This window comes from Gymnodraco acuticeps, unplaced genomic scaffold, assembly GCF_902827175.1.
Source record: "Gymnodraco acuticeps unplaced genomic scaffold, fGymAcu1.1, whole genome shotgun sequence".
Classification (NCBI taxonomy): Eukaryota; Metazoa; Chordata; class Actinopteri; order Perciformes; family Bathydraconidae; genus Gymnodraco; species Gymnodraco acuticeps.
The window spans coordinates 878,089-941,728 of NW_022989819.1; the positions used below are offsets into that span (position 1 = coordinate 878,089).

General features: G+C 39.9%; 3 protein-coding genes and 1 long non-coding RNA gene across 8 annotated transcripts in view; 2 read left to right on the top strand and 2 right to left on the bottom strand.

The window, feature by feature from the left end:
- The first annotated feature begins 16,574 nt into the window (after positions 1–16,574).
- On the top strand, positions 16,575–32,303 carry thrap3a (thyroid hormone receptor associated protein 3a). Of its 2 annotated transcripts, none has more exons than XM_034233092.1 (11): positions 16,575–16,747; positions 21,980–22,121; positions 25,177–26,088; positions 26,406–27,089; positions 27,276–27,445; positions 27,595–27,706; positions 28,002–28,086; positions 29,376–29,557; positions 29,661–29,841; positions 30,632–30,778; positions 30,891–32,303. In XM_034233092.1, the coding sequence occupies exons 2-11, from the start codon at positions 22,000–22,002 to the stop codon at positions 31,128–31,130; spliced, it is 2,835 nt and encodes a 944-aa protein (XP_034088983.1). In that variant the 5' UTR covers positions 16,575–16,747; positions 21,980–21,999; the 3' UTR covers positions 31,131–32,303. The 2 variants fall into 2 exon arrangements, with proteins under 2 accessions (XP_034088983.1, XP_034088976.1); XM_034233085.1 differs by lacking the exon at positions 16,575–16,747 and adding an exon at positions 21,758–21,909 and having other exon boundaries at positions 30,891–31,181.
- LOC117557309 lies at positions 21,198–25,283 on the bottom strand. Its single transcript, XR_004570689.1, has 2 exons — positions 25,157–25,283; positions 21,198–22,131 (listed from the first exon to the last, which is right to left on the bottom strand). It is a non-coding gene; the product is annotated as an uncharacterized LOC117557309 (long non-coding RNA).
- Positions 32,304–34,860: 2,557 nt separating the features above from the next.
- Positions 34,861–46,795, top strand: sh3d21 (SH3 domain containing 21). Of its 3 annotated transcripts, XM_034233173.1 has the most exons (17): positions 34,867–36,077; positions 36,643–36,800; positions 36,902–36,959; positions 37,625–37,734; positions 38,227–38,317; positions 38,408–38,469; positions 38,549–38,591; positions 39,150–39,244; positions 39,615–39,716; positions 40,081–40,132; positions 42,530–42,580; positions 42,672–42,789; positions 43,720–43,885; positions 44,581–44,652; positions 44,850–45,046; positions 45,912–45,975; positions 46,072–46,795. In XM_034233173.1, the coding sequence occupies exons 1-17, from the start codon at positions 36,074–36,076 to the stop codon at positions 46,102–46,104; spliced, it is 1,476 nt and encodes a 491-aa protein (XP_034089064.1). In that variant the 5' UTR covers positions 34,867–36,073; the 3' UTR covers positions 46,105–46,795. The 3 variants fall into 3 exon arrangements, with proteins under 3 accessions (XP_034089072.1, XP_034089064.1, XP_034089081.1); XM_034233181.1 differs by lacking the exon at positions 42,530–42,580 and having other exon boundaries at positions 34,861–36,077; XM_034233190.1 differs by lacking the exon at positions 36,643–36,800.
- Positions 46,796–53,693: 6,898 nt separating this feature from the next.
- The window catches only part of eva1ba (eva-1 homolog Ba (C. elegans)), an 11,912-nt gene continuing 1,965 nt past the window's right edge, over positions 53,694–63,640 (bottom strand). Inside the window, exons 2-4 of one of the 2 annotated variants that reach the window (XM_034233290.1) lie at positions 56,490–56,649; positions 54,935–55,028; positions 53,694–54,832 (exon numbers count right to left, since the gene is read on the bottom strand). In XM_034233290.1, coding sequence (XP_034089181.1) covers positions 54,408–54,832; positions 54,935–55,001 — 492 coding nt within the window. In that variant the 5' untranslated portion in view covers positions 55,002–55,028; positions 56,490–56,649 and the 3' untranslated portion in view covers positions 53,694–54,407. The remainder of the gene's footprint in view (positions 54,833–54,934; positions 55,029–56,489; positions 56,650–63,640) is intronic. The other variant, XM_034233295.1, reaches the window with a different exon arrangement.

Genomic DNA, 63,640 nt, shown 5'->3' on the forward strand with positions numbered 1-63,640 from the left:
TATGCAAATTAAAACCAGTAAAAGCCGACAGAATAAACTTTTAAAAACTGAAATGCTATATTTTTGAGACTGTTAAGGCAGGGGGAAACTTCTGAAGCTTGGATCACCAAAACAATGTGCACAAAACATGTGAACAGTACAGGTGTAATATTGAAGCTTGGAATCATTTCAGCATCAAAATGAGATCAGATGCTTTAAAATGCTCATAGAAGAACATACATGTCCTTTTTATGTTAAAAATCAGTCATGTATAACGTAGACAAATTCAGTTACCATTTGAGTCACATGTTATTTGGGAAATCCAGTACAATTTTCATCAGGAAATAAGGTCATTAGTTAATGTTCACTCACAGATACTGCTTGCAACAAACTGCACAAACATGGTGTTTTAGTATGTGATTGATGGTTACATAATAAGGTTTAGAAAGGGGTTTGCTTGGATTTGTTTCCGAAAAAATACATTTATTTAGCATTTTCTTCTGTCAATGCAGTTTTACATTTACACATACAATTATTCTTGCATGTTTAATTTCGTAAATGTTTTGTTTCTAAGTACCGAATCAAAAGCTGTCTCAGTGTGATCTCTTGCATTTCCTCATTACAGGCTTTCAGTTTGACCTATAGTTTAAATGTGATTGTTTTTAGTACTAGGTGTCTCTTGCCTCTGAACATGTCCAACAGACATTTTCCATCGAGGTCAAAAGTTACTTTTCAACATACTAGTTAAACGAAGTCTGTTTGGATTGCTCCAGAAATTCAGAAAAGAGCTCACATGCATTATCTCAGTTAGACAAGTCATGTGGAACAAACTGACTCTTTGCATCGACACAGATTCATGTCCTTTCACAAGGTCTCTGTTGCACTAACTCTTCTTCCTCTTTCCGTTAACAAAGAGACACTATAGAGACATATCCATCAAAATGTCTAATGTATGTTTACTTTTTCCAATTTATTTATTTCCATGCCCAGAAAGTTGATATATTTCTGAAACCAAGCAAACCATAAAGTGAATAACATTTTAAAATACAATGTGTCTTAACATTTGAATTACATTCACAAGGAAACACTTTAACAACCTGATTGATCACTTATAGCTACAGTATATCATTAGCTTCTAAATTAGGTGTTAATCTCCCTTAGTATCCCGGAAAACCCCGGAACAGGAATTGAAATTCATGAATCCATGTTAGACTACATGTGAATCAAATTAATGCTTTTTTTGTATGCCTTCAGGGAAGACTGTTGTTCTCTGGGAAATACTTACTTTCAGTTAAGTAACACAGTGTGAGAGGGAATCCAACCCAGATGGGAGTCTGGCTCATCCCAGTGGATGGGAGCCCTTCCAGGAAAACAAGTGATCCAAACTGGATATTTCTTATACTTTGGTTCTTTTGTATCAGTGTGATGCCCCGTCTTTAACAGAGCTTCCACTAGTGCAGTTTATTAAGTCAACCGACATGTTTGATTGCCATGACCATCAGGGGCGTGAGTAAAGACTGGAAACAAACTGAGCCCCTGTTACATTACTTACAAGTTCCCTCTATTCTGCATTTTAAACGTGTTTTTCTTCGGCTAAATACAAGCAGTCATCGATATTTGAAGAACAGCTCTTTACATGTCTGATGTCCATTTCATAATGTCAAGAGCATTTGAAGACAGTGTTAGGAATCGTGGAAAAAGGTAGGACCCAAATGCAGACTACAAAAAACGGAAAAAGGTCTTGAAACAAAAGCGAGCTTTATTTAAAAGCTGATTTACAAAACATCGCATAACTTGAAACGGTAACAGAAAACAACTACACAAAAACTGACTGTGAGAAATATGGAGGAAGACCGGAGAGACAACCAAGAAACATGAAGTGAAGGGAGGACAAACAAACAATGAACCGACGGGAACACAGGAAGAGACAAGACTAAATACAGGGAGGGGTTATCACGAGACAAGAAACAGCCGGGCAGGGGAGGCAGACACACAAGGGCAACAGGTGAACACAATCAGACAATCAGACACACCAGGGCAACAGGTGAACACAATCAGACAATCAGACACACCAGGGAAACTAACGACAGGATAACAAGACACAGGTGGGAACAGAACAGCAAAATAACACCCAAAACAAGACGGACTAAACTAAAAACGTGACATGACATTAGGATTGTGACAGACAGAAAGACAACTTTAAAGCACAAAGCTATTTAAAATGTTTTTCATTCACTCACCATAATGATATATATATGTTTATTTTATTAGCTTTTCTTTTTAATGACTGATTTTAAATGCCATTTTCTTAATGTCTTTCATTTTTTGTAAAGCACTTTGAATTGCCTTGTGTTGAAAAGTGCTATATAAATAAACTTGCCTTGCCTTGGATATAGACTTTGTTAAGGGTATTTCCTTATGAGAGTGAAGCTAAAGCAGTAAGTGTTTTGCAAGTTATATGTTGAACCAGCCCAACAAAAGCATGGATCTCTTTTGCCATTATTCACAAGACATTCATCAATTAACAATAATGTACCATATATTAATGGTTTGGTTTTAATGGTTGTGCATAATGTAATGACAAACAGTGCAGGAAGAGGCAAAAAGAACATTGGGCTTATTAAAATCCTCTAATATTGAGTTGATTAAGGTCATATCATGGCAGAAAACGTAATAATGATATCGACTACACATGGCCAGAAGACACGCAATCCAAACCACATTTACATATCAATTAATAAAAAGGTTATGGTCTGGGTAAATGTACCTTAAACTTTGTAGAAAGTACTGCATAAGGCCAGCCATCACAATAAATCACATATTTAAATAAAACACATGTGCAAACATCTGCCTGAGATACAAACAACCTGCCGATTAATCACAAGCCTTTCACTCTGTTAAGAGGTGCAGAGGTCAAGGCATGTCTAAAAAAATAAACCCTTCAGTACATTAATTACACACAACCAATCACGTCTCAGTGTCATGTTTAAAAGGCTGCACGAGGTGCCCATTGATGAGATAACTGACAGATGGATAAATTAGTGTTAATAACAATAGTGCTTACACAAGGTCCCCTGTACCTCCTTCCAGAATCCATCAGCACATACTGCTGAATAGTAGAAAGCTATTTGGACAAGGGTTTGGATGTTAAACTTATCCAGTAGGCTATAAAACCAGCTAGTAATCCCAGAATGTAAAAAAACGCTCTATGGCAGCTCTATAAAAATAGCAAAACAAACCAAGGACTGAGTCTCGGAAGATGATGGAGGCGCGAAAACGACATTTTCCCTGGATTAGTGAGGGTTAAAGTGGCCATAAACGTAAGTAGTAGTGTAGTTGTTGGTGTGTGTGTGTGTGTGTGTGTGTGTGTGTGTGTGTGTGTGTGTGTGTGTGTGTGTGTGTGTGTGTGTGTGTGTGTGTGTGTGTGTGTGTGTGTGTGTGTGTGTGTGTGTGTGTGTGTGTGTGTGTGAGTGTGACATTGCGAAACGTTGGCAGATATGATGATTTCCCCCCTGACCCAACTCATTAAATGTCAGTCCTGAGCACTATGTTGTTAATCCTCTGGGATTAAACACACTGAATAACAATTGCAATTGTGATCATCTTGTTTTGGAAACACGGCTGACACTTCCCTCACATGTTGTAAACCGCCATGTTAACACTGCATTTTTAAAACAAGTAAGGGCTTTCAACTCCTTTATGATACAGTCACCAAAACTATTTATTAGGTCTGAACTTGAAATGCTCTGTTAGTTAAAATGAAGCACAACATCACCAAAACTACTGTAAAGTGCCTTTAAAGATGTCCAACCGAGAAAGTAGCTCCTAGAGAGCATGTGGGTACCTCATCAGAATCCTAAATCATGAAGAAGATTATTTTCTGAAAACTCATTAGGTTGTAAAAGGCACACTTCCAAAACCTCCACCCTAACACTCAGTAATTAAAGTTCCTGCTTTCCTTCCGTCTTAATAAACCACAGCTAGGGCCTTGTTAGTGGTTTCTGTCATCAGCAGCAATAGGTCGTATGAGGCCGGGAGGAGTGGGAGTACAATAGTTTCTGTGAAAAACTGTGACAAATCATTTGAAAAATATATATCATTAAATCAAAACAGGAGTGTTCACAAAAGGTAAAGGCTTTGTAAAAGAGGAGCAGTCTTAGAATAACTTTCTCAAGTCTTGTTGACTGATTGAATCTTGGTAGGTTCTTTGTCTTCAACTATACTTGGTACTATAAGTATTTCAATGTACTCAAAACTAAATGTGTAGCTTTAAAAAGGGACAGAGATGGATGTTCTGTCTCTTTAACGCTGTACGTAAATGTAGCCTGAGGGCAACACAGTCACTAAATTCAGTCAGCAGGAACTAATGTCTCCATGGTTGCAGGTTGTGCTCTTGCATATCGTTGTAAAACACAGCATCCCATTAAGGGCTGCTGTGTTTTGGAAGTGGGCGCGTGACCAGTGGTCACTGGTTTGAATTTTTAAACTTTAAACTGGCTGAAAACATGTGGGTTGACATTTTCACGTTTCCTTTCCAGCTACTCTTGACATGTCACTAGATGAGTACAAGACTGTGGTTGTCTGACAGTCCCTGAATATGACATTTGTCACTGTTTATTCAAAGAAGGGCATGACTTGAAGGGAATGTGTGAAAATCAAAGTTGGCCTCACATGAACGGATGAATACAGTAGCAGTAGGGGACAAACTCAAGTTGACGTTGTGGCGCAGGAATCGTTTAATATTGGGATTACAGGCTAAATTGGCACATACCTTCCTATTCATTCTGCTTTATTTTGGTTGTAAAATAGTTACTGAGGTGTATACAGCTGAAGCAAACCTCATTTATATATTCAGGCCACAGTTTGTCCTTACTGAGCGGCCACATGCAACATTCACGCAGCCAAAGTAAATGGAACATCAACACCAAAGAGAGTTTGAAAGGGTTTGAGCTCAAATGCTAGTTCTGTTGCGCAGAATGTGCAGAAAGAGAAACCATTTAGAGCACCTATGATTTGTAATATTAAAGTTGAATTGAAGAGATGGTTTACCAAAATTATGAAACATGATATTGATATTCTCTTCAGTTAGTAATGCAGATAGTTTTAGATGTATACATCTAGGTCTGCGATCAGCATTTCTCCATACCAGTAGACAAAAGCAAGTACATTTTTTTATTTATTTGGCTGCTTCTCCTCTATAAGCTCACCTTCTCCTACGTAGCTGTTGACGGATTAATAAAATACCTGCTGGCTGAATATTTGAAGAATTATTGAAGGGAGACCTGGCTTAACTGAAACTGACAATATTATGAAGAAGTGTCGGAGGAGGCTTCTAGTCTGAACTTCTTTCATCCACCCAGTTCATGTTGAGTGGGAAAAATGCAGCCCCGTCAGTGACTGTATAGGCTGTAAAGGCCTACAGTTCACCACCCTCATAGCAGAGGGGCCATTGACAGGCATCTAGTGTCCAGACAGTGGCGAAACACTGCATGCCTTGTCAGACAAAGCTTCCAAAAAGTCATTGTGCTCTGGCCACAACTATGACTGTTTCTGCCGCAAGCTAAATGTTCAACAATAGATCAAGACGACAGCTACTATGAGAAAGCCTCTGGTGTTGACATGCTAAATATGAAGTGCCTTAAAGTGCTAAATGTTCTTAAAATGCACAACAAAAACATTTTTAGCATGTGTCGGAAAAATAGACATATGCCACACTTTTCAGACAGTTCTCAGTCTCTACACAAGTGGTATTGGCTGGGTGCTTTCCTCTTTAACCGAAAGTGACTCACTGTGGTCTTCCAAAGCATTCCTCTGTTGCCCTCCATTTCCTGAATGCCTTTTTTGGAGACTGTTAAATGCAGCAGATCTTTTTGTTTTTATCTAATTATATGGAAATGATTGTGTTCCCGTTCCCCTGCTGGAGGTAGTGCAAGTTGATATGAAACCCTGGCACTTAATGTTTTCTTCAAGTTTGTATCTTGTTGGTCGAATCATGCACTTATTGTAAGTCGCTTTAAAAGTGTCAGCTAAATGCAATGTAATGTAATGACCTCAAAGTTAACTTAAATTGAATGTATTCCAAGAGGCAGTGTTATTCTCAAACAGAACAGAGGGGGTAAGGTTTCTTAAGCTTTGAATTATATGACCATGTTTAGTCTTTCCAAGTTCTGAAGAACTACCAAGCATAGTAGAAGTATTACTTCATAAATTGAACAGAACTCAAGGTACTGGGGACTATAATAACATGTGCGCCCATAAAATGACCACTCTGAACCATGTAACTGATCAATTATGTGATCTAATGAAGCAGTGTTTTAACCATTTGCATCTCCTTAAGTAAGAAAGTATTTTTTATAAAAGTAAGTCCCTGTGGGTTGTTTGATGTATCTGTCTCGCAGTATTTGGATAGCAGTAGTGTGAGTAAGCTGTAAATGGCGGCTCTAAGAATCTGAACTGTGATGACACACTCACTGTATTACGCAGTTACAAATGTGACCTCCAGGGTCTGGCGATACACCCGAGCGTCTACCTCTGGGACATAAAATATGCCACCCATTCATTGCCATGATTAAGTTACAGCTAAGGGAGATGACCTTTGAAAGAAATGCAGTCCCATAAATGCCAGCGGGAAAAGATCAACAAATAAATATAATGTATATGATGTCAACTATCCCTTCACAGTTGTTAAAACAATATTCTTAGAGCTTGAAATGCCCTCTACTCATTCCAATTAACATAATGAGCTCAACATATGCTTACTTGCACTATATTCCAACCTTCTGATTGCACAAGATCGTCTTTAAGCGTTCTTAGCCACCCGTGGTGTTATTATATGTTTTTGCAGCAGAAGTAAATTAAACAACTCTTGGGCCACCACAGAGTGGAACTAAGGTAAAAGGAAAAAACTGCGCAGCCTCTCAGGTGACAGGAAGCCAAATGCACGTTTTACGATGGAGTCTGTAGCCTCTTTCTCTGCTGCCTCTCTCCTGATTATGTTCTCAGGTTTCCAGTGATCCATTGGAACGCTAACTGTAAGCGAAACCGTTGACAGCCTGTAACACTGAGTGACACCTCAGATAGATGGGGCACCAAAGGTTGGCTGGATTTGCACAGGCACTAATTTTATCCATGGAAGACCACAGATAGAGGTACGAGAGTGCACCTGTGTTGGCATATTGGTATAAAATGAAAGTGTGCATGCGTGAGTGTGTAAAGCAGGTCAGCTCTTTGTCCTCTCACCTCTCGCAGCCGTGTTGACTGCAGTTGGCGAAAAGAGAGCTTGTAATGTTTTTTATTGATGTAGCAGATCACAAACTGCCTCCACTGGGAGTGAGTGGTGGAGAGTGGCAGCCTCAGCTGCTCTGAGACAATCCTCGGGCCAAATCAGTAGACCTTAGGGTACGTCTCCTTTGGGTTAGAGAAGGTGCAGCTGTGATGGAAGCTAAAGTGTTTTTCCTTGGCATCCTTAACTCCCATGTGCTTTTTATATATACAAACAAATACATGTTGTGTTGAGGGCTGCATGCAAATTATGTTCCCTTTAACAAGAACTATGCGTAAAGTTCAAGTTCTTATCATTTATAGATCTTTGCCTCATAGCTTGCCCGAGGTAAAGGAAGTATCTTAACGATAAGTGCTACTCAATAAAGGAAGCTTCCTCTTTTAATGAGATCACTTATCTGTGTTTGATTACCATCAACTGTCTGCAAAGCGTGATGCAGTGCTGAATGTATTCTGTCGGCACAGCGTAAATGGAAAATTCACATGTCAGCTGCTACAGGGCCTGAATCCCACCACAACATCTGTTTTATAGCATCTCTGTGGCAAAATGTTGTCAGACTTGCCAACGTGTTGCCATAGTCACCTTCCACACCTAGAGCATAATAATCTCGGATCCCAGACAGCCAGGCTCACTGCTCCAACCCTCAGTAAGCTGATAGAATCAAACCTGAGAAGCCGTAAAGCAGCAAAGGGCAATTGACAAACTGGATCCCGTTCTCCAGTTTGCGAGGTATTTGGGGAGGTGCCACATGAGGGGTCGTGTGGCCTTAGACCCCGACTCAGTTCACTTGCTGGTCATTTATAAGTCATCATTAGCTGAGGGTACGTCCTCAACACCTGCTGTCCCTTCCTCCTGAGTTAAATTACAAAGGGACCCATCAAAAATCTAATCACATTAGAGAGAAAAATCTCTCTCCACTCACCCAGTTCAAACCGGTCATGTATTTGGCTTAAGCACAACATATTCCAAGTCCCCCAGGTACTTGGATTCATCAAAACCTCATACATGGAAATCTTGAGCCCCCCCCACGTATATCCCCTCTTAACTGTAACTCCAACTGACCCAGCTGCCGGGTGCGTGTTGGAGTAGCGTGTACGGCGAGGGGACCTCTTTTATGAGACTGCTGTGCTGCATCGTATGGGATAGTCTATTTAGGTCTAGGCTTCTGACATGGACTCTAAGTAGGGGCTTAAGGACCACATTTAGTTGAAGCTCTGCTGGGAAAACGTATCACTAGGATGGGCAGTGTGTGTTCACCCTTTGTGGTGGTTTTTATTATATATTGAGATATTGGGAGTCTAGGGAGGAGAGATGAAGACACAGCAGAGAATATTCTGGAGGGATTTGATCCAAGCGGTTCAGTTCCAGAAACCAAAAGTAACTATCTTTTAAAACAAAGATAAATAAATTACTAAGCTCCATCTTCAATATGGAATTTATTGTTGGACATGCATGGAGAAGTTTTCCCTAAAATGTGGTTTTCAGTAGCTGGGGGGAAAGAAAACTATGAGTGAAAGTCAAAAGCAACTCCCACATATTTCCAGCTGATTTCTGCTGTGTATGCATTGCATATGGTTAATAACGTATATTGATGACAGTCACTCTTCTCATGTTAGTTACAGTATGTACTTTAGGCTGAAGAAAATAAATGTGCAAAATAGATTCCAGTAGGAGTAGCTGGTGTTTGGATGCTGTCCCTCACATGTGCTTTCAATGCTAAAAGGTAAGACACTGGTCTCTTTGTTCCAAAACAAAGTCTTCCTTGCTCTGGTATTTATTTGTAGATCCAGTTCCTGTATTTTAGAAGTATAAAACCCTGCACAATGGTTTATTTTCTTGTTTAAAACTATACTGTATATGAATTATTATAATTTGTGTAAGTACCATCTGTTGATGTCATCTCACACTGTGGTGAATTAGTCGATGACATGGATAGACCTATATTACATTTCAAAAAATTTAAATCGGTACATTGAAATATACAAAGGTCTACATTTTAATCTGAACAAGAACATGTATGATTTAGCTTTGTGACATTGTGAGATAAAAACAATGATGTGATGATGTGGCTGAGCTCGATGTTTTGGTTTTTACTTACAGTATTGAAGGCTATGGATTTTCAATACATCTAATTAATTACACAAATATATAAGCAATAACAGATCAACAAATCTAAGAAAGTTCATTGCAATGTTAGAAGAAGATGATTAAAATGTCTGAGGTCTGAAAAATGCCTCTTCAGAAGACAATACTTTCACAGTCAAAATGATTCTGTGGCTTGAATCCCAATACATCTACTGGTCATTAAAGTAGATTAGAGTACAATAAAATCAGCAATGTAATTCAATAGTCCTTAAATAAAACAACCTGCGATCATATATTCATAATGTTTGATTCTGCATTATGACTCAATCTTTTTATTTACACTTTTGTGTCCACAACCTTTAAAACAGTTGCTGAAGCAAATAAGTTAAACATGCTAGTCTTCCTCTCGGTCGCTTCAATGAGTCCATAAACAACTTGTGGCAATGAAAAAAAAAGAAGAACATGTTGGTCCCAGACAATACAGCCTCTTATTCTTGGTGAAAGAAAGAAAAACAAATTCATTGTGTTGTCTTAGACTCGTTATAAACACATGTATATCAGGGACAGACTGTCCTTGATAGTTAATTTCAAACACTTGTAAAGCTGTGCCCCATTTTTATGACTCCCATCATTTGTCTACTAATCAAATGCTCATAGTTCTCATAATCAGAGCTTATTTTAAAGCCCTGAGAAAGCAGCTCCTTCGTTGGTTCTCACCTTTCTCTTCTACTGCTGACGTCTGATGGGTGAGGGTGGGATTCAAACATCTAGAAGGCGATAATGGTCTCTGGACAGGGGTCATGGAACCCTCTGGAGCCACAAGCAGCTGTCTCTTATCTATCCATCTTTTGGACCCCCTTGGGTCAGCTGTGTTGACAACAAAGAGGACAACCATCCATCTTGTGCAGGACAGGTGTCTGATAACCTGACGCTGATGGTGACGGTAAAGATGATGGTTGCATAGCAAGTGTCTTTTCACTTTCTGGCCAAATATGATCATTTATCGGGTGAGGAAGCTGAAGGTACCAAAATGAACTACAGATGAAACCCCAAAATACATATGATCGTAAACACTAGGTGTGACGGAGATACAAGTGTTTTAGGATTTATAACCTTGGAACAAAAATCTAATTTAACTGATTTTGCTATGTGTCACTTGTTATTTTCAACAAGTGTGAAATGCAAGCTCTGTTTTGCCTTAAAACTGTACTTTTAATTTTTCAGAAGTATTTCCATTGTATCCTCCTTTGTAATTCTATTCCTTACATTTTAGAGGCAATTATACTTTTTTTTATTATACTACAATAGCGTGACAGCTACTGCATTAAGTCACATTTCAGATTACATACGAGTATATATATATATATACATTGATACAAATCTATCTAATGTGAATATCTACTTTTGTCTCTAATATTACATTTTCTGATAATACTTATTTTTACTTTACAAGGCAGATTTTTTTCTTGTAACTAAGCATTTTTATTGTTGAATTACACTTACACAACCCAAGCAGAGATCTTGAAACGTAACCCACCTAAAATCTGAGCTTTTTATTGCCAGGATATAAGCAGTATTTCCTAAACACATTAAACTCAAAGCATGCGTTTCAACTTTTCTTTTGAAGTTGACCTCTGGATCCTAGTGTTCGGTGGAAAAGCTGTTAAACGGCCAGTTGAATGCCAGTGCCAGGGTTTCATATTTTAAAAGTGAGTCGACACAGAACTTGAAACTAATGTGGGATTTGACACAGACTCATTCTGCTGAGTCATATTGAATAAAGCCATGCAAGCAGAGATGATTCAACAGCATGGAGTGGAAAGGATTTGGTTATTTTATAATAGACAAACAGAGTGTTCATCTATTAAACAATAGAAGCTTTGTTTTAAATAGTATTTGCTTAAATTGCCAACAGAGTGCATTTAACATGAATTAGACATTGATTTCGCCAAAGAAAGCCATTTAAGAAGACTTTGGCTCTTCAGAATGATAACTGCAACCAGATGGGACTTTATTATGCAACAGGGTTGGCAAAGAAAGGCCTAACAACTGCCTGTTTGTATCTGCCAAAACGTCTTTGCTCACCAAAACTGCCTCTGAGATTCAAAGGTTTTACAAAAAGACATGCCTATGCAAAGTGACTTTTGTTAGTATATTTACGAAAAAGCTTTGACATCCATCTCAACTAAAATCTAAACATCCTGTGACTTATTTGCAAAGTAATTATCCTCCATAATAATGAAAAAATAAATATTGGAAGGGTTATTCCAGTAAATGTGTTTTCAAGTTTTATTTAAATACAAATCCTGAGAAACCAAGTACTGTCCTAATAAGGCAACAACATGTGACTCGAGGTCGTCCACAGTCCATCAGCCATGGGGGGATTTAAGGTGCCGTAATTACTTAAAAGTAATGATAAAGATCTGTGTGTTCAGGCATGTCAGCAAGGAGACGGACAGCGCCAACAGGTGGGACGGATATAAAGTAGGAGGGAGTATGAACCCTTTTATACCGGCACAGAGGGAGAAAGTGGTGTCAGAGGGATCGCCCAAAATAACCTGCCTGGTGTCTGGACAGTGGCGATATGATGGGGGGCGAACAGGGGAGAGATGGATGGGAAGGCGCCACAGGGCAAAATGTAGATGCTTAGGCAGGGGCCATCTCAGGACTGACTTTCAGTAGACTGTGTCAAGGTTAAAAACTGGCTAGTAATCCTTTTAGAATATGGTTTATACTGCTTGTAACTGAAAAGTAGAAGGTTGTGACTTTAAATACAAAAAGAAAAATCTATTTAGAAAATGGTTTACATTATGATTATAATTTGGCAACAGTAGCACACAAGATGTGACGATGGGAACCATTTTTTTTTAGAGTCATTGGATTATTAGTGAGTGAATTCTGAAAGATTTGAACAGGTTTGCATTCAAACATTTGCCACACAATCTGAAGATGATGGTAATGTTTTTTAATTTTTTTAATTTTCTTTTCTTTCTTTTTTTTGGATTTGGATTATACAATTATATCAACAATGTCAAATGAAAAAATTAATTTGTAAAACTGTTTAAACTGAGCTTTGATCAGGTGATGGCTTTAGATGGAAGGAATTGTTTTGAAATATCATTTGCTGTAGTGTTCAGTTAGCTTTATGGTCATCTAGGCACTTGTTTCCTAGGAAGTAGAGTACTTAGTTAAGTGAGAGATTTGTATCTTTGACCTATACATGTATGAAAAACATGCCACTTCCTGTTTAATCTCTCGTGCATCGTCCATCCACCCTGATGCTTCTGATCTGCACTTTGCCTACTGCAGCTGACTTCTTTTACTGTGTCATTTTACAGCTCGTCTAATTTTGAATTAATCAAATGAGTATTCAGTGGTACTTGCAGGATGTATCAGTGGAATCTGCAAACAAAGTCAGGTATGAGCAAATGAATTTCCAATGCAAATACACACTTCTGTGGTTTTCGCCAACACATTATTCCTGGAGGGACAGGGAGATGAAAGATTTCCTCGACATCTATATGTAGGTGCGTGTAATAAGCAAGGGTATGGGATAAAAGCACATACCTTCTGCTACTTATGCAATTGGTCAAATAACTGACATACACAGGAGTTTTTTTGGTTAAAAAAAGAGCACTTCTTAGGTTAAAAGTACACTCTGTAGAGACGCTCCCATCCCCATGCAGACAAGCACATAATTGTAAAGCCACATGAGTCTAACATTAAGCTTCTGTTAATTCAGCACGGAAGACTTTCTTATTGCAGCTTTTAACCCTTGTGTTGTGTTCAAAAGCTGTTACCGTTCATGGTGATCGCAGGTCAATTTTTACCCATGATTTATTTCAGTCCAAAACACTCAACAAATTACTATCATCCAATATTGTTTTAACTACATCATAACTAACTTATAATGCATTCATAACCGTACAATCCTGTTGGCCCAAAACACATTACACCACATATTGTACATGTGCATATGTGAGTTCAGTGTTAGTGTACATATTCTTTGAGAAAGGTGGAGTTCCCGTGGGGGGCAGAGGGAGGGGAGACCAGGTGCATGTTGTGAAAAAATATTGTTACATTTGATGAAGGGGGTGGGGGAGGGGTGTCTAAAGTCAAAGATGAATCTTGATTGTGCCAAATTTGACCTCGAGTCACCCAAAACAATTCTGCTGGGTCTCCCTAGACTCAAACACCAAATTATAGAGACCTTCAGACTTGGCAGTTTTGTAGTGTTTATATAGTTGTTGTGGAGGATATCATGAAGCCTTGTTCCGATAAAAAAAAAATAGAGCGTAGTTATTATATCATTTTAACTTGAAACGGGTCACGGGAGAACCGAACACAACATAAGGGTTAAGAATATTAACACCCTATAAATGTTGTCTGGTCTACATTAACATTTAAAGGAATAATGAAAGGATCAGAGGTCCAAATACCAGAGGATGTCTTCACTTGAAGTCCAGAAATCCCATGTCGTTTTTTAGACAGTGAGTTGACTATGTCTAGACAGAAATAAAAAATAATAGTACTATTTTTTCCAAATCATATCATATATGTTGTTGCAGAGAGAGGAGTCTCTGCGATAGACTCTTCTGTTTGCTCCTGTACGCAGTGCAGATCTAATCGTTGTTTCTTTGTGTAGCAGATTCCAAGGGAAGGAAAAAGAGTTTAGAACCCACATGAACTTTACCCTGGACTATAATTAATGTATACCGTAGAAAACCAGACGATAAGAGATGAGAGACATCATTCCTGACTTTAACACAAACAATTCAACAGTCTCGTCAAGCTTCTCCTAAATGAATGGAATATTATTAAAGATCCTATATCAGATGATTTGTTATAAAGTACATCCTCACTCCAAACTGAAAACAGTCTTTGACAAAGCTTCACTCTCTAGGCAGCTTTTCAATCATTTACCAATGATATGTAACTGTGAATTCAAACACTTTCATGGCCAAATAATACAAAGTGTTTGTATTTTTCCCCAAAATAAACTCATGGCAGGGTAGAAAAGCCTTTGAATCACATCATGAGTCACTGAAACCCTATATTGAAACCCATGCCAATACAATTATGTTCATAGAAGACTGGTGCCGCCAGTATGAAATAGTTTACGAAACTCTTCAAACTAAAGATGACTAATATAAAGATTTGAGAATGAGTAACAAAGGCAGCTTGTTTGAGGTGAACTAAATACTTGAATAAATACCAGTTTAAAAAGTCCAGCATTCGAAAATGTATTCAGTAAAAGTACACATTTTCCACAAAGCTCTATTTCAGTATAATATATGTTGTATCACTGTATTATACATTGGAGCATAGCTTTTTTCATTACAAATTGCATAATATAACATTTGGAGCGAGTAAAGGAGGAGCTTTCTTTTTCCTTTTAGAAACCTGCAGGTCCGCTGCAACTCTTACTACTTTTAAATCCAGGCTGAAGACTTTTCTTTTTGTCGCTGCTTTTAATTGAACTATTCATATCTTAGACTGCACTGTAACTTTTATCCATATATTTTTTCTTTTAATGTTTATTTTATTAGCTTTTCTTTTTAATGACTGATTTTAAATGCCATTTTCTTAATGTCTTTCATTTTTTGTAAAGCACTTTGAATTGCCTTGTGTTGAAAAGTGCTATATAAATAAACTTGTCTTGCCTTTCCTTTTAAAAAACGATATAACACTGCCGGATAGCTTCTGAATTTAACCAAGGGATCAATAACAGATCAACTGGGTGGAAGTAGCTTAGTCTTTATTGAGTCAGCTTAGGAAGGTTGGCTGGCTCAAGTCCCTTTGAGACTTTGAGAATACCAGTACACCTCTGGGCACTGCCGAGTTTCCACTGAGCAAAGCATTGGACCCCTAGGATCTGGAAAAGTCCGCTGACATACAGTTTTCTTCTATAGAACGCAGGATACACGCAGGATCTAAATGTGTTTGCAGTGCTTTATGTGTGTCAACTGAAAGTGGATCACATTATACAACAGAAGTTAGGTAATAAATACAGCCGTTTTAAAACCAGTAGATGATAAGAAAAAATCCATAAACACTCCTATTTGCTCTAGCACAAATGATCTGTAACTGTATTCAGAGAGTTGAATGAACCTAGTGTTTCAAAAGGCTTAGTTACAAAAACAACTGCGATCTACTAGAAGTTTTGTTTTTATTACCAGGCAGCCCTACATCCTGATGAAGCTGCTGACTACTTAAGATAATTTCCGACTGAAATACACATTTAGTGGACACTTTATCAGGTACACATACAATGCAATGAAATCCAATACAACTGTTCTTCCACTACAGTTCACTTTTTATGTCTATAGTGTTCAGATCTTGTTTACACTCTCATAAAGGTGTTCATTACATTATATATGTTAGCCTTGAGGTACTGTAGGCTACTACTGTTTTTCTGGACGGCATTATATTGACATTGTTAACTCTAATAATTAACAGCCCTCGTGTATGTCAAAAGGCAGGACAAAAAATAGAAACAGCTCTTACTGTAATGTAGTCCAGTGAAACATTCCCTTTATATGACCTCAAGATTAAACAAATGTTTACCCTTTTTGGCCAATTACATAAACACTATGGGCCTTGAAAAAATGCCAATGTTGTAGCTAATACAGAGGCAATAAAAAGAAGCCTAAATATATTAGCCTTATTAGAACAAATTGACTTTAGCGGCTTACAGTGAGCAAGGTGTTAGCTGGCGGCGAGCCAAAAGGAACAAGGACATCATATTTTGTTATAAAACAAAAATAATTCAAGAATGCACAATACCACGATAATAAATGTGTCTTTTCCCTTTAAGAACTCAGTCACTAGACTAGAGTGACTTGTAAACTACATGGCCTCTGTTTTTAAAAGTGTTACTAGGCTATATTGTTTCAGTTCTTGGTTAAATCGTCAACATTTGGTTTGGAGTCAGACCATCTCTTTTTATGGATATTAAATGTTCCTAAAAATAAAATGAACTGCACACAATCTGCTTCCACACTATCAACTTTAAACGACATAAACATATCTCTGTCTTGGAGTTGTAGTTTTTGTCCTTTAATCCACGGTGTACTGAACTCCACTGCGATGTGTGTGTGTGTGTGTGTGTGTGTGTGTGTGTGTGTGTGTGTGTGTGTGGGGGTGTGGGTGTGGGTGTGTGTGACAGTCGGCGGAAGGAAACGTCAACCTCTGCCGCGCGCGGTCACGCCCCCTTTCTCTGTACACCGCAGACTCCGGCCGACACACACACGTTCAACCTCACACACACATACACACACACTTTACTTTAACTACGCACAGCACAGACACACAGAGGACCAGGGAGAAATACTCTTTTCTGCAATATTACTCGGTTCTGCCTGAATGTGACGCGACAACACTGAACGACAACGCCAACCGGTGAGTAGTCTCTTCTTTCACGCATTTACTGTGCACTCTTATGGTTTGGAATAGTTGAATGGAAAATAATTTCATGAAAGCAACATGTAAAACGAGTTGTCGCGCAGCACACACATCCTCAATGCTTAAAAAGTCACTCAAAGGCATAATTTGTCGCGAAATTCTGTACCGTAAAGACATTTCTGCACGCAACTTGGGAAAATATCAACAAGCCATCCTTCTGAATGCTCTCCCAATGTGATGTCGGTGCGCACTATGCTGATATATTTTGTATTTTCTATTATATTTCTGCTTGATTGGTGCGATATTATGCATTATGATGGACATGTAGAAACTCCAGGATGATACAGTGTCTACTGTCTATCCATCTAGTATGACTCTACCGGCTTTATTATATTTGCAGTAAGGTGTCTCTCAATTATGTCAAATAATTGTATGGAAGCTCAGTAGCATAGTATTGTGAACATTTGCATCTTGAACAATGTTAAATGGACCGTTCAGTGATTTCCAAAGTGGATCTTGAGACCACCAGAGGCTTCAAGGGGGAACTCAGTATAAGAGTTGTTTAATTACAGTTGTTTTTAGTGGTTAGCAGAATGACTGTGAATGACTGGTGATTGCAGGTTCCACCCAGTTGCCCATCCACCTACTGTAAACAGCTAAAATCTTGAAACTAGCCCAACATGGCAGGTATAGCAGCAAGAGTTGACAGTTTTCCTGTGAATGCTCATCAAAAGGTACAACGAGAAACTATTTCTGGCTTCCAGTGACAAATAAATCTTTGAAAACATTATCATGCAATTTCCTGTTGGGCTACCAGATCCTGGTTGAGGTTGATCCTCTTAAACAAACACAATGAAAAGGTGTGCCCACATGTGCTGGCACTTGCTGAAGTTGCCTTGAGGACAGTTTGTTTCACTTGAGTGCTACTTTATTTTTGAGGATATTATGATGATTTAAATCAACGTTTTGGGTGTGTGTGGCTTGGAATTGTTGCCAACATTGACATTGGTTGTGCCATTTCCTTTGAGAATACATTTATATTTCTGCATTTTAATGACATTTACTGGCATCTCTACAGCAGAAATGAAAACATTCCAGTTCAACAACATGCCACTCCTATGAAAGAGATAAACACCAACAGCTTCATGCAGAGACATTAAGGCGCAGGAAAACACAAACAACAACGGTACACGTTTTGGAAACATAGCACTATATCATCATTGGCCAAGCTGTTCCCAGCTGACTAAAATAGAGCGGACCTTTAGCTGATGAGTTCCCCTTTGTATGCAGCAAAATTCCAAAAACGTTGTGATGACAGACAACTGAGAAGCATGTCGGTGTGAGGATGCCTCAGTAACACTCTGCTGTTTGGGGGTTCTCAAAGCAATGGTGGCTTAGAAATCGTGCAGTGGCCGATGCTAACTTATATACACGTTTGATTGTAAAGAATAACTTTTGTTCAAACATAATTAAATGACCAAAAGACTAAAAAAACATTCGAAAAACCTGCTGACAATAGAGTGGTATTCAACTGCCTTAGCTAGCAGAGCGTTAGCAGCAACTAGTCATTAAGCCAGGTTCAATGCCAAGCTGAATGGTGTTCTCATCTGTCATTGTAGGTGATAAGCAAAGAATAATGTTGCAGGACCTCTCTGCATAAGGTCAACCATTTGTCATCAATGTGTCTGACAAAGCAGTTTGAGTAGCTCCCTGAAGACAAACACAACTAAGTCAATACTCATTCAGACATATCTGAATGAATCAGGCTTTTCACATGCCTTTTTTTTAATTTGATACCCACAAAGGAAACTACAAGGTTTATCTTGACTTGAACAGCTCTGCCAGTGGCCCCACTATCCATTAACTGCCTCAGCATCAAGGGAGCACTAAAAGAGGGACTGCCACATTTCAATAACCAGAGATTGTGCCAATGACAGTTGCTGTGGCTTTTCTGAAATAGCGAGCAGGGTGTCTCAGGGGCACATATAGATAGCAAATGTGATTCCAGCTGGCGCTCTGGCATCCAAGTCTTAATGATAGGGTTGTTGATTGAGTGTTTCTTCTCGTACGCTTTGAGCTGTGTATCAAGTTGCGTGACCATTGTTGATCAGAGATACTTTTGCTGTTACATGAAATAAACAGCTGATAAGGATTAAACAGCTGTCGCTCCAAACCCAGAGGGGTGCTCTTAATCATGTGTGTGTTGAACTTATATCCATGTAAAGAGCATCATCAGTTTAATTTAGTTTTACTATCTCAAACACATCTATTCACCATTCTGTGTTTTCAATGATAAAGAGCTGCTATTCTAGTTTTGAAAGTTGTTCCTAACTGTGTTGTTCCTGGTTCAAAAACCTCAAACTTGTCCATTACGATATCAGTCAAAGAAGTTTGGGAGGATATATTTGTGAGAAGGGATTTTCTTTGGTAAGAAATCATTACGTATTGCAGACTCGTACACTAGCATTGGCTTGGTATTGCAGACTCGTACACTAGCATTGGCTAATCAATAATCACATAATTAACTAACTTAGAACGAAACCCCCGGGGACAGGAAGTCTGGACTTTAAACCAGGAAAGATGTTGTTTTTTCTTGATGTGGCAATCATTGACCTTATCAGAATCAAAATATTTGAAAATGAGCAAATTGGTTCCACTGCCTGTTTTTAAAGCTCGGATAGGTGCAATGATAATTGATACTGTTGGTACTTGTCTATGTCTCTAGGTATGTGAATGTAGCCCTGTAATACGATGTCCTTTTGTGTTATCTGTTGTTTTATGTTCATGTTGTAACCTACTTGCTGCCATGTTGGACAGGTCTCCCTTGAAAAAGAGATTGATGATCTCAATGGGACCATCTGGTTAAATAAAGGTTTAAAAAAAAAAATCAAATCATAGGATTAAGAGAAAAGTTGAGAAATGTAATTGCCAGAATAGTAAATGTAACTTCAATGGTTGACATACACATGGTTGTGGTTGGCATTTGATAAAGTGTTGGATGTGTTAAAAGTAAGAAAGAAGACATCAGGGACAATGAACTAGAAGTCCTCACAACACAAGTATAGTTAGACACGTGTGAGTGCATGTGTGTCAGTAACTCCGTTTGTGCTCAAATCGAGTAGTGAGTGACTAAAGAGCGAGCTTACCACAGCCTTTTAGAGAGGCTGAAATCTGGGTGATTAGGCTGCCGACCACACAGCGTGAGGCGGACAGCTGCAGCTGGTTATCAATCGAGCTTTAGAGAAAAGCTATAGAAACCTTTAAATTCCCCCAACTAGTTTTTAATACTGAATACGAAAGGCAGGGAGGCATTCTCTCATGGGCATCTACTTTACATACAGTCATAATGCTGTGCAATAGGTCGCCATTGTCATTTGGTGCGCCTGTGTATTGTGTTTGTGCAAACAGTGTACGAGTGATGATATCTGTATGTATTTTAATGTTTATTATGTTTGTATATGTACATGTATGCAGAACTGCAGGATGGAGACCAGAACCAATTTCCTTACGGGGACAATAAAGTATGTAGTATCGTAATGAAACTTTAGCTTTGGCTGGGAAACCTTAGCTTTGTGAAGCTGTCTTGTATACAGAGTGTTTCTGCTGACGCCCAATCAAGACTATTTCCAGCCATTTTTTGGGTGTAATTGCATTACAGCAAATGTAGAATAAGCCAGTAAAGTTTTCCAAATCCAAGGCCCACTTCCTCTTCAATATAAAGCAAAATTAGGAAGGTTGTTACAATGTATTTATTTTACCGTTGAGCTACCATGCGTTGGAAAGGAGCACATCTGAATGCCATTCTTAAAATGTGCAGAGTAGGCTGAATCAACGGTCTGTTGCGGCTAGACCTTCAGGAAATGATTCTCTGAAAGCCAAAAACAACAAGCTGCCAGGAGTGGGAAGTTCATATAGCACGAGGAGGAGGTGGGGGAAGATCCATTTCAGGATTCTCCAAAATAGTATCTAGGATGCACACTTGGACCACCATGTGATAGCGTGCGCCAGTTTTTAAAATCCCAGTCATGTGTAGTAGGCAATTTCCTCCTTCCAAAGTCCCTGAAGAGGACTCTCATAATGAAAGATCAATGATTTGATCCCTGGCATTTACCGTACCCCGAGGATCATGTGTCAGAGATAATGCCCCGTGGACCTTGGAAGGGAATACATGCTATAGAGACGAGTCGAAAGGAACATCCTTTGAAGTGAAAAGTATCCTGAGGTCTGACTGCAGCTTCATTTCAAAGTGAGCATCTCTCTAGAAGCAGATTCACAGCATTGACAACATGCAAATGTAATATTGTCCAGTAGCCACAGATGAAATAAACTATTTTCCATATGTCGGGTGAACTTTTAAGTATCTCACTTTGGATTAACCAACTCACAAGACTACCAAGCAGTACTACACTAAACCGGTCTTATATTTCCTGTAAATACTTCTACATTTTGGGTACTTTGGATTGTATTTGACAAGCCTATACCATAACGTTGTTTTTCATGACTTCCTTAAAATGATCAGTTTAGTCAGTTGTGCTCAATATTTAAAACCACATATCTTACTATCTTCACTTTCGCAACGGCTGTCGAAGTTGGGTGTAGTTTACACGTTTTAAATTACAGTATATTAAATAAGGATTGTGCATTTAAGATACATGTGATGAAGTGGTGAGGCTTAGAGATTAAGGACACGTATATGTATGAGTTTATTATGTAAAGAAATGACATGACATCATGAGACTGACTTTAAAGTAAAATACAAGTCATACTGTCTATGTTCACCTTATTTGGAAACTGTGTGGTCTTTTAATTAATTAATTATTCAGTCATAATTTTTCTGGTGATTTACTATATCCTCTGCAGAGTATACAAACTAGTGTTACTGATAACTGTATCTTTGAATTTAATTGTTGGCTCAAAGCAGGCTGATGACTGCCAGAAGACAGCCCTCTATGCAAATGATCAGAGACTAAATAAAACGCGTTCTGTTTGGATGCCCATCACTATTGCCTTCTTCCTTTTTTACAGCTGTTCGGTTTCTTCTCTCAGCTTTTGAAATCTCTCTCGGTTGACTAATCTCTGTCGGATATTGCCTTTCGTGAATGTTTGACCCTTGGCTCTCTTTAAATGTTTTCAATTGTTCATACAATTGGCTTGAAAAGGTTACTAAAAAAGACATGTATTGTTTGCCAAATGTATATTTGATTGAATCCTAACTCGGTTGTATTTCAGTTTGAGGGTTGGCCGCAGTGATGTCCAGATCGCCAAAATCCGCCTCGAGGTCTCGGAGCCGCACCAGGTCCCGGTCTAGATCCCGCTCCAGCTCTCGCTCCAGGAGTCGCTCCAGATCCCGATCAAAGAAGCGCCACTACCGGTAAAGACCCCTTTTATGAAAAACAAACAAATATATTTTTGCTATTGGCTGCATTGTGCTTGTGTAGTCCATGCCTCTGTGCCTTTGGGGATTCTTGAAAAAGGTCTCATAGTTTGTATGAATGCCATAACCCAGCTAATGCTTAAGGAATGAATGACTGATGAAGAAGCAGAACAACTAGCAGCAGGTGCAGCAGGCTAAGTGCTGTCTTGTTATGCACAGACATCAGTTTTATTAAATCATCCTTTATTTTCTGCCAAGCTAATTTTCCACTCAAACTATCTAGTTAACCCTGTCCTGAGGAATTGACATTGAATACAATGTGCTTGTAAGATTTGGCATGGTAAAGATGTGTGTGCCGGTAGTTTAATTTTGACAGTGGGAAAGGCACCAAGCAGGTCTGTGTTCTGTTAGAATAAGTAGTTAGCTACATGATCTTTTTTTAAATTTCCATCTGCAAGACGTTGTCTGGTCTTGGACTTTTATGACTTTGGTTCTCATGGACTCACAAAGCTGGTGTAGCGTATAAATGGATTTGGGTCGGACTTAAACTCTGGAGTCGGCTTCTGTGTTGAGAGGAAATTGATGTTTGAGAGAGAGTTCAGCTGCCGGTTTGTGAATTTACTTAAATTAGAGTGAATATTATTCCAGCTTGCACTGCAGGCAACATTTCCATAATAGGCTGCCTCTGAGCCATATCACAACATTTATCAAGCTTTTAATCAAGAGTGCAGCATTTGTTGGTTTGCTTGATAAAAATGTGGGGTTATCTGATGGCTAAACGTTTGTAAGAGAAACGAAGGCTTCACTCTGCTGCCTTGCTGCAGAATAACTGTGGCATGGCAATAAAAGGCAAAGGCTGCTCATTTCCTGGCAGTGTGGCAGCACATTTTTAAAGAATTGGCATAAAGCTGGACGTGAAAGGAATCTAATGTTTTTTCTCATACTGAGCCCACCTTACACGTAGGCAAATGGATTTGTGGTCACACACATTTACATAAGTTGTATACAAACACAGATTAAAATACAATAACCCAAAACACACATTTTATCTCGCTACATCTTCTGGGCAAATCATCTACAACCTGTCAACAAATCTGATTCAATTTGGAGTACTCTTGCTTTAATCACAGTAGCCAAATAGGCCACAGATGCAGACGGTGTTTTATAAAAAATCTAATTGATGTGACGAGTTACAGTGATTCTTGCTGAAATGTTACATTAAGACTATTCAGATGTGGATATCTGCAGCATGTTGGTGTCAGGCTATTAAAAGTCTCACTAAACTGGTTGAACAGCCCGGCAAGCACAGAAGGAGGATTGGAGTAGAAGCTTTTTTTTTTTTTTCCATGCTCCATGTGACTCTCTGCTCCACTAGTTGGTCAGACGAGATGTAGTATCCGTAGCTCGCATTGTGAGAGAGCAGCGCTGCTCAGTGCGCTTCTTTCTTTACTCACTCTGTATTCCAATGCAAACACACACTAGGTGAGTCCTAAGCGTTTTTAGCCTTTGTATATGGTTTGAACATTGATTTGCATGTAGTGTGGTGCTGTTTTGTGCTGTCTATTTAAACTGTTGTTCTGCAATGTATAGTAGGCTTTGTAACCCTAACCTCTTAATATACGTTCCCATTTCAGTACGTTTTTTAAATGAAAAGTATAGTAGGGAGGGACACTGTCTGTGGAGTTTTATTTATTTATTGACAGTTGTAGAAAAGTTAAAGAAGTAGCTGAAGAGAACATATTTTAGTAACATGGCTAGTTTGACGTCAACACTAGATTTGCTCCGTTGATATATTCCAAAGTTATGTTGAAATGCTTGGAGAATGCACGTTGGGCTGATTAAACCACTGTTGTAAAGAAGAGAACATACTGTCTCGTTGATATAATCTTAAAACTGTGTTTAAGGTTCATGCTAGTGGACGACACAAGACTTTTGATCAGAAGTGCAGTAGAGCCCCCATGTGGCCAAGTGTGTCCCTGCAGCCTGGCCAGAACCACAGTGTGAAGTCTGCTTTCTCCATGCAGCGCTCCTCATGTGGGCTGTTTGGTCCCTACACATGTTTTATCAATTCCAAACGACTTATGGATGTTGGATGCATATTATGTGAACATGCTTTATATGTTTTAGTGTGTGCATGTCTGTAGGCCATTGGTTCACCAAACTTATGTTTATAGTCTTTTCTGAATGGCAAAATAAGTGTTTCTTGTTGTTGGTGTATCTATAGCATTTGGCTTTAAGTGATTATGTCTATGGTTTTACTGTCCCAATCTTTTATCAGTGAAACAGCCAGTCTGCATGTATACGTGGTGTATGTTTGTGTTTTACTTTCAAATGTATTTATCAGGTAAAACCACCACAAACAACAAACAACAAACATTGCATTCAATAGCTGTCATTTGCAAGCACAATATCATGACCAATGATTATCATTGTAATTATGATTATATACACATCTGTCTACGATGCCTCAAAGATTTGTACTAATTACTGACCAGTTTATACTAGAATGGTCTTATTTCATTGAGCTATATCATATCGTCATGTCACTATAATTTATGCACCGTCTGCTAGGGCTGCTCGATTATGGCAAAAATCATAATCTCGATTATTTGGGTCAATAATTGATATCACGATTATTAAAAAAGATTATCCATTTACTTTGAAAACATCCATTTATTTAAAAAAAATGTGAACAGTTTGTTTTTAACAGTTGATTACCCTGAACTTTAAGTATAATTCAACTGAAAAAAAAAAAAAAAAACCTTTTATTTCGATGATGTTGTTTTCATAATCGTTGCAAGCCAAAATCGTAATTGCGATTAAAATACGATTAATTGAGCAGCCCTACCGTCTGCTCAGAAAATGTTTGTAAGAGACTGCACTTGAGCGATGTAAAGTGTTAAGTGTAAAGGCTGGGAGATACTGTTTCAGATAGTGCTGTATTAGATTGCATTACATTCCTAAAAAACTACACAACTACATTTTTGTTAATCTTTGGAAGAAAAAAGGCAGCAACTAAGTTCTTTCTTTACCCTCTCCCTTTCGTTCACAGCTCCAGGTCTCGGTCATGGTCAAGATCTCGTTCTCCATCTCATAACCGGGAGAAGAAATACCCGAGGGGATACCAGAACGGGCGTGAGTTCCGGGGCTACCACCGCGGCTTCCGGAGGCCGTACAACTTCAGGGGCCGGGGGCGGGGCTTCTTCCCACGTGGACGCTACCAGCGTGGCGGCGGGGGAGGTGGTTACAACAATAACAACAACTTCCGCCCCAACTGGAAGAACTACAAGCAGCAGTACCCTCAGAAACAACAGCAGCAGCAGCAGCAACAGCTAAACCAGCAGGAGCAGCAGCAGGAGCAGCAGCAGCCAAACCATGCACGAGGACGCTCTCACAACCCCCAGCAGCGCTCGGGAAGCCCCCCTCATGGTCACTCCCACCACTCAGACCAATCCTCCTCGCCTCTATCCAGACACTCCCAGCATTCGTCCTCTTCCTCACACTCCTCCTCTCCCAAATGGAAGCCAGCCTTGTTGCTGACTAAACCAAACGCCAAAGATGGGAAAGAGGAGCTCTCTGTCTCCAAGGAGGCCCAAAAGGGAGGAGGGGGAGATGAGGAGCCAGCGGAGCCTGTCGGGGTGTTGGCAGGAGAGGCCAAAGAAAGCGCCTGCAGTGGGAAAGCTGAGGGGAACTGGCAGGGTCTTAGTGACTGCAGCCCAAAGAGAACCAGCACACTGGCGAGCTATGCTGTTATTGTTGGGCAGAACAGCCAGTCTAGTCCTTCCCCTAAAATCACAAAGGACATTAGCAATGGCGCCCCCTCCTGGAGGATGGTGGGTAGTTCCTCCTCAACAAAAAAACCCTCACATGAAGATCTAAATCCAATGCTCTCCAGCTTTGACTTCTTCTCCAACGAGGAATACCTGGATGGAGATAAAACTGCCATCTCCATTGCCTTCAGACAGTAAGAATGGGTTTACTCTTTTAATTCATTAATTTTCACACTTTTATCAATATATGCAAGCTCTATAGATATACAAACAAATGAATTGTTTGAGATTTAGGGGGATTTAAAATATGATGCTTGTCAACAGTGTTTTTGAATGAAATTCTGCATGTGTTTACATCATTTTTTCCTAGATTGAATACTTAACATTTGAGTAAAAGCTATTTGTAAGGCCTTTTATGACATCTGTTCAGATAATCGATTGGTTTCATTTGTTGTCTCACACGTGTCATGCCCAGTTAGATGCAGTTCTTTATCTCTTTGTCTTTCTTTAGGTTTTTGGAAGAGCAAAATAAAAAAGCCAAAGCTCTGGAAAATGGCAAGAACACAGAAGCAAATGATGTGGAAATGGAAAAAGGGAAAGTGAATGGAAAAGCACCCACAAATATTTCTGACTCAGTGTCAAGAAAATGCAAAGAGGACAATGGTGGTGAAGTGTCTCTCAACAGCTTTCTGAAAGCTTCTCCCTTTCTGTCTGCTGACGGCGAGGAAGAGGAGGAGATGATAGTCAAGCCTAATTCAAAGTCACTTCACAAAGACTGGCAAAATGGGGAAGAGTCCTCTAAGACAAAGATCAGGGTCACTCACTCAGCCCGGGAACTGTTTGATGAATGCTTTAGCAAATCGCAACATGTGAGTTATTCACAGGCTGCTAACTGTGACCTTGACTCGGTAGCAGAAGATGTATATCTTAGTCGAAAGCAGGATAGAGTAGCGGCAATTTCTGCTGCCCTCGCTAAGAGGGAGATGGCGGGACATTTTGAGGAACTGTCACCAGACATGGCAGGTAAAGCCAGGAAGATGACAAGCTCTCCCTCCATCTCATCTCCTGCACCACCACCACCACGGAGGAACCCTGACGTAGAGCTCAGGGGAGAGGACACTCCTTTCATGTCCTCAAGAAAACAGGAACCAAAAGTAAATGTCAGAATGGATTTCCTCGGAGAGAGACTGATGAGGTGAGCATACTGGGTCTGTCCTCAGGAGGTCAGACGTCACATCTGTACCTCCAGCTGAGGCAGCAGAAGCTAATTGGCAAAAAGAGCATTTTCTGCAACAGTATCAGTTCCATGTGATCTGAGAACTGTTTTCTGTTTATATTAAACCAAAACAACAGACTAACAACTTTCTTTTATCATTTTCAGCTCTGATATTTTAGCTGAGGAGCGACAGTTGTCCCAGGATCTTGTTCAGTCCTCAAAAAAGGATCAGGAGTTTCGCTCTATCTTTCAACATGTTCAGGCTCCTCAGTTACAGAGGAGCCCTTCTGAGCTGTTTGCTCAACACATAGTCAGCATCGTTCACCACATTAAAGGTGAGTCCACAGTGGAGTAATCTAATCACACGACATGTTTAATGAGATTAAAGTAACTGCTTGTACTATCTGGGTTTGTCTATTTAATGTAGCATCAGACAGACACAGAAAGCACTAACTTCTGCTGTTATTAATGTTTCCCTGCACAGCTCAGCACTCTCCATCCCCTGGAATGACTATAAACGAGCGATTCACCATGTTCCAAAGACGAGCTGCAGAGAAGGAATTGATGAAGCCAAGAAAAAGCCCAGAGATACACAGGTAGAGTCGCCTATTGAGTGACCCACTCACCTTCAGTGTGCTGTGGCTTCACCCCCTCTTTTAACAGATTTCAGGTATTCCTCTCACCTTTCCTACCTGAAAATCAACACACTATCTTTGCTTTTGTTTTTCGTATGCTTGGTGGAGGTCCGTTTTTTTCACCCAATTTTTCTTTGTCTGTTTGTGTCGTCCCTGCAGTTCAATGTCGCCAAGTTTGTCCTTTTGGCCCCTGTACCATAGATCCTGTATTATGTGCATTCAAATATCTTGTCTGAATTGTTTTTCTTTCTCACAGGAGAATTGACGTTTCACCAAGAGCTTTTAAGAAACACTCTCAACTTTTTGAGGCGATGAAAAGCTCAGAGGATGGCACTTACAAGGTGACTGAATATTTTGCAGTATGAATTATGTTGGAAAAGCAAACAACAGCAAACGAATGAGCAAGCCAGATGCCTTTAGACTGCACTCTCTGAAAGCCTGTGGCCTTCCTTGAGGGAGATGCACAGTCTATGAAATGCAAATGCAAAATAAGGCACTTTGACTTTGTTGTTTGTTATATGTCACCTTCACACATGGTGAATTGCTTAGACTGTGGGCAAAAGCCTGACCAAGGCTAATGAATATAAGTTCAGAAATGGAAGTCACTGTGCCAAAGCTGTTCAAAGGACTCTAAGAAATTGTCTTCGTAAGTATTCTTTAAAAACATTAGGAACGGAAATGACCGACAGCAAGCACCTTTATGCAACTGTGTTTACATTTACATGCCTAACTTTCTGAGTAAACCCTCACTGTATTTCTTTATTGACGAGCATGGACACTTATGGTCAAGCATTTGTAAACATGAGGGGTGAAAACTACTAAAACATTGAACCTCAATTAGCATGAACAGTCCTATCTTCTTTTTCTTCCCCATTGTTAAAGAACCATACTAGTCGTTTTGCCATAACTCAACCAGGAAGTGTGTACACTTTTAAATGAGTGTGATGATACATTTGAAGTGACTTGAATCTTGTTTGAAATAGGCAATACATCACCATGAACATTCAGGGATTGCTTTTAAAAGACTTGGTTTTAAAATACCTGAAAGAACCATGTCTGTGATGCTCTGATGTTCAAAATACGGGAAATGGAAGTCATGTTATACATGGAAGACAAAGAAGCAAGGATAATGTGAAACAATGCTGGACCATGTGTTGCTGTAGTGCATCAGATTCTTGGAGTGGAGCCTTGGATTCTGGACTTTCCCACGAGCATAAATGCACCAGTAAGGAGGATTTACAAATATACCCTTCTGACCAGCTGACCATGCCACCCCTTGACTTTAACACAAAATACAGCTGACTTAAATATTGACGGTGATGAATTGCCTATCTGAAGCAAGTCGAAGTATTATGAAGTTGATTTTTTGACGAAGTTAAAAAAACTGCTGTGAAGGCAGAACATCTATCCAAAACATTTGCTTTGAAGAATGGTTCAGATTTTAAGGAAATCCTCAACATGCAAAAAATTACCTCCAGAATGGCTTGGTTTTATTTATGCCAGCTGGCTGTTACCAAGGTTACCCCCCCCCCCATACCCATGGACCTCACTGTTTAGAGCCGACTGATAGCAGCTACATGCTAATCCAAAGTCTATCCACGACGTTGTGTTCTGTTTTTGATTTGCTCAGGACGGCGTGGATAAAGTAAAGGAGGACCCAATGGATCTTCGTTTGGATATTGAACGGCGTAAAAAATATTCCAGCCATGACAGAGAGTATAAACAGGATCGGGGAAGAGATGTGGGAGAGTCCCCTGATTCTAGTAGAGAGAGATCTTTGGACAAGTTCTCCAAAAGCCGCAAGAGATCAAAGTATGTGCAACTGCCGTGTTATGTTTTGAAATATCTACAAATGTTTTCTCCATGTTAAACAGTTGGCTATGAAAGATTTTGAATGAACCATTTCTCCTTCTAGGAAAAGTGAAAAGAAGCGCAGTCGCTCAAGCTCATCTTCTTCCTCCTCGTCTTCTAAGTCCCAAAAAGAAGATTTGCCCCATGGCAAGTCTGATCCCAAAGAAAAAGCCTTTGACAGAGGCAGACTGGGTCAAACGGAGTCAACAGGACCAGATGAAGGAGGAAGGCCTCGTGGAGAATTCGTAAGTTTAACACATGATGTTGGATTGATGGGAAAGCAGAGATTGGAGCAATGGCTGTGTCAACTTTCACTGTGCAATTAATCATATTGTAATCTCGATTATGATGTTGGCTTGCAACGATTACGAAAACAACGTAATAGAAATAAAACAATTTTCTTTAATTATTTTTTTGGTTTTTCAGGTGAATCATACTTAAAGGTGGGGTAGGTACATTTGAGAAACCGGCTCGAGATACACTTTTTGTTATATTCCATGGAATGCTCTTAACATTCCGATAGCAATGAATATCTGAAGTGCTTTGACAAAAAATCCATTAAAAAATGTCATCAGTGGAAGCCGTGGCGCTGTAAAAAGCACGACCAATCATTTTAGCCGGCCCGGCTAAAGTAACTGGATGGCCTACCTGCCTGTCAGCCTTCCATCTGTGCACAAACTTATCTCGTGCCCTCATTGGTCATGTGTGCGTTCGTGTGTGTTGGAGGAGGGGCTCTGTGAGGAAGTGGCAGATTTTTTCCGGCTGTGTATTTTCAAATTCTAGCGCACTCAAGCTGGTTTCTCCAAAATGACCTACCCCACCTTTAAAGTTCAGGGTAATCAACTGTTAAAAACATATTGTTCACATTTTTTTTCAATAAATGGATGATTGTTTTTAATAATTGTGATATCAATTATTGACCAAAATAATCGTGATTATGATTTTTGCCATAATCGCACAGCCCTACTGTACATTTTGACTTAAATTGATATGAATTAAAATGCTGATTATTCTTGCCTTATCCTCTGTTTATAGCAAGTCCGAATACGCGGTCGGAGCTGGAACGGAGGCAATAATCAAGGAAACAGTTCACACAGCAACGCCATGGCAAACATGGAAGTAGACCCAAAAGCTGAAGACTGGGACCCAGAGTTCACTCCCAAGAGCAGAAAATACTACTTGGTAGGGTCGATATCCATTCAGCCCTCCCATCTTTGTTTGAATTAACCACATGGTGTTGTATAATCCATAATTCAAGTTTGGAAATGACAACCCTTTATCCTTTTTCTCTCAGCACGACGACAGAGAACGAGAAGCAGAGTGCAAGTGGTTTGAAAACCGAGGGCGCGGACGGGGAAGCGCCTCGCGTGGAAGAGCTCGATTTATCATCCGCAAAGCTGCTGGAGGCCCCAACACCAACAGCCCCAAAAGGGCCCATGATAAGTTCCAGATCAACGGGGAGCAAGGCAGCGCTCAGGAAGAGGAGAGACAACAGGACCATAAAGATGGAGGAATCGAAGGGGAGAAGACTTGAGCAGTGAAGCAGGATGCTGAGATTCTTAATTTTCTTCTTCACTTTTAAACAATCTCACTTTGTGATTCTACACAGCACAATGGACTGTTTTACGGCTCTTTTAAACTTTAATTTCAGCGTAAGATTCTGACTTTACTTTAAACATAACAATTTTCCACATAAGGATATAACTCATAGCTAGTAGATGCACTGTTTAAAGGGTGAATTTATGTTTCTCGTAAAAATGTGGATTTAAGTTACATATTTTTAGCTTTTTACGGATAAGTGGAAATGTTCTGTGAGTCAAAAAAAAGAAATTTGTATTTTTGAGTAATTTAAAAAAAAAAAAATTAGCGTGTGCCTTATACTTGTGCAACTGAAGAAATGTTTTGTGAGTGGGTTACAAGATTAATAATGTTAAACGTTCTGGAAAAACAGGCTCTTGCTTTGAGCAGTGTCTTATCTAGGTCATGTTGACATAAGAATGTCATTGTTCGGTCAATGCAACACTCTTCAAAGACCCTGATCTGACACGGGACCAAACTGTAAAGGGTCAAAGGTTATGCTCTACAATCCTTCTTTTTTCAACACCCAACAGATCAACACAACTAGCTGGCTTATGTGTTTCTCATTAAACATTTTAACAATTACATTACAGTAGCTATTTGTTTCATGGTGGATAACACTAATCAATGTATAATATTGGTGGTGATTATACTCTTTTCCCAAACACATAATTGTACTTGGCTACGTAGAATTTAACTTCCGTAAAGGAATTCCCCCATATATACACTGATGTGTTTTTCCTTTGAGCTTCGAAACAAGTCAATGATGATTTAATCACTTATGTAAGTTGTGTCCAACGGTGTCAACATTGTGGGAAAAGGGCTCAAAATGTGCATTTGTTGAGAAAACAGAAACAGAGTAAAAAGAGTTATCACTAAATGACTTGAAGTCTAGAATAAGGCTCATCTGTGTTTGGACAACTGCCAATATTATTGAATTACATTTACATTTTAGTGCCTTGCTGTGGATCCGCTGGTCTTATTTGTACAATTCAGGCCAACAGATTCGGATTCACATTTGACTGTTTTAAGTGTCACCTGCTTTGAGAATATTGCTTTTTTTAAATGGATGTTGATAATGTTTTTTCTTCTTGGAGACTGTAAATTAAAGAGACACTGATTACTTTAATGTCTGCCTTTATTTGTTTTTTGAGCAATTTAGGATTATGAAGCAATCAGTGGCCTGATGCATGTCTGCAGCTACAGGTTCACCTGTTTTAACAGTGATACTAGTGAGGTTTAGCCTATAGTAAACAAACAAGTCTATCAAGTTAATACACATCTTGAGAACAATACAACTGTACTTGCTCAATCAATCAATCAATGTTTATTTATATAGCCCAATATCACAAATGTAACATTTGTCTCAGTGGACTTTACAGTTTGTACAGAATATCAGTATGACAATACGACACCCTCTGTCCTTAGACCCTCACATCGTACAAGGAAAAACTTCCGGAGAAAACCCACAGTTTAAAGGGAAACATGGGAGAAACCTCAGGGAGAGCAACAGAGGAGGGATCCCTCTCCCAGGACGGACAGACGTGCAATAGATGCCGTGTGTAAATTGAAAAGATAATACATTTGCAACATAGGTAGTCCAAATGTTTGGAAATGCATGTGTGTATAATAAGAAGATGAATCCACGAGGATATCCATCCAGGACTTATGATCCAGGACCACAGCCACGACTCAAGATCCAGGGCTCGCGATCCAGGACACAGGACCGCAGGATCATCCATGACTCCGGATCCCGGCGTATATAGACACCAAAAAGAAATAAATGTGGGGAAGCTAGGTTAATCGGAACATGAGAGTACACAGGTATAGACAGAGAGAAGGAAGAAGTAAGATGTCCCCCGACAAACTAAGCCTATATCAGCAAAACTAGGGGCTGAATCTAATCAGCCCTAACTATAAGCTTTATCAAAAAGGAAGGTCTTAAGCGCACTCTTAAAAAAACGGATAGGGTGTCTGCCGCCCGAACACAAACTGGAAGCTGATTCCACAAATGTGGATCTTAATAAGAAAAAGCTCTGGCTCCCATTTTACTTTTAGAGACTCTATGAACAACCAACAACCCTGCATTCTTGGAACGCAATGCCCTAGTAGGACAGTAGGGTATAATGAGTTATTTAAGGTAAGATGGCGCCTGCCCATTAAGGGCTTTGTAGGCGAGAATAATAATTTTAAATTCTATCCTGTGTTCTATAGGGAGCCAGTGTAAGGCAGCCAGAACAGGAGTAATGTGGTCCCTTTTCCTAACTCTGGTTAGTACACGAGCTGCAGCATTTTGAATCAGCTGAAGCGACTTGACTGACTTCTTGGTACACCCTGATAATAAAGAGTTACAATAATCCAGCCTAGAAGTAACAAATGCATGGACTAGTTTCTCTGCATCGTTTTGAGGCAAGATATGCCTGATTTTTGCAATGTTATGTAGGAAGTAGGCGGTCCTTGAAATTGATTTTATGTGGGCGTTAAAGGATACATCCTGATCAAATATAACACCAAGATTCCTTACAGTCTCACTGGAGGCCAAATTAATGCCATCCATAGTTAGTATATCTTTAGATAATTAGTTTCGTAGATTCTTCGGGCCAAGTACAATAACTTCAGTTTTGGTCGTGTTTAACATCAAAAAGTTTAAGGTCATCCACGTTTTTAAGTCCTTAAGGCAGTCTTGAATTTTATTTAGATGATTAATTTCATCAGGCTTGATTGATAAATATAGTTGAGTATCATCCGCATAACAATGAAAGTTTACAGAATGATTCCTTATAATATTGCCTAACGGAAGCATATATAATGTGAACAAAATAGGTCCGATCACTGAGCCCTGTGGCACTCCATGGCTAACTTTGGTTTGCATGGAAGATTCATCGTTGACACGTACAAACTGAGAGCGTTCAGATAGATAGGACCTAAACCAGCCTAAAGCAGTTCCCTGTATGCCAACTAAGTGCTCTAGTCTTTGCAATAGGATATCATGGTCGATAGTATCAAATGCAGCACTGAGATCGAGCAAAACAAGAATAGAGACAAGTCCCTTGTCTGAGGCTATTAGAATGTAATTTGCTGTTTGCACCTTTCTATTAACAGCCTGTATTTAACTGAGAGCCCCAGTCGCAACACCCAAATTGTTTCTCATTGTAAACAAATGATTGGATCAGCTGACCAGGAAAACAACTACATGGCTTGTGTGAAGGACCATGTATGCAAAAATCAGGAATGCAGGTTGAGGTGCAAAAATAACGATTTTATTTACCCAACATATGTACAGTTTTAAGATGGGTAATACAATCAATTAGGTTTAAAGAAAAAGGTGTAGATATAAACAGACACAATCTAGCATTTAACACATAAACAAAACGTCACAAAAATGGGTGACATCCTGTGTGCTCTTCTGCCCAAGAGCAACTCACATACCCCCCCTCATCTCCACACAGCAAGAATTTAAAGCACTACTGGCCAGTCCATTGTTGCGTGCAGGGGGAAGAGGCTCTAAAAAGGGGTGGCCTCTTTAAACACCCCTCAGGGTTTGAGAGGAATGGCGTAGTCCAATTAGCTGACACATCTATAAAGCCAGGTGTTTTCCATCAGCTTAGCCTTTTGCCAGGAGCAAGGTGAGCTGTAAGACACTGACAATAGGATTACACACAACACAATTAACAATAGATATTTTAAACAAGATTGCGTGCTCTCAATCTATCCTTTAGGATGTGTGTTCGTTTGTGAGGCTTGTAGCCCTCACAGCTTGCAATTGTAAGTCCTCCGATGACACTGCCATATTTTGTTTCGAAACAAAATTATTCAGACATAAGCACATGCAACCACAAGTTCAAAAACCCTGAATCACATGTTCTGCCCTGACATTGCTGGGTTACCAAGTATACATATAAGACATAAAAAACTCTTCTCGTCCTTATTACACAAAGCCTAGACAAATTGCTGAATACATGTCTTGCACAATTTCAATATTCGCTCGAAATGCTTATTTATTTGGAAATAAGGGCTTTTGTCCCAAATGTATATCAGTTTTTAAACGTTTTTTACTACTTATTTGGCTGAGCTGTTCCTCGGTATCACCAGGAGAAAACCTTTACAGGACAAAAAGAGAATATCCTCAATTAATAAAACGAGAGAGAAGTCTCGCTTACTAGCCTTCAACAGGAAAGATGAGAAAGTACTTGAGTAATGACTTAGCATAGTGATGCAACATGTTAAGCAAAAGGAAGGGAGAGCTACTAAAGTACATTTTGATCCTTCTTATAAAATGTGTTACTTTTAACCGCTAAGGGTTTGTAAAGTTCCGTCTTGCATAGCCTTCTGCTTTCTATAACTGTCTAGCCTCTTTTCCTTTAGGTGCGTACAAAAACAACGTTACAGATACACTCACACACTCATCCTAGCACATACAAAAATAGTTGAGTGAACACACAGTATGGAAATGTACGAAAGAACACAACAGACCTGCATTCAAGCTTAATTGTGCTTCCTGTCAAAGCTGACTTTGTCTTGTAATATTATTGTGCTGACATACGTTGTCATGCTCTATTCTAAGCCTCACTTATGATCTCTGTTCTTTCACTATAAACCTGTCTTACCTGTTTACCCCCTTCCCTCCCTCCTGCCCTGTCTCCTCCTTCTCCCTCCATTGCACTCTCTCTCTCTCTGCACTGACCCATCCTACTTCTTGCTGTTGACTTGCCTTGAATAGCCTCAGGAAAAGTTGCACAATGTTAATGTTTGACAAGTAGGAAGAAGGAACTTGGCTTCCATATCTCTACCTCAGACAACACGACCACACTCTTTCAGTTCTCCTTCTACTCGAGACTTTGTTTGCTTTTTTGTGGACATTGCATATTCAAATTTGAGGGACAAAGACAGAACGAGATCATGGGTGAGTCGGCGTTAATATTTATTCTTACATGAAATGATGTTTCTTGCTGTTTTTATTCTTCTAAACTGTGTTTAATGGAGATTTGATAGTGAAACACAAAAATGTGAAGTAATGAAAATATTGAGTTTGTCTGCTCCAAATGGTGGTGATTTTATTTTAAGTATCAAATTGGCATGCAAATGTACTAAAGTCGTGGTACTGTGTATGGATAGGATTGCATGGATTGAATACTTGTATTAGTGTCTGCAATTTATTTGTATTTTGTATATACAGAGATTATTTAATGAGTGCAGGAAAACCTTTGATTCTTCTTTAATTTGTTTATTTTGGAGCCATCTGATTGACATTGAAAACATGTTTTTACATAATAAAAGGATTTATACATACTGTATGATTGATCTGTAATCATTTATATTGGTTCAAAGTCCATTCCATTGTCTAGCCTCCACTACTTAGGGATGTTAGACTTGGTTTTCAAATGTCAGGACGCATCAGTTGTGAAGCCGGCACACCAGCCTTTGTGCAAAGAGTCTAATTTTCTGCCCCATTTGCCACGCCACTGTAGAGGTGCTAGTGCTGCTCGACTTCGAGGGCACCATGGGAGACGAGATCACAGTGAGGATGGGGGATGTGGTCAAAAACGTCACAAAGTTCAGCGAGGAGGGATGGCTGGAGGGGGAGCTGAGAGGAAAGAGAGGCATCTTTCCTGCTAACTTCACCAAGGTCTGTTGACTCTAAACAGCCTAAAGCTGACTGTTACTGTACTGTGTGTTTACAGTTAACCAAATGTCTTACAAAATGCCTTGTTTTGGTTGTCATTACAGGAGGTGCCAGTATGTTTGATGGGTGACAGCAAGAGGGAACCACGGAGCCTCAGAACAAGTAAAATGCAGTTCAATGAAACTTATTTGCAACTAATAAAATGTTCTTTTTAAACTTGATTGTGTACAATACCTGTAGTTCTGCCTTCTGGCCCTGCAAAGGCACATTATGTCAGTCTATCATATATACATATATTACATGTATTATAACTAGAACAATTATCATGTTAAGAAATCTGCACATACTCTAGCCTACTGTATGCAGTGTGAGTCTACTCAATTATCATGTTAAGAAATCTGCACATACTGTTCTGTATGCAGTGTGAACCTCTTATCTCAGCTTGCAACTTGAGTCTACTCAAAATAAACAATGAAAACATTTGACAGTGCTATTCAAATCAGGTTGGTTTTCCTACTGTAACATTGATGGTTCACCAGTGTTTGAAATTTTGAATGGACTCAGCAAATCAGTCAAGCACACTGTAAATATAAGTGAACCACATCCTCTCTGCACAAATCCTAATTATATTGTATGAGTCTTTTCGAGGGATTAGGTATGTTAGAAGCGTCTAGTGATTGGCAGTCTTTGCACTTTCCTGTCGAGACTTGACTACACAGCCTATCGAGCTACCATTGTTGAGCGTTAGCTTTCCCATCAGCTTTACCAGTAGATTAAACACTTTACAAATGTCTATTGATGTGGCTGGTGATTCTTTGTCTTTCAAGCAAAGAGGAAGAAACAGACGAGGAAATGCGAGGTTGCGTTTGCTTACAACGCCTTGAATGAAGACGAGCTGCAGCTGGTGGTTGGGGAGACGATAGAGATCCTCCGCGAGGTACAACTCCCTCCTATCGCTGCTCAAACACTCGCATTCAAACTCAAATAAACTAACATTGAGGCTCTGCAAAACAGCTTTGGTAGCCTATTATTAAGTTATCAAAAGCAGTGCACTTCCCTGCAAGCGTCTACATTGGCATTGTAAATCTGGGCGTTGGTTAAATGTTTGTTCAGCCAATTTCACGGGCTAGATAAAGAGTCTTTCATAAGGTGTAATGATTATTTGGGAGTCACACTCTCTTTATTTTTCTCCGCCAGGCGGACAAAGCATGTTTCACAGAGAAATCACAGCTTTGGGGAAACACAAAGAGTGACTTTAGAGTATTAAGAGTTGATATGGACATACCCTGAAGTATTATCTTAAAACAGACTGGTTATAACTCTGGAATGTAAAGTGGACATGTTTGAGCAAGTGTTGGCACACAAGTGTTGTCTTCTCACATACTTTCTTGTTGTACTTTGTTACTCATTGATATTATCTACATGACAGATTGAAGATGGATGGTGGATGGGGGTGAAAAATGGCAAACTGGGAGCATTTCCATCAAATTTTGTCAAAGAGATTTTTGTTTCCCCTAAAGGTAAAGCTAAAACTTTTGCTAACTTCTTAATCCTTTTTCTGGATGTATTATCTAACAGCGAAACTCATTATTGGTTTACTATTTTTACAGACAGCAAGTACAATGAGGGCAAGTCAAGACCTAAGCTCACAGACGCGGTCTTCAACAAGGAGGTATGTAAAGCAGACATATTGTTTCTGAAATGCATGAGTTGTTAACCTTTGACTTATTGTCCATGTTGTGCTCACAAAGGGCATTTCTCAAAGGGCAAGTGTGAGGAACAAGGCAAAAACCGGTAAGTCATTTTATTAACAGCATTTATTTTGTTTGCTCAATCATGGAATTAACACTAAAGGGATTTTTGAACAGCATTTTAAAAAGCGTCAACACAGATCTATTTATACCGGATGTTTAATTCCTGTACTTTTTACGGTAACCTAAGGGTGGGGTCAAACATAGATACTCGTGGCTTGATTAACCACTTTATAGATGCTTACGTCAGAGGGGAGTATCCCCCAGGGATCAAGGTCTACAACTTTTATTTCCAGCTTGTCACTCTTCCGCACCTCTTCCCGGCTAATCTTTGAAGTAGAGATGTGACCGTTGCAATGCTGATTGGTCATCATAGCGTTTGTCACATACTCTAAAACTCATATTCTGGTTCGTAACATGTCATCTCTTCCCCTATGGCTTAGTTGAAGCTAATGTACTTGCACTTGGAATGGTTTGGCATAGTTCAAACTAATGCACCTACATGATTCTTGTTACTCTGTACCCTGGTTGAATGCACTTACTGTAAGTCGCTTTGGATAAAAGTGTCTGCCAAATGAAATATAATGTAATGTCTCCTCAGTGGTGGAGTGTTGCCAAGCCATGTTTGACTACAAGGCAAAGACAGAGGATGAGCTGGATCTAAAAAAAGGAGACACTGTTATTATCCTGAGAAAGGTTTGGGTGCATTTTATTGTTGTTCTCTGTTTAGCATGAGTTCCACTAATGTCATGCTTACAGACTCCTTTTGGTACAATTGCTTTTCTTGCCAAGTAGTTGCCGGTGTCATATTGTTCATCCAGCTAAACCAGTTGTGTCCCTTTGAAGGAAACTACGTGCCATGGTGGACAACATGACACACATATTTAAGTGACAATAATCTTATGTAATCATAGAAGGAAAAAAATACTTCACAGTTACTTCATATGACAAATACAAATAAGACAGCTTCGTCTTCCTTGACCGCTTTGTAACCTCTTATAATGTGGCGTCCCAGAGGACTGCGATGTTTGAGCTTCTAACGTGACTCTTTAATCTTTGTATGAAGGAAATAGAAGATGAAGGCTGGTGGGAGGGAGAGATAAACGGACGATGCGGCTGCTTTCCGGATAACTTCGTCATGCTGATACCACCAATGGACAGTCTGCAAGTGAGTTGACTAAACCAGTCTAAGAAATATCCTTGTGACTGGACCTTCCCTGAATTCAAGACTTGACAACCGCTACTATGAAGCCCTGGACATGCTTTATAGTAATTCATATCTGTGATACTTTTTTATTAATCAAAATGGCTCAAAATGCAGAGTACATAATGCCACTTCATGTGCAGCTGGCTGGTATTTGTGTTTAGCAGCCAGTGTGCAGTGAGCCAGGGTCGTATTTAACATCCTCTGTTTTGGAATTACTCGCTGAAAATTCCCTTGGTGGAAAAAAAGCATGTAAAATAGAGATGCCTTTATTTCACACGGGGACGTACTTGCCAAGCTGTTAAGTCTTCCGTTTCTCCTCCTCTAGTCTGGGACCACAAACCAACCGCCCGCACGCAACATCAACAACGAACTGCCAGGTAAGAGAACCATGTATGTCGCCGTACAGGAACACACACTGTTTGACTTTAGATGGGGGAACCAGGCTCTACGTTAAAGAGCTCTTCTTCCGACTTGTGACTTCTGGCTGCAGTGCTGTTTGTCCTGGCAGCGAGCTGACAGTCTGGACTGTGAAGGACTGTTGTTTTAGCAGATGGAGAAAATGGAAGCAGTATTTGTAGAGTGATTTTGAGCATGTGGTACACTGTGAAAGCAGCCAAAATGCTAATCAATGTTGTTATTTCAAAGTGCTGCTGAAGCGACCAGAAACTCTTCAGTATCGCTCTATATAAATAGAGATTCACAACATTAGTTGATCAAACCCCTTCTATTTATATTTATTCATATTTACTCATTGGTGGAAAGTAACTTAGTCCATTTGGTACATTTACCAAGTACTGTGATTTGAGTATTTCCATGTTGTGCTTCTTCAAACCTCTACTTCATCACTATTCAGAGGCAAATATTCCACTTTTCAGTACTATTTTAATCTAACAGCTTAAATTACTGGTTTCTTTGCAAATTAAAAAAATATAATCAACCAATTTATTATGATACAATTGTAGAGATGAAGTTACCCAGCAGTATAAAGTGGTTACAGCTTGCCTCAACAAGCAGAACAATTAAAGTAATGCTGAAAAATCAATGCATTCATCATCCAATAATAAAATGCATATGATTCCGAAATGGGTCATTCTGTACTTTCGATACGTTAAGAATATTAATTTGATGCCAATAATCTCTTACTTTAACTTAGTAAACGTGTATCTTTACAGGGTGGTATTGCTATCCTTACTTAAGTTAACTATCTTAGTCATTCTAAATAACACATAATAGATTAAATCACTTGTTTTTATTTTGGCAAAGAACATGAATACCCTTTGCAACAAAAAGCATGTAGAAGTCAAATCTCTCTCAGGCAGGAAGCGGCTTCCTGTCAAGTTTCAGCTGAGGCGTCTGTGGTGCAAGTTGCAAATTCTGCAATTTCTTTTGGTTTCAGCGAAACAAAAATGTTCATGTAGACCTCCAACTTCTTACTCAGTTTGGAAATTTAAAATGCATGCTCATCAAAACATTTCTAAATAGACAGGCAGGTGAAACAGTGCCACACAAAGTGTTTGGCTACTCAAAGATGTCCCTTAAACTAACTGAATATCGGAATATCTCGTCATTTTTAATGCCACCACTTTTTTTTCTACACATTATCACTCACAAGATGTTCACAGGAAGTCTCAGACTGTAGCGAGATGGGGGATGGTTAGACTGGTCATGTGACACAGTTCAGGAGTCTTGGAGGAAACAAGGGGGGCGGAGGGGAGTTCTGTACACAGATTTTCACAACCAGCCCCAGCAGCAGCACTTGAGCTGATAAGGCTGTGTGGATGGTTTGCTTGAGAGGGATTGTTGCACAATGCTTTGAACATTTAAGGTAGGCTTCCTGTGTTCTTACTCGCTCCGTTAATCATCTAAGAGACTAAGCGTGTTGCAAAGTATTGTGCTTTTTATTATGGCTATGTGTTAGATCACTTGGATTTGGGCTTATATGTATTAAATAGAGCTGTAACCAGGTTGTTCTACATCTTCTGTTTCAACTAAGCTCTTGACTTGGCATGGCAAACCGGAATCTCTCACATTATCTTTAGTTCACTGACGCTTCATAATTCAAGTATCTATTCTCGCAGTCTCCAAGGCACAGTCTCTCAGGGACGGTATTTTTCTATGAGCTGAGGCAGAGTCACTGTCCCTGATGAACTTGTTGAGAACCCTGGGAACTGGAGCTGCGGAGCTATTGGTTACAGCTGTGACCTGGTTTGCTCCAGTGATGTGCACATCTTTGCCTTCCCATGCTCATAAACGAGATTACAGTTTAGTTGAAAGACCAGTCGCATTTTATTTCTCTACCACTTTAGATCATATTGCTTTCTGGGGTAAACAAAGGCAAATACCTCTCTTTGACTAATAGAATATGCCAGCGGCTTTTTACTAGTGGATATACTCTAGTTCACCGAAGTGATGGAAACAACAATATATTGAGACGACGAGTAGTGATGTCAACGCAAGCAGAATGGACACATTTAACCAGAACTTGCACATACTACTGGCTAGGACTCATCTTTTTTATTGACTGCAGATATGCTGAGCCTGCACTTTGACACCTGGGGCCGTGCAGATTAGGAGCAGCTTTAATGTTGTTGCTTAAAATTTTTAGGCTGGCCAGTAGACTTCAAATGACATTATTTTTCATATTAAATCCAAAAGACTGTGCTTTATTTTGTGTAGAAAATGAAATACTTCTAATATTCCATCCAAAGCAGGGCTGTGTTGATTTACATACCAAATGCACCTTTGTGGTAATGGTTAATTTACTACTCTTTCAGTAAACATAGAGGCCTCAGCGATGGATAAAAGTGGTCCAACAAAGACAAAAGGTATAAACAGCAGTGACGTTTACTAAAATTGTGACACACTCCTCTGAAGATAAATATTGTTGTAGATTAATGTGGTGCATTTGCTTTACAGATGATAAACCAGAGGTCAAGGACCTGAGAAGCAATCCTCCGATCAAAGTCAAACTACCGTCCATCAACAAGCCCAGCCCGCCTCCAATCAAAGACAAACCCAACAAGTTCTCATCCAAGTGAGTGATGCCAACACATCTCTGATGACTAACCACCATGCATAACCACTATAGACTTACTAGAGAAAATGGCTTCCAACTCAAGGACATGAAAAGTGATTCATTAGCAACCTTTCTAAAGCAAAAGGCCTTTAGGAAATGTCAGGAACACTTTCTCCTCTTTGGTCTGGCACCGGGAGCGGAGCCTTTAGACCTTAAAGGTTTCCGTTGTCGCCACCAGTTGCCATGGTGTCCTTAAAGAATAATGCCAGGATGCCCGACCTTTAGCGGCTCAGTGGAAACTCTGGGATGAGTCAGATCAGGCCTAAACAGACGAGAGCAGCCCATTTCCTGTTTCCTGAGCAAAACACACACAAAAAACTAAGAAAACAAAACAACCCTGTCTTGAGGGGGCAGCTCAAATATGTTTGGAATGGAAACCTTTCTAGCTTCTTTAAGAATCGTTAAAGCTTTATCTTCCATCTAACCATACGATTTACTTAATAATTGTTCCCCAATTTAGATGTTCTTTCTATTTTGTGTATTGTATAAACATTATATGAGTTGAGCGGTGACTCTAGGGGAATATGCCAAAATAATTCAAATGTTTTATTGTCATATGCACAAAGCTACAGTGTAGAAATGGCAATGAAATTCTTCTGACACGAGCTCCTTAAAAAATGCAACATATATAATAAAATACAAAATAAAAAGTAGTGCAAAAAGTCTATATACATGTAAAAATGCATATGTGCTGTGAAAGTGAAATATGTGCAAGGATAAAATAAGACGGAGAGACTTAAAGTCTTCACACCTTACAGCCTGTGCACCATTTTACTTTCACTAAAGAAGTCATGAGAGATGTTTTGAAAGATTCCCTCCCCTTATTAACTTTAATCAGAGGTTGACATCTTTCCACATATTGTACAAATGTGGCCTTATTTTCAATAGAACCAATGGCGACGTGGCTCCATTATCACCAAAACAACCGGAGGAGAAACAGACGGACCAGTTTGATGGAGTGGACGTGCAGACTGATAAACTCTGCCATCCCACAGCAAACAGAGCCAAGCCCCCGCAGAGGAGACCCCCGTCAGGCCTGGTTACAGCTGCACACGTATGTCCACAATAGTGACAGATATTGATTTAGCACAACCTTTCACTTGAACATACAAATGAAGTGTTACATAATGAACCCTTAACCTAAGCCTCAGCCGCCAACACCCTGCTAAACCACAACACAAGAGTAGCGCTGCAGCAGTGACTCCCTCTGTATCTTGTGCATTCTTGTTAGGAAAATCATCTTTCTTTCTTGAAATGTAACTGAACATATTTAGTAGTACCTTCCTGCCGCTTTTTACTTTGGTGGCATGCTTTTCAGCGATCCAATTGCAGCGATATATTGGTGTTTCAAGTTTTTACCAGTAATAACTTGCAATTCAATACCAGTTAATGCCATCCAAACGTTGCCATGATTGGTAAATGTTAGGGCTTTCGAGACTCATTTCATAGACTCAACTTTGTTTAAAAAAAACATTCTGAAGTCTCTAACAATGGTTGCAAGGAAAATCATATATTTACATCTCTACAGGAAGAGATATACATCTAAAAACTCTAAATAGTTGATGTGTTTAACGAGCACTTGCACACTAGCAGCAATAAGATCCTTTAATAGTTTGTACTTGGCTGTTTAAAAGACAGATCTAGATGTTAAATTGGCATACATCAAGAATGAAATAGCTAAAGGCAGATTTTAGACATTATTAGTATATCTATGTTTGTTATTTATGTATGGCTAATTGTCTTTTTCAGGCTACTGACCAAACAGAACCAGAATTAACGCCAAAAAGGATTCAGACGGACAGATTACCTGGCTTGCAAAAGGTTTGTGACATTGATTCATTTCTTGAAACAACACAGCCCATGTGATATAAATAATGCAACCTCACTAGTTTGAATTTAGATCTGCTTCAGTATAAAGGAGAGTGTGCGTGCTGTGCCTTAACATTTTATTCAGATAAAAAATCAAAGAAAGCCAAAAAGTTAATTGGTTTGTTCAATGCCACCTTAATTCATTGTAGGGTAAAGAAAACTTCCTGCTATCTCCTGCAAAGCCGGATCATTGGTCCAAGACGACGCCTCCGGTTCGACCCACACCACCCAAAAAAGTTTTGGACAGCAAAACAGTGACCCATAAAGAAGATCCAACGATGTTAGACCTGCAGGCGGAGATCAAAGAACTGAGGATGTCTCTGGAGCTGCTAGAGACACGACACGAGTGAGTAGTAATCATTTAAAATCTGAACAACTGATTTAGTTTCCTTGGAGAATATTAAGGCAAACATCAAACAGTCTTATTCTTCTTAAATCACATTAGGACTTTATAATTTCTCTAACTGAGAATGTGTGGACTGAACATACAATGTTAATTTTAATTTCTGGTGTTGTTTGCAGACACTGGCACTCACAGGAAGTGGCTAATCAAAACCAAAGAGAGAAATACTAACTGTGTACTTGCCAGGAAAACAAAATGGACTCCATGTTAGATCTTTTGCATCTCTTTGATTGGCTTTGATTAGACACATCAGAGAGGCCTGGTTGCTCAACAAGAGCCAGTTATGTGCAGACACACGATTTCCTGAACTTGTAAAGCTATTCAGATCTCTCAACATGAGCAGAGGAGTTTTAGATTTACAAAAACATTCATAAAGGAATTAATAATTTTTCAAAATTATTGCACAATCATAAAATTGTGCAGTGCATTATCAAAATCAAAAGAAGTTTAAGATTTGTTTAGGGAAAAAACGTCAAACTATCATTACAAATTTAAGTATGGGGGTGCAGCAGAGGTTGGCATTCTACAGACTTTTTTTTTTACTATTTCCTAAGAAAATCCGCAGCATGTCTGTAAAAGATAGATATTTATTCTTATATATTTATGTATTTGTCACTAGTGATCGAGGTGCTTATTTGAGTGATCAGAATCAAGGCAATTGTGGATTTGATCCGATATATCCCCACTTCAAAAACATTTTAAATGAATGTGTATTATTGTATGCCTTTGATTTAACTAGTAGTGTACATGTTGACCTTTGTAGACATACCCATGACTGCAAACTCATCTTTCTGTTTGTTTTGATCAGCCGAGACATGCAGGAAGTGAAAGAAGAACTGAGGGAGGAGAGAGACAAACGAATGGCACTGCAGGTCAGTGAGGCGCGCTTTGAGTTTTGCATGGATCACACAATAAGAAACAATGCTGAAGCTGTGGTTATTTACTGTTGAAATGTCTTTTCCATACAGGATGAAGTACACAGTTTGAGGATGAAGCATTAATCCCAACAACAGGCTGTGCTGTCTGACACTGTGCCATGCAGGCTTGTGTACGGCAAGTTTAAACAAAATGAACAATTTTCTAACATAAAATGAGAACGGAGAAGACAAGCAAGCTCTCCCACTGCAGACAAAAGTGTGAGGGCTAAATTAAAATATATAGTTGGACATGGGATTAGCTAATCCTGAATTGAACTGGAGAGAAATACTTTTATTGATGTATTATTAAAGTTTTTACATATTTTTATGCTGGAAATCAAACGTGTATAATGGGTTACTGTTGGCTGCCAATGAATGTTTTACATTGTTCTGATTCAACTGTCCCTTTTATTACAAACTGCACTTTTAACTTTTACATCAGAATATATAATACATGCAGCTGTATATAGGAGGAAATATTGTGATTAAATATATCATTTTAAGTCATCCAAAGGGTTTTGTTACTTGAATGCTAATACTTGAAGTACAACTGTGAACAAATGTACAGAAGTGCAGGTGATTTTCAGACACCAGAATGTAATGTTGCATTGATCCACTGGGTGGCACTGTGTGACTAATGCATATAAATAAGTGTTGAATCTTTCAGTGATTGGTGAAAGTGACCAGGCAATAGTGATCTCTCATTAGAAAACAAAAAGCGTATATCATTCAGAACAGTAAATATGTTAAGACTCAAATAAATGGCTGATGTTAATTGATGTTGAGATGCTTCAGGGGTTACTCTGGTAACAGAGTTTGTGGTCAGCTTCAATGTTGGCAGTTAAGTGATAAAGGCATCATGTGTCACTGAGAAAAACTGACTCACTATGCAAACTTTGAACATTCGACTCATTGCGATGGATGCAGAGAGCGCGGGAGAGAATTAATGAGAAATGATGGGCTAATGTCTAAGCCTACTAGCGGTGCCCACTGTAGATCACATCTGGAGCTCATCAGGGACCGGGTGCTTCTGAAACTTCCATGGGAACATACTATTTTTTAAAAACTGCGTTGAATAATGGACATTGAAGGCACATTCCCTCTTGGACATGCAGGTTGAAAAAAGTATCAGTTGATATTGTGAAAATGTTGCAAGATAAAAAAACCTGAATGTCCAGTTTGTAAAGCCCTTGCACACAAGTGAGGCTTTTACTTATTTCACAAAAATTCAAAAACATCAGGGATGATGGCTGCTGCTGTATAGGGTATAATAGTATAAAGCAGCCTTAGTCTACACCAGTGGTTCTCAAAGTGGGGGGCGCGACCCCCCTGGGGGGCGCAGAGGCATGACAGGGGGGGCGCGAGAGACCAGGAGGAAAAATGGTTATAAATAAAATAAAAATAAATCATAAAAAAAAAAAAAATCATAAAAAAAAAATTATTGATTCGAAAATAATATAATGCAGTACAGTACTATTACGTCTGGGTCTCTGTTTCATTAAAGCTCGACTGTGTGTGTGTGTGTGTGTGAAACGAGCCATTTTGTGTGCGCGAGCGAGAGCGCACCGGTACTGGAGATCGTTGTTGTTAGCTTCTGGTGCTAGCGAGCTACGCTAACGAATATAAGGAGCTTTTTCAACAACAAAGTGGAGGAGAGTCCTCTCCTGTCAGATTGAGAGACTCAGTGAGCTAAAGGACTCTGTCAGTGTTATCTCAGTGGGTCTCAAACGTTTTGGTCACCATTAATGTAAACAATTATTTCCGAGGCACACGTTTATATGATCATTATAGTTATACAAAAATAAGAGAATAAATGAAAAACAGGTATGAAATACTATATGACAGTAAAAAAAGAATAAAGTTTAAAAGGGTGATTTGTAAAATATCCATAAAGAAAAAGTAAATCTGTTTACAGTTCTGTTTCAAATGGGTGTTGAGAGATGTATCCATAGATCTCTCCATGTTGCTCTCAAAGTGCACCAGATTGATGCTTTTAACTTCAATATTTAAAAATAAATCTTCCCGGGGGAGCTTGCCCCCGGACCCCCCTATGTGCAGTGGCGTTTTCTCCCGGAGGCCAAGGGAAGCCAGGCTTCCCCTGTTTTTTCGGATTGTAGTTATAATTTAAATAAATAAATACAAACACTTTGTTTTGTTTCGATAATTCTCCTTTGCTGTGTGTTGCTGCCGGCCCGTCTCTCCCCCATTCTCATTGAGTATTTTACAAAGAGTGAAACAAACAGCGCCCCTCTAGATGTTATGGTGAAACAGTAGATTGCACTCACTGTTGCGAGAGGAGGCCAGCCGAATCTAGCTTCCCTTGGTGAAAAAAAATGGAGGGATTGACCAATCAGATGAGGCCCACGTGATGCCCCTGCCAACCTGTGATTGGTCAGGGCCATGCCAAGGGAAGCTAGCCGCCTCTTGCTTCCCTTCAGAGGCGGCTGGCGGCTGGCGATTTGATTGGACACTGCCATCCAATCAAATCACATCAACATCAGTTTTAATACTGTAACTGTCATCACCGCCGTTAGAAATTATCAAGCAAATGAAGCATTATGGAGGGTGGAGATTTGGCGTACTTAATCAAACATAACTTTACTAAACTTCCGCTACAGCAGCAACTACAAATTAAATCAGATGACAGGCCAATGCCCGCACTCGAGCTGTGTGTACGCAGAGGAAAAAGGGAGAGAACCGGACGTTCAATGAGGACAATTATGTCCGCACGGAGTGGCTAACTGGAAGCGCTAAACTTCAGCGTCTAATTTGCTGGCCATGTCTTCTTTTTGACAAGGATTCGTGCTCCCTGAACAATCCTTGGGCAACTTCAGGATTCATCGACCTTGCCAACCTGTCACGGGCAATTGAGAGGCACGGTAAATCCAAAAATCACATAGATTGTGTGATTGTCTGCATACATTAATAAGTAAAATGCTTAAATTAATAAGGAGAGAGTTTCAGCTGGAGAGTGCGTGCGGACCTGTCGGTTAGATAACAGGCGTGTGCAAGTCCTGCATCTGTGTGATACAAATGTGTGTCAAATGATACCGGGCGCTGTAATCACTCATCTGGTTACGTTATTGACCACCCCCCGACCCAAAAAATGGGCTTCCCCTACATTTTTCCCCACGCCACGCTACTGCCTATGTGAGGTCCATGCACACACCACCTATAAAAATAGCACTTTACCCCTGCTTACACCTATATGCCGTGAGCTGATTATCGAGCCTTCATTGTAACAGTCGCGGGACCATTGTGTATTTGCGTGGGGAGTGTTGCAGTAGAACATTCCACTGTAGCGCCCGGTACATTAATGGGAAACCCTAAATGTTTGAGCACCCTCTATGAAACGTCAAGCTACCCCGCAGCACCCCCAAAAGAAATCTCTAGCGCCGCGACTGAGCCTGACTATTTGTGTTGGGCGGGCCCGACTTTTTTTTTTCTCCAAAGGGGGGGCCTGCCAGAAAAAGTTTGAGAACCACTGGTCTACACTAAGGCTGCTTTATACTATTATACCCTATACATCTGAATTCACCACATGCAAATATTTGACTAAGTGCAGAGTAATATAAGAGGAATGTAAGATTACTGAGAACAAGGAGAACATTTTGGAGTTCAGAGGTCATATACAAAGAAAATCCTGAGGTAAAATTAGAAATGGAGAAAGAGGAGCTGACGAAGAACAGTGTGCCTCTGTCAAAGAAAGAGCTGGACACACACAGAAACATGATCTAATGGGAAAAGGCAATACATCTGCCTCAGAAGGACTTTAAAAAAAATATATAAAGCCTTATATTGAACCAAATCATAATAGAAATCATATTTTTATGTGCTACTCAAAAAGGTTTAATGTGGCCATGAGAATAAAAATGTTATTAATAGAGAAGTGGTTCTAGTAGTTACTATCTGTTAAGGCTGGTTTCTGAAATCAACCAAAGAACCACAGTCTGTTGGTCTTTGCAGAGATATTTCCCACGCCGTGGTGTGGTTTCGATTCACAGCTTGCCATAACTGGTTTTCCTTCATGTTGTCAACTTGATTTTATTGATGTATTGTCTCAGAACTATAATCAGCATCAGTCTAAGATAGGATGCCTCTAATTACATGTGTGCCATGATTACATCCTGTCAAATGAAAACTATACTCTATGGAAAATATTCAATCGCGGGTCGAGTAAAACATAATTTGGGTCCTATTATTTTGGGGTCGACGCCATTCATAAGAGGTTTATACAAATTACAGAGCCACCTCAAAGAGTCCACACCATCAACGCCACTGATTTCTGAAACACTGTGACCACATTAGGGGCTTTTCCAAGCGTTCAGTGTGGGCGACATCTGAAAAAAGATTTGTATTTTGAGGACGACTCGAGCGGAAGTCCTCTGCCTGCCCCCAACTTAAACCAAAAGCTTCCTCCAAGCAAAGCTACACCAGCCTCATTAGGACGTAAGACTGATGTTTCTGGCTTTGGTTTGGCTAGCAGAAATACATCTGGACACATGCATGCCATAAACTGTCTATTTTGTATATTTTCCCTTTTGTATAGCTTTATTGACATGCCAAGAATTCATACTTTCACAACTTCCAGATCTCCAAACCACCAATGATTGACTTGTTCTAATGTCTAATACAAACGCTGACACAGTGTGGGCAATTCATCAATGTTCTGTTGGTCTATATTGGCAGCCAAACAATATTTCCATCAGCCAACTCACAAGAAACAGATTTATTATGTGAATGCAGAGTTGATATTGGCCTCCTCAGCTCTGACCCCATTAGAAGTCAGAACAGCAGGGTTTTGGGAGTGAAGATAATGCTTTACCCACAATACTACATAAGATACAGAGCTTTGTACTAGTATGTGGACTCTATGTGTAGGCCTTTCCCCTGCAAGAGACAACAAATATAATAGCACGACACCTGGTTCCTGAGTGGAAATTATGAAAAGGTGCAACTCCAATCTAGGAGTTTACAATCTGAAAAACTAAAATTGGTTTTGGTATTAAATGTTAGCAGTATTAAGTAGCAGCAGCAGATCCACATCAGTACAATGAGGAGATCATTGCAATGTAACAGTAGAAGAAAGTTGTCATAAAAATAGCTTAACAAATGTATCTACCTGAGACAAATGTGAAACAGATAAAAGCCATGTTGTGTTTCTCATTCTCAACCATTACAATAGAATTGGATCATTATGTAAATAAGCTGTGTGCAATATGTTTGCAAACCAGAAGCCAACTTGCAAGCCAGAAGCACCACTGCAAAACAATGGCAACATCATAAAAGGAAACATGCCACAAAACCAATTAAGCCCCTATAAAAATAATCAAAGCATCGCATGCCAAACAACCAAGAGGAAAAATGAACTCGGCCACAACAGAAGAAATGCAGTTATTGGCAATTACGACCAATGCAAACACACTGCACATGTAGCATAGTTATCAACAGCATACTGTACAAGTAAAACATGGAAGCCAGCACATTTCAGCAGCATTAAAGAGGACACCCAGCATACACAACATCATGAGTGCACATTCAATTATAGCAACACAAACAGCATAAGAGTGAATGTAAGCAGCCAGCAGACTCCAAGACATGCAAAAACGACAGCAGAGAAACAATTAAGCAGTGCTTTGAGCTAAATGCTTATGTTCAAGCTCAAACCCTAAACATGCCAGTACAGTACAGCTGAGGCAGATGGGAATGCCAGTAGTTTTGCAGGTAGGCTATTTAGTTGCAAATCTAGTTTTTTTTTAAAAGTCTAAAGTTTACATTTTTATAAAAGGTGAGGCTGCTTTGGGAAATATATCCATTAAATTGACCAATACCTGCCACAAATGACACACTCATCCTGCTGGTGGCACTGAATACAAAATAAGCGGTTTACCAAAGATATTTTTGGAAACCAGGAATGTCTGAGCTGTTCAGATGAAAATGCTCACTGGATAAGTGAAGAATTTGACCTGCTGGTGGCACTAGATAAAAAGTCAGGGAGTCAAGCAAGTGGAAAAGAAAGACGTGTATTATCTGGGATTCTTGAAAGGGCTATCTGTATCAATGGCAATTCAGCAGATTTTACTCAAACATGTCAACCTCATGTTGGTCAGGGATCACCAAAATCTGTAGGATTAAGCATTACGGAACAGGAATGTCTGTAAATGACATTAAATGCATGGCAGCCCATCCAATTTGTTGACATAGCAGTCATGGAAGTGGTGGATTGACTAATGTACAGCCTCATTGCCAGTGTCAAACAAAGCATTGCCAAGCACATCATCATGAACATAACAAGGCATCCTTCACCGCACTTACCTTGGTGAGGCTGCGGTCACAATATCAACATGAAAACTCAAGACGTGTGTGGACGGACAGCAGCCATGGCCGACGAAGACGGGGGGATGGATGAGCGACGCATTTCCGAATATTTAATCGATAAAACCGCCCTGAATTAACTTGCAACATGGTTGGACTTTACGTGATAAGTGTATCAGGTGCAATCAGGGGCGGACTGGGGGGAAAAAGTGGCCCGGGGATTAATTGACAGACAGGCCCACTTAATGCGCGGCATGTATCGGCCGGCCGGCGACGAAAGTATGTTACTTAACAAAAAACACTATGCATTTTATGTTATTTTGGACAATTATTCATATAGTAATCACATTACCTGAGCCCTTGAGTTGCCTAGAGCAAAATAGTTACAGCATATATTTAGTGATTTTAATGTTAACAGATCATTAATGCAATAACATTTGGACCCAATTTGCCTGACTTGACGCATGGAATAAAACATGGGCGTAGGAAGCATCCTCAATGTGGGTGAGACAATTTAACAGGGTGGGCAGGTGGTGGACCTCACCTCCTCTAGGGGGGTCCGGGGGCAAGCTCCCCCGAGAAGATTTTTTTAAAATGTTGAAGTAAATGAAGGAAATCTTTCCACCAATAATTCCAATAAGTAATCCAAAATGTATTCACTTCAGGTTTACGAAAGTAACTGTAATCAGATTATTCGTTTTTTAAATGTAACGCGAGCTGAATACAGTTACTTGAGTTTTGTATTCTGATTACGTAACACCGGAACACTTACAAATGTGGGCCGGTAGGATTTAGGCAAAAAAAAAAGAATATATATATATTTTTTAAGAAACTTTTTTTTTCTTTTTTTTTTTGTGGCCCTCCGGCCCACACACAGCACCGGCCCACCAGGGAAACTCCCGGTATTCCCAATGGCCAGTCCGCCCCTGGGTGCAATAGTAAAAGCAGCAAACAGGTGTCCCAGGTGTTGACAGGTTAAATCGCCCGCCTTTACACTAAGGGTGCGCTTGATATTACGGTACAGCCCTGTTGTCTTCCTGAACTAGCTTTCAGGCTAACCTCAAATATCAAGATGTTTTTTTTATTCTCATTCTCTCTGTTATCATCAGGATATCTTCCTTTTACAATCATAATGTCTGAATTAACTAGAGCCTTGTAAACACATTGACTGTCCTCTTGAAGCTCTTACAAATTAAACATTAGGCAGAAAAAACAAATATGAACAAAAAATGACCTTTCCATTATTCTTATTAGCAAATGTTCTCTCTCTCTTTATCTTGAATAAAAATCAATGGCCTAAAGGTACAAAGAAAATGAGCTCTGTTAATATCTGAGCGATATGAAGAAACAACAGCAAATTATTTAAGCGTAATACTTTAATTCTGTCATTTCCTTTGGTGGAATCATCCCTGAAAACACAGACATGGATTTAATGAACTCATAAATTATAGACTCCAAATGTAATTGTCCTGACATTTTGCTGTGTATGCTGAACCCCCCCAAATTGATTCAAATGTGCTTTTTTAAACAATTTAATTTCCTTACACAGACACAGAGAGTATTTTCTATGTCCCACAAACTCACCCGTCTAGAGGAAGACTGTCCTGACTGCAATTTAAAAAACATCTTAATAGCAAATTACAGTACATACATTGTCCTTAAATGCATCCATGTTCCACTTATAACATACATAATCCTATACTTGTGTGCATTTTTGTCATTAAGCGCCATACATTTGAATAGACTGACTACTTCAAGTGTCATTCAGCTCCCACATTCACACTACATATTTTCCATATGGAATGATCAGTCCTTAAGACACCTGTCGGTTAAAACGTCATGTAGTCAGTTGAAAATAACATTGCTACATGGGAAGTGCAATATCACATAGTTCAGCTCTGTCAAAGCTGAGTATTGTCCTATCAAAAAGTCACATCACTGTTGTCCTGTTTCCATGACGTGGCATTGTATCTAACACAAGTCTCACAGGCTTCAGGGACATCGGGCTCACCCAAAGGTCTCTGCCTGTCCTTCACAGAGCTCCCAGTGTTTCTCTTGAAGCCTCATGCATCTTAGTAGTAATGCACTCTGCCAATAGTCCCTGTTCCTGACCCCAGGATATCAGGCTGGCCGTTCCTCCAGATCTCACGTATGATGCGCTCCCTCTCCTCCAGGCGCTGTGCCCGCTCCAGCTCCTCAGCCGAAGTAAACACGTTCACACTCAGTGTCCCGTTTGATTGCCCGATATGATTACCAACAGGGATTTCTGTGCTTGGCAAAGGGATGGGTGCCTCTACGTCGTCCCCATCTTCATCTTCATCGTCCTCGCTCTCTTCGTCCTCCTCACTGATGTCCTTTAAGGGTTTTTTCTCAGGCGTTGAGGTGGCGATGTTGGTCCGGGGCTTGCAGGAGATGCGGATGACCAGAAGGCAGAGCGTCAGCACCAGGCCGAAACACACTCCAAGCACAAAGTAAAGGCCGAAGCTCTCTGGGTTTGCTAAAGAAAGGAGATCAAATAGAGTCAAATGTTGTTACTTAATTTATTTGTGTTAGAGATCACTAACAGAGAGTATTATTGTGTGGCTGCAGTGTGACTTACCTTTTATGTGAGCATATGCAGCTATGCTGTTGCTCAGGAGGTCCATCTCTTTTTTCTTCACATCCATGATGATCTTTAGTAGATTTTTTCACACCTGAAAAACAAAAAATTACAATGACACATCTGACGTTGGCGTACAATGCAACTCAGTACCATACAGTAGCAATGCTTTTTCAGGTGCCGAAAGTCTTTGAACTATTTCCCAAGCTTCCTTCCTCCAGTGTCACATTCTCTGCAGCGTCTGGATGTCAAACCCACTGACCACGGTACTTCTTCATATGCCTTCGGTGGGTTGGATGAGGCCTCCAAGTGTCAAACAAAAGCTCCTCTGTCTTTCTAAATACTGGCTTCATCTGGGATCATCATAACGCGTTTGGCACATGGCACTCTGCCTCTGCTGTTCTCTCTGAACCATGACAGCCCTCTATAAAAGAGGTCAAACGTCAATTTTTCAAGTAGCCACAAAGGACTCCTTCCTGCCTGATGGGACTCCCAGATCAATTTGTGCAGCCCCGAGGGAAAGAGCAGTTTGTTGTTAAATTGATGTGTTTTGTTTGGACTTTGTGTCTCTGACATTTAAGCTGTCTGTCCTCCTGGCTTCCTGTCAGTCTGAGGAGCTCTATTGTGGGGTTTTTAACCGTTCCCGTGTGCGGCCGTGACCTTTTACACTCCCAAGGAAGTCTTTCTTGAAGTAAAATCGCTGGAGCCGTGCACCACAAGAGATATAAGAACAGTTCGAGTTCTTTCTCAATCTGTTTTCTGTTTTCAGCAATTATATACATCCTCTGTGTCACCTTGATTCTACCTCTTCACTCAGTAGCTTTATTCTTTAGCAGAAACAGGCCTGTTTTTCATCTGACAAAACACATTTATTTCATATGCCTGCATTGAATACCACATTTCCTCTGCTAACCCTCCTGGACTCCCCTCCTCCTCTACCCTGCTGCCCTTTCCTGCTAATGTTTTTTCTCCTGTGCTTTGCCATTCTGTGAACATTTTCCATTTTCCATGGCTTGATGACATCACAGTGTTGCACCATGAAACACATACGAGTGTTGATGGCAACAGAGGAAAGGCCAGTTAAAAATAAAAGGTGGTGCCCTTTAAGCTTCCAGCTTAATGTTAGCGCTTTTCCCGTCTAACATGTGCTTTGTGTTTTGCCTGGCTGGAAAAAAAAATCAGTTGATGTGAAATTATGATGAACTCTGAAGCCGCCCCACTCTTACGTGTGCACACTTCTCTAAGTCAAGCCACATGTCAAAATGCCTTCACACAGATCATGCACAATCCACATGTTTGTGTTTGAATGTATCTCCAAGTTCACCCACTAATAACCTCAGTGCCGGATTTATATCGATAGCTGAATACCTCAATGATTGATGCTGCATTTGTGCTTATTTTTTCATTTAGAACTAGTAAAATTCAATCATAAAACTACGCACATGTAAACCATATGTCATGTGGCGCACTAATGAACTTTAAAACACAGCACACATTTTCCTGTAAAAGCACAAGTAAACAGAGAGTGGAGTGTGGATAAAATGTAAAAACGTACCACAAAATGAAACTTTGAAGCACGTCCTCAATCCCAGCTCATAGTGTAATGAGAAGTTGGAGAATGGCTGCAAAATGATCTCTCTCTTTCTCTTTCGCTGTGCTGTTGGATCGGGGCCTGTGATCTTTGGTCCTCAGGCTAAACCGTTCATTTGGCCACCCTGAGACAAGAGCAAACACACACACAGATGGACGTCAAGCCACATTAGATCCAAACTCAGGGGGGCGTCTGCAATGCAAACACTGACAGGCCTATTGCAGGATACACGGTCCAGCAAGAGACTAGAGGCAGGCTTTTCAGTTTTCACTGCTTCAACTGTCTTGAGCCCGTACGGGTTCAAATGCAAATACCACAGAAACACAGGAATGTACGTTCCCTGGCCACTTTATTAGAAACACCTATTCAGTTTAATGGAATATAATAGAACAGATCTGATACATACTCTACATTGACGAATATTTAAATGGTGCTTTCAAGGAGCTGCTTATTCAACCTTATTTAATTTTAATTAATGAGGTAGTAGTTGGTTTTACCCTTTTTGCCTCAATATCTTGAAAACAAAACAGTATAAAATAAGTACCTTCAAAATAAATCTAAATACATGTTCAAATCAGATTAGCCAAAAGTAATGTGTACACTATTTGCCTTTTTGGAGACATTTCATTTTTGTTTGGTTTTGTTTTGTTCTGATTGTGCTCCATATCTCAGCATGGTCCTGAGTCAAATGAATAAATACAAAAGAAAGCAGAATCTGAAGTTTCCGCGTACGCCAAAGTTCCTCCACGTCTCTAGCAGCCCAGAGCAAAACACATTGGCAGAAATCCTACAACACGAGCCCAAGAATCACTTTCATTTACTCAATAAAAAGCCTATAATGGGTGGGGGTTAGTGCTTTACATGCCAGGTGGGGGATCGGGGGCCCTGAAAAATGTTGTGCTGTGAAGTTTTCCAACTTGTAGCCGTGAAAAAGCTCCTCTGCCAGCTGTAGTTGGTTTAACAGAGCCCATGCTTTCCAGAGCAGATTTGGATCTTGCTGACTCTTGGCTGATGCTGTGTACACTACAGAGCGCCTGACCTACAGTGCTCGGGGCTAAGTGACAGAGCTGTCACTATGGTAACAAGTGTTCCAGGCCACCCCCTCGGTCCCCACGGGAGCCAGACGATGGTGCCTTTGTTTCTGCTGTGCACGGCAGGGATGGACCTATGTGATGTCTTCCTGTCGAGCTTCCTTCCTTTTCTTTTCAATTATGAATCATCTCCTCGCTCCCGCTGAGCCTAATCCCTCCCCACTAATGGAATCTATACATCATTATCCAGGCAGAGCAGGAGAACCTGGGCTTTCAATGAGATATTTAGTTTTTGTCTCAAGGGTAATTAAGTGAACGGCTCGAATGACTACAGCCGTTCCTCAAGCCAAGGTCAAAGCCAGCGATTGGACACCTTCAGTACAGTAACCGGCCTCTTCTCGCACAGGAATGCAGCAAACCTGAGCTTCATCAGCTCTCGGCGTCTGTTACTGGTGGTTAATGACAACTGGAGATCTGTTTAATGCCTATCTAAACACTAATTATCCTTCCCTGTTGTTTTGTTGTGTTTTTGTTTTACCTAAGAAGGAAATTATTACCAGACCTTCCCCTCCCCAGCCATGTACTATCCCATGACTCAACCTTAAGTCATTTTCTCCAAGTGACCCAGTTTGCTTTTCTTTTGCAGATGTTGCCTTACCTAACAGCCTTAAAAATGAAACTTTAGTTATTACAAAAAGAAGTCATGCATCTGCAATTTGTTCAATCATTTGGAACATCATGTTTTACTTCAATCTGAATTGCAATATTAGCTGCCTGGTAGGTATTATAAATAAAGCAACAGTCCTCAAATTATAGTTTCTGACATAATCACATATTGACAATAACAAAAAAAGCCCACTCCAAATTATAAATAGTACTTCCATTTGGTATAGGACCATCGCTTTGGCAAAACAAACAAACAAACAATCAAACAAACAAAAACGGCTTCTCACTTCACTTCTCACACTCTAAACTGCCATTTTTAGGGAGTGCTGGCTGGTGGGAGTATTCACGCCAACTGCTCTGTCATAGAAGTGAGAAATGTCAAGAATAAAAACAACATATGGTGTTGTTGTGTCGCCAACCTGCATTAGATTTAGTTTTTTCAAAAATAAATTCAAGGCAATTGTGTTAGTACTCATCATTTATATACTTTAAGACACACTTTCCTTGAGCCTTTCATTATTTAGTTCCAAATAATGCTCATATATCTTGTCTAGCCTAAACACTTGAAACAATCTAGCCAACCAGTGGCAGCATGTGTCTTTGTGCCATGTCTTCGGGCCTGTGAGGTTAATGTTTAGTCTTGTTTTTTGTCCCTTTTAGCTTATCATTTGTCTTTCCTGGCCTCATATCCTGAGGTCAAAACTGAGGCGTCCCCTTCCTGAGTCCCTTACACGCTGCTGACTATTAATTATTCACTTGACCAATCCTGACCTGCCTTAAACTGTGCAAGAAACCATATTTTCATTAAATCAAAGCAAGTATAATCCCAGTAACAAATTATTATTGTTAGCTCAGCTTAGTCCCCCTGAGAACTCTGTCAGTCAGGGATGAGTTGTTTATGTATGGTCCCAGCTGAAAGTGTGGAAGCCAGCATAAACACATCATGGCGTGGTGTGGTGGCCGCAGAAGAGGTTAAACACTATTCCTGACTGACTGACCATTGTTTGCTTTGGTTTGGATTGAGGAGCTGAGCGGAAAAAACCCATCATGGAGTGGGATATTTTTGTTGTCATCCACTTGGAGATAGACCACAATGGCCCTTCCTTCCCAAAGGGTGTGTCCCTTTCCGCAGAGACAACATCCAGGTCAAAGCCCTCTTTACGCATGTCCAGTATCTAAATTAAGAAATTGTGACAGAGCTGTACAACTGGCTGATTCATCATCTGCCTCCATACAGGGGCAGAGCTCCAAAGCAAACGCACTTTTCCCTAGATACTTCACCAGTAATACTTGTTTCATAAACCATCCAACTGCAATACTTCTCTTCCACAATGAAGAAATCAAAGGCATAACCCGTCAGTGGAATTTATGCAGGGAGTCATGCCACATTTGATTTAGACACAGAAGATGAAAAGTTCAGTTCACACAAGGGAAAGAGTGAGTGTTTTTTCCTCATTGTAATGACACACGCCGAACCGCAGAGGGAACACCATATTTGTAATACCTATCAGAGCGATCACAACAATTCAAGCCCAACGGATGGTCTTTCTTTGATCCGCCTGGGACGAAGCTTTACAGAATGTAATCACATTTCATTGTTTTTAAATTAAAGTCCACACACAGACTATATCTGGTGAGGGGTTAGAGTTATGGCACACACTAACACAGTGTATTTGGTCTTGATTATGTTCATTACAACGTTCCAGCTTTGATTCTGTGGCTGCTACTGAAAAAAACATCAGGACTTAACGACACATAGCATCAAACAAGCCTATCCGGGTCATTAACACACTATTTTCAGCTCGCGGAGCACATTCTGAAACATTGTGTGTTTCCCTTAAATAAATATACTGAATCAAAGCTCTGCCTTGGCTCAGTTTTTCTCACATTGAAGATGACATTCTTTCACTAGCTGATGTAAAGGTTAACAGCAACCTTCAAACTGCCAAAGAGTCTGAAACTTCATCACAATGGTATCCACTGGATGTCTCTACAAGCGATTTATCACACACCTGTAAGCAAGCCAGAGAACGGTCTCCAAGTACTAAAACATACTGGAACTCAAGCTCTGCCTCAAAACAGCAGCGGTGCTTTACTTTCCACTCAGTAAACAGAAACATTGTCCAAACCAAGATCTCTATCCAAAGTGTTTTCTGGAGAAAGTAAGAGCATAACTTCCCAGTTCCTCTTGACATGAAGATCTTGGGTTTCAAGCTGTGCTAAGCATTAGTGCTGCTTCCTCCTTGTCAAGGCCTGCTAGAGTGTCTGAGAGGAAAACTCTTGCATTTGGAAACAGGACAGGCATGTGGTGGTGGCCTTCAGGATAGAGACGTGGAGCACCAGGTGACGTTGACCTCTGTAGTTCTGAGTTTGCAAATATCTTACGAGTTTATTTTATTCTGTAAAAAGAGTTGCTACGCTCAAAGATGGGATGAGAAGCAGAAGACGAAAACGCAGAGCAGGTTTCTGCCAAATAGTGTCCAGATCTTGCTGTGCATTTCATTTGCAGATGTTTGAAGAAGACCCTGTGTGTTCAAATGCTTGCTTGTTCCTTTCTTGACATTGTAAACAGCCTTTGAAACCAAAGTCCTCACTTGCTTATTGTGGAGCTTTCAACCAAATAACACTTTGGGGGACTTCCACTAATGAAGACAAGCATGGAAAAAGCAAACAATTGTGAAATGCTGTTTCCAAAGTGAACAATGTACATCCAGTCTCGACTGTCAAGTGTACAACAGAAATAAAGACCTAGACCGTTATCTACATCTGCTGCTGATGAACACTTTGTGTAGGCAATACAAATCCAAGAAACAAACACATTTAAAATCATATTTAACCTTCATCTGAACTACAATGTGCTGCAGAGAGAAAAGCTCTAGCATGCAAAGCTGTGTGGGTCTTAACAGGAAATACATTCTGATCTAAACCTGTTGTTTGTGCAGCATTCAAACTTGTACATGTTACAATCCATTATACGAGTTGATCCTATGCAAACTTCTTGAATATGGTTTAGTGTTTGATATAAAGCTGAAAGAAAGCTTTGTTTAGTCATGGGTTGTTGTTTCCAGCTTAAGGCATGGACTTTATTTGACATGGACTCAATGAACAACAGCTTTGCATTCAAGGACCAACAACGTTTTCCTGGAGTAAACACAGAATTGAATCAGTCAGGCATTGTCAGCACGTTATTATTTGACTTTATAGACTGAACTTTTAAACAAGGGTAGGGCTGTAAATCCAACATGCCTCAGTATGCCAATGTGACGCCAGTCTGGCTCAGTAGTTACTGCAACCCTTGCCCCAATGAATCCCTGTGTATCCTTATTTCATAAAAAGTGAACCACAGTGCGCTGCTCGTCCAGTGAAGAGTATATTTTGTGGGCTATGGCAGGTAATGGAGATATGGGACTGAACTGGGGGTTAGGGCAAGTGGGTAATAGCACACAGATGTGTTCCTGATGGGAGGTTGAGTCTGCATGCTTTACTATGTAAATCAAGAGGAGATATCCCATGTACCATCTTCCTACGGTCATTATCACGCTACCAATCAAGCAGTGCTCATGGCAGTAGGAAGCCACATTGGGACCACAGCTGAGTGTGTGTTGGCTAACAGGTTTTATTTGTGTGTGACTGTGTATTGGTAGTCCCTGGTTGCCTGTGTATGTTCCTGCAGGTTGAAATTGATTCATATGAACATTCCTCCATGATTCTCTAAAGCGCAGTGGGCTTTAGATTTGAACTCAGAGCTCCAAAGATAGAGCCATGACCTCACCCTTTTCATCGATCTGGGCCACCATCCAGCAGCACGCCAACGCCACATACTGTATCAATTACATGGACCCTACGGATTACTCTGTGACACAAAACACGTGTTTGCCCTTTGTATGATTGGGTCCGAAGCATTCTCTCTGCACAACTCATGAATGTGGTGAGGCTCCACGGGATTTAAGAGGTTCAGAATTGTTGTTGTGACATGAACAATGTTGTGTAGTGAAAGGGAAGGCTAGTGCCTGTTTTCAGCTATTTAAAAGGCCTGTATGACTTCTACAGACTTATATTAGCAACCAGTAGTAATTACAAAAACATCAACACTATTGTCATCTGTCGTGGTTTTTCCTTGAATTACAGTGGCATCATATTTTGACGATAGGGTTGAGTAAACGCGCCCTTCAGGCCAGATCCTGAAGGAAATGTTAGCTGAAAAGTTCCTCATCACATGGGAAGATGATAAACAAACGCTTTGTGAATGGTTTATTGTGACTAAAGAATGAAATGTCATGTGAGGGTTGTCGATTTAATACAGCATGAAGTCTGGGACTAACCTAATTGTGGTTCAACTCTCTTTGGGTTATCATTAAATAAACGACAATGCACCATATATAAGTTATGGTTGTAGTAGAATAGATCTAGTCTGAATGATCTTGTTCAACTAAATACTCACATATAATTCAAACAGAATCTTTGTTAGCTCAAGTGGATTTGTATGGGTAAGGGTTGAGTGTGTCTCTAGCTACATGTGTGTGCATGTGTGTACCCGAGAGAGGAGTGTAAGCTTGGGTAAACCCACTGGATTTAGCATGTCAAAAAAAATCTGCCTGAGCCTAAACAGCAGAGGGTCTGGACCAGTGAAGCTCCTACTAGGAAGCAATAAGCCCTGAGCCCTGTAAGACATCGGTGGCTTTGCTAAACACAGTTTGTGAGACAAGTCATTCATCAAACTCCCTTTTCCCCATTACTCTAAAATATCCTCCTGGTAATTTAATGGTAGTGAGATTAAGAGTTGCGGTAAGCAGAACATACGTTTTTGTCATTTTGTATCTTTGTGTAGATTCATAACATTCCCCATCAACATTTTTACAATGAGTTTATGAAGAGGGTCAACAAAGAAAAGCCTTAAATATTGAAATGCTTTGCCACCACATTAAGATGATGAAAGACATTGTGTTTCAAGCCAATTTATTTTTAAAGTAAAACAAGTATTCTCCGTTATACACATTGTTTATGCCTTTGGTGTTTTATAGGAATTAGAAACACATAAAATGTCTTTTAAACTGGCATTGGTTTACAAATACCAGTAACTATACAGTGAGCAGTGGTAACAATTACATTTAAAGAGCCATGTGTTTGAATGGACCTCTCTGTTCTGGGAAAGAGTGCTTCAAAGAGATCAGCTGATGATAAGCTGATCTGGGTGAATGGCTGCATGTCATTGGCTAAATATGTGACACAAACTACATTTGCACAGTACTTCAACTTCCCATACATACATTCCTAACGATGCGTTTATGTGATATTTGTTCCTATTGTTATTGTGCTAACTCATCTCTACTATGACAATATGACTGTCCTTGATCTCCAGTAGAAGCTGATCAGAGTCATGTTCAGTGGGACTTTTTGAACATTGGAAACATTTTCTGC

Excerpts from the sequence above, each read along its gene's own strand:
- sh3d21 (XM_034233173.1), top strand. Across the intron at positions 37,735-38,226 it reads CGATAGAGATCCTCCGCGAG|ATTGAAGATGGATGGTGGAT; the intron begins GTACAACTCCCT and ends TCTACATGACAG. Across the intron at positions 44,653-44,849 it reads GATTACCTGGCTTGCAAAAG|GGTAAAGAAAACTTCCTGCT; the intron begins GTTTGTGACATT and ends AATTCATTGTAG.
- thrap3a (XM_034233092.1), top strand. The coding sequence starts at position 22,000 with ATGTCCAGATCGCCAAAATCCGCCTCGAGGTCTCGGAGCCGCACCAGG. Across the intron at positions 28,087-29,375 it reads CAGAGGATGGCACTTACAAG|GACGGCGTGGATAAAGTAAA; the intron begins GTGACTGAATAT and ends TGATTTGCTCAG. Across the intron at positions 29,558-29,660 it reads AAAAGCCGCAAGAGATCAAA|GAAAAGTGAAAAGAAGCGCA; the intron begins GTATGTGCAACT and ends TTCTCCTTCTAG.